The 59,768-nt window shown below is 42.4% G+C and overlaps 1 protein-coding gene across 1 annotated transcript; it reads left to right on the top strand.

The window, feature by feature from the left end:
* The first annotated feature begins 29,107 nt into the window (after positions 1–29,107).
* Alkbh8 (alkB homolog 8, tRNA methyltransferase) lies at positions 29,108–59,136 on the top strand. Its single transcript, XM_042674899.1, has 12 exons — positions 29,108–29,121; positions 29,920–30,055; positions 30,821–31,058; positions 32,119–32,250; positions 33,153–33,248; positions 33,961–34,065; positions 35,730–35,800; positions 48,742–48,848; positions 51,437–51,588; positions 54,526–54,782; positions 56,120–56,269; positions 57,741–59,136. Exons 1-12 carry the CDS (start codon positions 29,108–29,110, stop codon positions 58,296–58,298), a joined length of 2,016 nt encoding a protein of 671 aa, XP_042530833.1. The 3' UTR covers positions 58,299–59,136.
* Positions 59,137–59,768: the final 632 nt, after the last annotated feature.

The following is a 59,768-nucleotide window of genomic DNA, read 5'->3' as shown; positions in this document are numbered from 1 at the left end:
TCTATTTCCCTCTTCCTCCTCCTCCTCCTCCTCCTCCACCACCTCTTCCTCCTCCTCCTTCTCCCCTTCCTCCTTTTCCTTCTCCTCCTCCTCTTCCTCCTTCTTTTCCTTCTTCTCCTCCCACGCCACTTCTTTGTGTTGGTCCCTGGACTTAAATTCAGGGCTTGAATACTACCCATTGATATGCTTTTGCTCAAGACTAACTAAAACTCTACCACCTGAGCCACAGCTCCACTTCTGGCTTTATTTTTTTTTGGGGTGGGGGAGGTGGGATTAAGCAGAGATAAGAATCTCCTGGACTTTCCTGCCAGGGCTGGCTTTGAACTGCAATCCTCAGATCTCAGCCTCCTGAGTAGCCTGGATTACAAGTGTGAGCCGCCAGCATCCAGCTAAGTTTATTTCTATACCTTGATGATTGATAACATTTATAAGAAAAATAAAACTCAAGCTCTTTATAGAGGTGACTATCTTGATTTACAGACATCCACTGGTCTTCAGCCCAGCAGCCTTAACCTTAAGAATAGAATGCATGCTACATGCATATCTGGAAATGTTACTCTGCATCCCATTAATAAGCACAACTAACACATGTTAATACATTTTTTAAAAAGTGGTCAAAGAGGCCGGAGCCTGTGGCTCACGCCTGTAATCCTAGCTACTCAGGAGGCTGAGATCCGAGGATCAGGGTTCAAAGCCAGCCTGGGCAAGAAACTCTGTGAGACTCTTATCTCCAATAAACCACCAGAAAAGCGGAAGTGGTGCTGTGGCTCAAGTGGTAGAGTGCTAGCCTTGAGATAAAGAGCTGAGGGACAGTGCTCAGGTACAGAGCTCAAGCCCCATGACTGACAAAAAAAAAAAAAGTAGTCATAGAGCCAGGTACTCCAAACAAATCAATGATACTCCAGATCCCATTTTGGGGCCCTGTGAACAGAAAAGTAAGGTGTTGGGGCTGGGAAGTTGGCTCAGTGGCAGAGCGCTTGCTTTGCATGCCTGAAGCCCTGGGTTCGATTCCTCAGCACCACATAAGCAAAAAGAAAAAAACCGGAAGTGGTGCTGTGGCTCAAGTGGTAGAGCGCTAGCCTTGAGCTGAAGAGCTGAGGGACAGTGCCCAGGCCCAGAGTTCAGGCCCCACGACCGGACCCAAAAACAAAACAAAACAAAACAAAACAAAAAAGTAAGGTGTTATACTTCCATAGTACTTTGTAGTTCATCATTTGATTTTACAAAGCTTAGAACATTAGGTTATTGGTCTTGAATGGGAGGATGCTGGAGGCAACCTTCAGAGCGGAAAGCAGGGATGATGGGATGATGAGAGAGAGTAGTAACAAAAAAGAGGTATTGCCCTCTGAGAGAAGAGATGTTGGAATGCCAGATAGAAAGAAAATGTTGGAGAACTAAATGTAGGGCAGAGACACAGCCCCAACTAGAATGGCCTAGAAGTGGGGGAGACTCAGCCCTCCAACTTCAGTCTTTTTTTGTTGTTGTTCGGTCATGGGGCTTGAACTCGGGGCCTGGTCGCTGTCCCTCAACTCTTTAGCTCAAGGCTAGCGCTCTACCACTTGAGGCACAGCACCACTTCCGGCTTTTTTCTGCTTATGTGGTGTTGAGGAATCGAACCCAGGGCCTCATGCATGCAAGGCAAGCGCTCTACCACGGAGCCAGCTTCCCACCCCTCCAGTTTTTTCATTTCTTTTGTCAGTTATGGGGCTTGAACTCAGAGCTTGGATGCTATCCCTTAGTCTTTTCTTTAATAGATAATCATTTTTTGCAAATATTCCATGTATGTCTGGAAAAAAAACGTTTGCACCAATTTAAGATTATGGTTGTCTGTTTCTAAGAAGAAGTGGGGATTTAGGTTTGGTGAGGGATGGAGGGATGGTGGGGCTGGGTGGGGAGAAAGAGAAAGTGTACAGAATGACTTTCAATGGAGTCTAACCTTAAATATAACCCAAAGAGCCAGGGTTCCGCACAGAGCCAAGTGAATGACTGAGTAAAGGCTCTAAGGCAGATGATATATAAATCTCTCATACAAGGGAATTCCAAATGTATATGCATTACTGTGCCCCTTGAGAAGGTGGATGATCACTCCTTACTCCTTAATGAGAGGCTGGACTTGATAACTTCTGGAGTATAGTAAGGAAAAGGAGAAAGAAGCAAAAGGGAAATGAGAGGAATCCGATGAAAGCATGTCCACATCAGAGCATGTCCCCACGGTCAGCAGTCCTGTGATGCCATGGAACCTGAGCCAACCTCTACCAAGACCTTGTGGTCTCCCTCCCCCAAACCCAGAACTTCAGTTTAATCAGGAGAAAAACATCAGACAAATCCCAGTTGGAGGATACACACAACCATGTCTAATAGTACGTCTCAAAACTCTGTGTTAGTGAAATGAGCTCCCTTCCCATAGCTTAGTACATTACTTCCCTTCTCCACAGCTTAGCACGCTCTCTTCCTAGGCAACACTAGGTCCACTTAGTAAAGGCAGTAAATAATCAGCCTCTAATCCCCCTCTACCTTGGGATGGCACTTCTCTGGGGCAGCTACCACCAGATAGGAGCCCCTTAGAGTGACCTTCAGGTCTGGGCAGCTGCAGGACCCTTATCTACTCTTTGGATAGCAGCCATAAATCCTAGTCTGCCATGATGAAGCCCCTGGCCCACACATCCACACAAGGGTCTCCATCTCCTGGCCCTGTCTAGCTTCTCCTGAGCCTCCTAGATTTTGTAGGTCATCTCAGACAATAGCTGGTGCTTCTTCTCACTTCTTCCTTGTGAGAAGGGGTCTTGCTGGCTTCCTTCTCGGCAATAAACCTTCCCTTGTTCTCTCTACCTGGATGTCGGAGTGGTTCTCAGGCAAAGTCTAATAATCTTTCACTCTGAAAACCATTAAAAAACAAACAAGGAAATTCAAGATATCAAAGCCAAGAGGTGTGTGCTAAGGAGATGGCACTTATATGTGTGTGGCTTCCTGGATGGTGCCCTGAGTTGCATAAAAGACAAGGAGCAACAACTAGGGACCTAGGAAGCAAGCATGGGCTCTTTTTGGCTCCATAGAAAATGTGAATATTGGCCCATTGCTTGTAGCAAATGTTTGGGTGACTGGAAGATGTTAGCAGGGAAGACTGAATGCTAAGATCGGGACAGGGATTGTACATGGTGCTTCAGAGCACAGGTTTTGGAAGGGAGAAAGTTCTTAGCTTGGATGTCCCAATCATCAGAGGGCAACCTTACTGCTTAAGATCTTCAGGGTTCAACGTGAAGAGAAGCTCTAAGTAAGGATGAAATGAACCCAAGCATATAAAGTGCTCAGTGTGGTGCCAGGTCTGTTAACAGGCATCCAGTGAGTGGGTGCTCATTTGGCATTAGCATTTTTGTCATGTTTATTATTATCTGTTCCTCTCCAGTGAAAGAATTTTTTTTTTTTTTTGACAAAAACCACTCAGGACACTGCTGAAAGTCGAATGGGATGTGAATTGTGACATTGGCAGTGTTGAGGGCGGAGGACTGAGCAGAGGTGAAGGATATGTGGGAGGTAGAATCAACTGCCCTTGCTGATGGGATGGGGAAAGGGATGGCAAGGAAAATAACCATTAGCAATAATTATCTGTCACCCATGCTGGAAGCAGACATACCAATTAGATCTAATTGTCAGTCCCCCAATGAGAAAACACCAACAATGACTCTGAGTGGTCAAAGAAAGCTCGTGTGCACAATTGTCCACTGGGAACTCATTACATAACTTTGCTAAAGGTTTTTATATAAGGGGGAAAAATCATTGCCTTTTCTTGTTTTTGGAGGTTGGTGGTGCCTAAATGAAGGGCTAGGATGCTGCCACTAAGCATTTTTTTGCTCGAGGCTAGCACTCTACCACCTGAGCCACTTCTGGCTTTTTCTTTTGGGTGATTAACTGGAGGTAAGAGTCTTGTGGACTTTGACCTGCAATTCTCAGGTCTCAGCCTCCTGAGTTGCTAGGATTATAAGCTGTTGGGCTCATTGCTCATTTTAATGGACACTGGTTAGCTAGTCCACTCATTCGTGGAAATTAGCATTTCTCAAGTAGCTGGATAATGTGAGGAGAATTCACATTTCATAACAGTTTTATACACACACACACACACACACACACAGATCTGGCAATACTTGGATTTGAACTCAGGGCCTCATACTTGCCAGGTAAGTTCTCTTCCACTGAGCCACACCTTCAGTCCTGTTTTGCATGGTCACTTTTGAAATAGGATCTCACTTCTTGTTCAAGCAAGTGCCTGGGCCAATATCCACCTATTTTAGACCTCCTGCTGTAGCTGGGATGACAGGTGCATGCTCCAGTATGTCTGTTTTTCTTCTATTAGGATGGAGTCTCATGACTTTTCTGCCTAGGTTGGTCTAGAACCATTTATCCTCCCATTCTCAGCTTCCAAAGTAGCTTATAGGCTACATTTTACATACCTACTATTGCTCCAGAACAATCTATTTTCTGTTTCTTCTTTGGATTTCCATGGACTGCTCCAATGCATAGTACACTAAGTGCTCAATGTATATTGTACTTGTCAAAAGGAACATTGCACCATTTAGAAAAAAGTACTCTAACAGCGTTCATCAATGACAGCACTAAAAAGAGAAACTGTAAAGCTCCCAACTGAAGAAGAAGAAGAAGAAAAAAAAAAACAAACTGTGAGTCTTATTTTAACCCAACTAAAGAATATGATTACAATCCCAGGTTTTCTCCCACTAGAAGCATATTGTAGTAGTTTCTCTCCACTTGTCCAGAGATATGGTCTTGTGCTCATCCAATGGGAAGGATCAAATTATCCTGCTTGTTGGATCAAATACCCCTACATGTCACTTGGCACTTTGGTGCTAGGTTCTGTAGATAATCTGCTTCTTCTTCTTCTGTGTCGTCCTCCCCCCCATCTCCGCCGCCTCCTCCTCCTCCTCCTCCTCCTCTCCTCTTCTTCTTCTCCTTCTTCTCCTTCTTCTTCTCCTTCTTTCCAGTGGGGAGGCAAGGGACAGCAATGAGTGGTCTGTTACTTCTGAAAACTCATCCTCCCCCTTGACATCAGGGGATTTGCCCTTCCTCCTTTGAGCAAGAAGCCCCCTGCGGCTCTGCAAAGTACCATGGGGACAGCCCTGACTCTTAGAAGTCCATCTACCTATTGAACACCCCAGGGAATGAATTAGAGAACTCAACTAGTGGGAACAGAGCTCCTTTCTTTCATATCTTAACCCCCACGAGAGATGAAAAAGGCAACTTCCTACGTAAGCCTTTCAAATTCGAACAGGGTATGACCTCCTGTAAGAACCAAAGTGGGCTCAACTTATTTATACATACACAAAAGACAATCTACAAGGGGAGAGAGGTTTCCTTCTAAAATATGCCTAATTTTGGATAATCCTAGTTTTAAAAGTATGCTGTACAGAGAGGACTTTTAAGACTAGAATGCAGAGCTGGTTGCCGGTGGCTTATGCCTGTAATTTTAATACTACTCTGGATGTTGAGAGCTAAGGATCAAAATTCAAAGCCAGCCTAGGCAGGAAAAAGAATGTGAGACTCTTCTTTCCAATTAACCACCAAAAAATCCAGAAGTGTAGCTGTGGTTCAAATGGTAGAATGCCGGCATTGAACAAAAAGGTTAATGTGGCACCAATGGTCACACCTGTAATCCTAGCTACTTAGGAGGCTGAGATCTGAGGACCGCAGTTTGAAGCTAGCCCAAGCAGAAAAGTCCCCGTGAGTCTCTTATCTCTAACAAGCTACTCAAAAAAGCCAGAAGTGGCACTGTGGCTCAAGTGGTAGAGCACTAGCCTTCAGCACAGAGACTCAGGGACAGTGCCCAGGGCCTGAGTTCAAGCCCCAGGACCAGTAAAATAAATAAATAAAAGCTAATGTGGCACAGCTGAGCGTCAAACCATGCAGACTGGCCTCTCACTCGCTTTGGCTGCCTCCAGAGACCCCTGAGGCAAAATTCTGGTTTGACATAAGAGAGATGAGAATGCAGAGTGTACTCAATTCAAACTAACGTGCAAAGCCAAACTCTGTGTACACATGCAGCTCAAAACTTAATAGAGTTCCTCTGGGAACTCCCTAGGAATTCTTATTTTTTGTCAGTCGTGGGGCCTGAACTCCGGGCCTGGGCACTGTCCCTGAGCTCTTCAGCTCAAGGATAGCGCTCTACTACTTGAGCCATAGCACCACTTCCAGCTTTTTCTGTTTATGTGGTGCTGAGGAATCAAATCCAGGGCCTCATGCATGCAAAGCAAGCACTCTACCACTGAGCCACCTTTCCAGCCCCTCCCTAGGAATTCTTATTGGAGAACTCATATAGGAACTGGCTACTTAGCCTAACAGTGTGCATTAGTGGCTTCTATGATGAGCTAATTCTTCATGGTAAATATATTTATCTGTTATCTGTTTGTCTGTCCTACTGGCTCATTTCTCTGGAGAACTCTGACTCACCCAGCCCCCATTATAGGGCAGATGATTAGATGGCAGTGTTTAAAAAGAACAAGTGTCCACTCAACAGTATATAAACAAACACCTTGAAAGGCTAAACACAATGCAGCGTAATGACAGGGAACACCCACAGTGAACAAATCACCCCCCCTGTCATCTTATTACCTGCATGGTGTAATTCTATGCTACAACTCAGACACCTAGTTAACTTAGGGTGATTCAGAGTAACATAACATAATTTGGAACTAAGCATATGATCTTACATAATCAGAAAAAAAAATATGGCAACAGCCTCTTTAATCTAACCTAGTGGTAGTCACAGAGTCAAAGCATTTATTTCTCAAGTTATGATTGACAAACTGCCTAGGGAAGCACTAAGTAGAAAATTAAGAAGCTTATGTATTTTTTATGAATCAGAGAAACGAGGTATGATCGTTATCTGTTACATAACAGATAACTGCTGCTTAGTATATATGTGTCTGAGAACTGGCCTTAAACTGGGATTCTCTTTAGGAGGTTTTTTGTTTTTTTTTTTTTGTTTGTTTGTTTTGTTTGTTTTTGCAGGTCCTGGGGCTTAAACTCAGGCCCTGGGTGCTGTTCTTGAGACTCGTTGTGCTCGGGGATAGATGCTCTACCACTTGAGCCACAGGGCCACTTCTGGCTTTTTCTCTTATCTTAAAGATAAGAGTCTCACAAACTTTCCTACCCAGGCTGGCTTTGAGCCATCATCCTCAGATCTCAGCCTCCTGAGAAGCTAGGATTACAGGTGTGAGCTACCAGCACCCAGTTCAGGAGGTGTTTTTAAGGACATCTGAACCAAAGTCCTACCCTGTAAAGACATTCATCATTTAATGTAAGGTGTACTATTATTTTTACTCCCAATCTTCTTTGGCATGTGAATGCAACCTACATATAGCAGTTAATTTCTTCTGTATTGTTAGCTAACATTCAGGGGAATCAAAATGATTTTTTCAAAACCCAACTGTTGGTAAACTGGGATGTTCACATCCTGTTTTAAGGAACTGATTTTTAGTACCTAAATGAATCTTGCACCTATCCTCTTCAAAATAAAATCTCAGTATTGATTCTTGCTCTGGACATCAAGTTTGCATCTGAATATCGAGTTTTATATTGTTTGCTATTCATCGTTCTGTATCTGTGTATAGTGGAATCACTGATAAAATTGCAGAAGTGGCAAGTAAGCAACTTGAACAATGGCCAACAGAAATGTTGGCTTCCCCATTTTTGAGCATTCTTTGATACAGTGGATTGACCCAGCTATACGATCACAACCCAGCTTCTCACCCATGGAGAGTATTTAAGAAACTTATTGATAGCTGTATCCCAGAGGGATTGTGTATGTTAAAATGTTATATGTCTGGATCTATTTTAAATATTCAAGATGATCTACAATTTAAAGGAATAATGGGAGACATATTTGGCACAGCACACAATTCTTAGGTGAAGCAAAAAATGACAACCCAATCTATCTGCATTATAAGCCTTAACTTTCATTTATTGGGTTGATACATTGGGTAACATACATATTATATACAGGACAAAATATGAAGGCAAAATTCTATATTAGGTATCTTTTTTTTTTTTTTTTTGTTAGTTGTGGAACCTGAACTCTGGGACTGGGCACTCAGTTCTTTAGCTCAAGGCTAGCACTCTACCACTTGAGCCACAGCACCACTTCCAGCTTTTTCTGCTTATGTGGTGCTGAGGAATCGAACCCAGGGCCTCATGCATGCAAGGCAAGCACTCTACCACTGAGCCACCTTCCCAACTCCATATGTTAGGTATCTTAATAAAGACATTTTTACCTTTTTTGGGGGGAGGAGGACAGTCCTGGAGCTTGAACATAGGGCCTACACACTGTCCTTGAGCCTCTTTGTGTTCAGGGCTAGTGTTCTACCACTAGCAACAGTGCCACTTCTGGCTTTTTGGTTTTTTTTTTTTTTTTTTTTAGTAGTTTACTGGAGATAAGAGTCTCACAGACTTTCCTGTCTAGGCTTGCTTTGAACCATGATCCTCAGATGTCAGCCTCCTGAGTAGCTACAACTATAGGTGTGAGCCACAGGTGCCTGGCTCATTTTTACTTTTTGCTTGGCAATTTGGGGTTTGAACTCTGGATCTCATGGCTCTACCATCCTAATCCCTTTTTCTTTTCCTTCTTCCCAGATGGGATCTTGTGCTTTTGCCTAGGTTGGCCTTGGACCTTTTCTTCCCAAGTAGTTGAAACCACAGGTATGTGCTCCCACTCTTGACCTGTAATAAAGACTTTTAAAATGAGGACTAATGATATGCATAACATGCATGTCAATTAAAACAGCGCTAATAAATGTTTACCATTTTAAGAAAATATATAATTAAACCTCTCAACTAAAAAAATCATAAACATTGTTTTGCTAACTTAAATGGATTCTCAGACCAAATACAATCTGAAATTAAAATGTAAGTGTCCAACAGGAATAAAGACTCTATAAAAAAAAAATGTGGCCTGGAAGTGGCGCTGTGGCTCAAGTGGTAGAGCGCTAGCTTTGGGCTGAAGAGCTCAGGGACAGAGCCAAGGCCCAGAGTTCAAGCCCCATGACCGACAAAAACAAAAACAAACAAATAAACAAAAAATTGGCCTTTAAACTCTGAAGGTTAGAATATTCCTACGGTTCTTGTAAAGAAAAAAGGAGGAACTATACTCATTCCAGAGACTGGTTTATACTTGCGTATTTATAATACCAACCAGTGAAATAAAAAAAAAAAAAAAGATTGGACTGGGAAGGTGGCTCAGTGGTAGAGCGCTTGCTTTGCATGCATGAGGCCCTGGGTTCTATTCCTCAGCACCACATAAGCAAAAAGTAAAAAGCCAGAAGTGGCGCTGTGTTTCAAGTGGTAAAGCGCTAGCCTTGAGCTGAAGAGCTGAGGGACAGCGCCCAGGCCCAGAGTTCAGGTCCCACCCCCCCACCCTCCCCCCAAAAAAAGATTTAGGGAACAGGGCTTATTTAACTGACAATATCCATTAAGTAATAACCCAAAAGAGCCAGCTATAGGATAAATAAATTAGTATTATCTTGAACTAAGCCTTCAAAACATATGGCAGCTTTTCACCAACTACTTACATGAGGGGAAATACAAAGGAGTTACAATCGCTGAAATAAGCTCTTATACCAAGGCATTTTAATTAACCAAGTCCTAATCCCAATAATTAAAATGGAGACTACATTTAAAAGCTATGTGAAGAGCTTTGAGTCTACAGTCATTAGCCTGCTTGAGGTTATATTTTAAGGAGCTTTATAGGCTCTCCTTAGGTATTCATGGCAGTCATAGGGCTTGGTACCAATAGTGCAAATCAAAAACAAAAACACTCAACCTGTGGATTCTTTCAACAGCACCTGAAACATCATGTAGAACACTAAACTTTATGTAGTCTAAATTCATTGAGAATAAAGCTATTTTCATCCCTTAGAATCATAGCAGCAATGCTTCGGGTTTTGTGGGGGGGTTTTTTTGTTTTTTTTTTTTTAGATATAAAGGTTGGAGTTGGCACACTATTAGTAGTAGTATTTTTAACATATGGGTCTTCCACATGGCATCAAAACAGATGTAAAATAGTTTCTTATTTATGTTTCCAGCATAAGTAGGCTGGAAAGTTAAATACTTCTAAAATGCAAGAACACACTATCCTTGGAATGTCTATATTCAGAGTATTTACTAAGGACTTAGGGTGTTTGAGTCCAGGCCCTCTCTCCCTGGTAAGAGTCTACATAGCTGTGATTAGAGATTGTTGCAATAAGCTTTTCTTTTTTTTTTTTTTTTTTTGGGGTCCGGTTGTGGGGCCTGAACTCTGGGCCTGGGCGCTGTCCCTCAGCTCTTCAGCTCAAGGCTAGCGCTCTACCACTTGAGCCACAGTGCCACTTCCGGCTTTTTTCTTTTTGCTTATGTGGTGCTGAGGAATCGAACCCAGGGCCTCGAGCATGCAAGGCAAGCGCTCTACCACTGAGCCACCTTCCCAGCCCCTAAGCTTTTCTTTAGTAACACCTGTCTACATGAGGCCTTCATGAATAAAGCTTGTGGTCTAATTGCCTTGAAATTGTAGCAACTTCAATGCGTCCTTGGTCACTTTCTTTTCCTAATATAGTATCAGAATTATAGGGCAGAGCATATTTGATATTGCAAGGAGGGACAGAATAAACATCTATTCTAAAGGATAAACATTTGCTTAGAAAGACTCTAATGAACTCTACTTTACATTTTAGTGTAAGTTAGTGTAAATTTTTATGATTTGTTAAGACTTGATAATATAAAGTGAAATTTTTGCCAAACATATTGTTGAAGGATGGGTTCTATGATAATTAGATTGTTGACCCAAGTTTAACCTGTTAGCATTTGGAGTTCTTCCATCACTTGGAGTTCTGCCAATTAGCAGCATCAAAGACATGAGTAACTGTTTTCTACATTGGTTTGATCTCCAACTTCCTTAGAAACTTATGATGATCAACAGGGAAAGAAATTACCTTCTGGGTCTTCAAAGATACAAATGTATTTAGTGTGTTATTGTTTGAGATTTAATTTGCATTTGGAACAATAAGTAGATATTCTCTGGTATAATGTGAACACATGGAGAGTTTCACTAATGCAATTTCTATAAAACGTATATTCTTTTTATCATCAGAATCTGCTTCCTTAAAGATAGCCCGACCGAATCAGAAAATGAGAGCAATTTCCTGTCTTCTCCTACTTGAAGCTTCAGATTTGCTAAAACCAAAACATATGCTTATCTTATTTCAGGAATTTGGTGCCAGAAGCAACTGAATATTGATCTTCATCTCACATACTACATTGAAACATCTACTTTTTGTGTACAAGTAGCACAGCTTTAAAAGAATACACTACAATAGTGTGAGGATGACTTTCCACCTGAGAGAGATCAGGGCATAGTGAAATGCTAAAAGAACACTCAGGTTTAGTCAAAGGCAGATCAACTGCTTTATCAAATGAAATGTGTGGCTCACACTTATAATTCTAGCTCATTCAGAAGGCTGAGATCTGAGGATGGTGATTCAAAGCCAGCCCAGGCAGGAAAGTCCATGAGATTCTTATCTCCAATTAATTATCAAAAAGCCAGACATAGAGCAGTGGCTCAAATGGTAGAGTGCCAGCCTTGAGTGAAAAAGCTAAGGAACAGTGCACAGTTCCTGAATTCCTATTCCAGTACTGGCAGGTGTGTGCGTGCGTGTGCATGTGTGCGTTCACATGCTCGCATGTGGGTGCGTGTGCGCGCGCACACACACACACAAATGAAATGTGACATATTCCCCCAACTACTACTTGTCAGTCCCTGTATTTACCCATTGAGTTCCATCTTTTATTCCCCACCCCACCCGCAACCATTCAAAATCTTTCGTTTAGATTTCCCTTGTCATTTATTCTCAGTGGACAACTATGTCTTTCAACAGACACCATCAGGTAAAATCCTTCCATTTCCATTTATCTACAAGCCAGTGCTTTCTCTGGTCCTTTCTTCCCAGGATAAGTTCTCACCCTTTTGTTCTAGGCCAGCCCAGTCACACAACTGCTGGAGTTGGGCGGGAGCAGGTGTGGTTGGAGCTGTCCAGCAGAATTCTATGCTTACTTCTTCTATGAGACATCACTCCACCATGCAAATGCCTCACACTTCCAGCATAACAAGTTCCCACTTCTTATAATGTAAATCCTTCCTCAATCCCACCTAGCAACCCCAGCCTAGCAAACAGAATTATTCAGCAAATATATGTGAGATTGAAACTACTCACAATAAGCATGGGTCACTTTCAATCATTGAAACTAGAACTGAACCTGCCCCAGATTGACTGCAGTCAGCATATGATTTCTGCTCTACTTTCTTTTTTTCAACCCAAAAGTGACCCAAAAAGGAACAAAGAGACATTTCCATCAACTAGAGTTGCACACTGAATTTCAGCTAAACTACTATTTTTTCATATCAGTATGTCCCAAATATGCACAATTTACCTGAATTTATGTTTAATTGGGCAGTCTGAATTTTTGCTAAATCAAATGACCCTACAAGTAGCTTTCTGAAAATTCTCAAGAGGATTTAGAAAATGATTCCCTGAGACCTCTGGAAGTTTCTAGCTGAGATCTGTAAACTTCTCAATCAGCCAGATTTTTTTACCTTTGCTAATGCAGCTAGGGTTATTTCTAAAGCAGTTCAGTAACAGGCTTGAAGAAATACTGCTCCTTCTAGAATATTTTTACTTACTTTGCTGATTTTGTATTAGTCCCTGTCTCATACTATCTAGTCACAATCCGAACACCAATAATACTGTAATTTTTGGCCCCTGAAAAAAAAAAAATCTCATGACAAAGTCATACTTATAGAGTTCTTCCTATCCTGACTCTATGTGTTAATAATAAGCTATGTGTTAATAATAAGCTATGTTTTGAAATTTTCCTGTCTTTATGGTCAGCAAGCCACCATAAGGAATGTAAACAAATCATCCATTTGGGGATTCATTTTCCTTTACTAAAATCAGATACAGCAACACATGGCCTTCCTTAACAGACTAGGAGAAGCAGACTGCAGGGGTCTTTGTGGGAAAAGCTTTTCCCAGGTAGAAAACTGAGGAGTTGCTTCTTTCACTCTCCTGTACTGGGAGGCTTGAAATAAGCAAGGAATTGCTTATAGATCCTTTAGAAGACCGCCTACCTGTCTCACTAAAGGGATGCATTATTTTTTCCTGCAAACAATCACCGTGTGCCCGATCACCTTTGCTGGTGCAAAGGAAGTTACAATCCAAAGTGTAGAAAAAGACGCCCTGGGGCAGATATCCTGATCTTAAAAGTTGCAACCCGCCATCCTGGGTTGTCTTTTCTACCTTTTTGACAGTGATATCGCATAGAGATGGTATTCATCTTTTTTTTTTTTTTAATTCCCTGTGAAAGAAGAGATGAAGGAAGAAGGGGAAAAAAATAAATACCTTCCAACAGAGAAGGAAAAGAGAAGACCGTGCCTTGGCTGTAGTGTCCATGACAGTGACCTCAGAGAAAGCCCCTAGGGAGAGAATGACTGAGAACGTGTTGTCTTAAGAGGATCAGGAATTAAGACGTCTGTCCCAGCCGGAGCACGCTACCTGCTTTGCACCATATTGCCGGCACGGGTGTCGGACGGACAGACACCACCGGCGGACACTGCGGAGATGCAGAACAATGCCTGGATGCCTGCCCAAAACTGGGGTGAATGACGGCCTCGGTTTACGCGGCACCGATCTCAAACGAATACATAGATAAAGCCAGCAAGCTCGGGCGGGGGGGGGGGGGGCGGGAAGCGAGATGGTGTTCGGAGGGCTCAAGGCCCGGGTTGGGAGTCCCAATCTGCCCGGGAGAGGCGCGAGGGGGGCCGGGGGGGAAGAGCAGGAAGGCGGACACCCTTAAACTCGATCGCCGAGCGAGCCAGCCTGTGAGGTCGTCCGTGAAATATTCATAAGGTGTGTTACCGGACTCGCCACTTGGAGAGAAACAGCCGTGAGTGAGAGACGGGAAGGGCCGGCCGGTGCCCACGCTCGGAAAGAACGACGGACGGACGCCCTCTGTCCCCCCCACCCCCGCCCTCCACCTCCACCGCGCGCGCGCGCGCTCCACACGCTGGGCGCAGTGCTGCCCGCGATCGCTCCCCGCTCCTGCCCGATTCCACCTGGCCCAGGACCCGCGACGCTCCCCGGGGGCAGAATCCCCGCTCTCCCCCCTCCCCCGCCACCACCCCGTCCCCGACCCCCGCCTCGGAGCAGATGCGGGGCGTAAAGCGCGGGTCCCGCCGACGGCTCCTCCTCCTCCAGCCCCGCTGAGACCCCAGCTCCGCACGATCCGGGATGGGGGGTGGGGGGTCACAGTCCCGGAGGGCACAAGGTACACACACACACGCACACACACCCCGGGACCACCCATTCTCTCGCCCCAACCAGGCCGCCCTTTTGTCCCCGCTCCCCATTTTTTGGCCTCTGCTCGGGGATCCCCCCCCCCCCACCCCGCGCCTCAACCTCCCCAAGCCCGCGGCGTTCAGTCGCTAGGCGACCGGCACCCAGGCCGGGAGACAAACAGGCTCCGACCTGCGGGCGCTGTGGGGTTGGGGAGTGCGGCGGGGGGGGGGGGGCAGGATTGGGGGTGAGGATTACGGTCTTGGTGACCCGGGGAGTCCGCACCCAACCAGGAGCGATCGGATTCGCCTCGCGTTCCGCCTTTCCCCCTCCTTGGCATTTCTGCTGCGCCCACAACAGCGCGGCGAACGCAGCGCCGCGGCGCCCCGCGTCCCCGCCGCCACCTCGCTCCTCTCCAAGGGCATGCGTTCGCTCCCCTCGCCCCTCCGAGGCCGCCGGGGGTCGCCACTCACCCGGACTCGGACGACGGCCGCGGCCGGCTCAGCGGCTGCCAGCGCGCAGCCCAGCCGGGGCCATCCCGCGTCCCTCGCCCGGCGCTCGGGCTGCTGCGCGCGCGGCGCTCCGCGGCGCGATCGGCGATGGGTGACCGGCGCGGTCGGTGGGCTCCCCGCGCCCAGGGCAGGACGGAGGCGGCCGCGGCTGCCGCACTGGCTGCGGGCGGGCGGATGGACGCGGGAGGGGCGCGGGCAGGGGCGGGGCGGGAATCTGGGGCGCCGGGAGCGCAGCAGCGAGCCGGGATGCACCCTGCGCGGCCCGCGGCCAGGAGGCGACCGAGAGCAGCCGGCGAGGGCGGGCGAGGTTTCCCTGGGAACCCGACGCGGGCGGCTACTGAGCATGCCCAGTCCTGGTGCCTGGGGATGGGAAGGGGGGGAGCGAGTGAAGGAGTGAGCGCCCCCCAACACACACACCCTGATCCCCACACCGCAGTCGGGGTGGGTGGGGAAAGGGTTAAATCTGCGGATCTGGCAGTTCTGGACTGAGGGCGAGGAGTTGGCTGCGATGGCTAGGCTGGGGGGGTGAGGGGTGGGGTCAGTTGACTGGGGGTGGGGGGTACCCAAGACAGGAAGACCGAGAAGCGGGGAGACCCCCCTCCCCACCCCCAGTCAACAGTCCGGCAAAGTTGGTTTTGATACCGAGTAACACTGGGGGACCAGATACCCAACCCTGGGCCCCCCCACCCCGGGTAGCCCCCGCCATCCCTTACCCGGGGTCAAGTGGACCAAAGAGGCAGCTCTTTAATGAGGTGTAACTGAGACCCGGCGTCAGTCCTCCCAGGCCATATCTGTGTTTCAACCCGGGCCTCTTAAACAATGCCTTAACCCCGAGGTTAATTAGAGTGGGATGAATTCTAGACGTTGTGAGCCAGGGCTACCTGGGGACCATCATAGGACTGACCTTGAATCCAACACACACACACACACACACACACACACACACACAAACCTCTGTGCCTTCCTTTGGAATTGTCTTTACAGCAAGTCAAAACCACCTTCCTTCCTTCCTTCCTTCCTTCCTTCCTTCCTTCCTTCCTTCCTTCCTTCCTTCCTTCCTTCCTTCCTTCCTTCCTTCCTTCTTTCCTTCCTTCCTTCCCAGTTCTGGGGCTTGAACTCAGGGCCTAGGCACTGTCCCTGAGCTTCTTTTGCTCAAGGCTAGTGCCCTAGCACTTGAACCACAGCGCCACTTCTGGCTTCTTCTGCTTATGTGGTACAAAGGAATGGAACCCAGGCCTTCATGCATGCTAGGTGAGCATCTACCACTGAGCCAGTCCAAAGCCTCATTCATTCTTAGAGGCACAATAGGACCTGGGAAAACAGCATTGGCTTGGGAGCTGATGTTGATTTCAGTCTCATTTCCCATCCTCAGCAGGTCACTTAGACTTTCTGCACCCCTGATTTCCCATCTATGAAATGGAGGGTGATGGGATCTAGCTCTCTGGGCCATGAGGAGCTCCCTTGACAGCCAGCTGCAGAAGGGGGACAGATGGCAGGCAGAGGAACCTGTCGCACTGTGGATCCTCACTGAAGTGGAAGTCTCCCTGTGTTCTTTCCTCTATTCTATTATTTGGTGATTGCGTTCCCTCTTCACAGGAAGACCTAAAAGCCTCCAAACATACATCCATGTTGCACATCCATGTTCATTGTTGCACTGCTCACAAGAACCAAGTTACAAACAGCCCAGATGTCCTACAATAGATGAGTGGATCCAAGGGTATGTGGTACTATACACAATGGAACTTGACAAAACCATTCGAAAGATTCATGTGTCATTTGCAGAGAAATGGATGAACCTAGAACAAATCATGTTAAGGAAGGTTAACCAAGCTTGAAGAGACTTAACAGCACTTGCTTTCTCTATGTGGAAGCTAGATCTAATATATACCAGGACATGATAAATTATACAGGACTCTAGGCATTCATACACAGTGAGACCAAAGGAGGGTTCTTAGGGGAGGAACCCCAAAGTGCAATGCCCCTGTGCCTCTGATCATATAAAATAATATTTACCAAATGAATTCCAGAAAATGGAAGCAAGAGGTTTTTTTTTTTAGGGGGGGGGTCCAGTCATGGGGCTTGAACTCTCGGCCTGGGCACTGTCCCTCAGCTCTTCAGCTCAAGGCTAGTGCTCTACCACTTGAGCCACAGCGCCACTTCTGGCTTTTTTCTTTTTGCTTATGTAGTGCTGAGGAATGGAACCCAGGGCCTCATGCATGCAAGGCAAGCATTCTACCACTGAGCCACCTTCCCAGCCCCGCAAGAGGTTTTTTTAAGGACCTGAAAGCCCTATCTTTTTAATTTTTTGAATCATTGTTAAAAGTATCAACTATTTCACTTCGCTTTCGAGGCTGTACTCTATTTACACAAATGCATCTCTTAGGAGAATCAGGTTTATCAGGGGCCAGTGGCTCACACCTGTTGTTCTAGCTACTCAGAAGGCTGAGCTCTGAGGATTGCAGTTCAAAGCCAGCCCGGGCAGGAAAGTCTGTGAGACTCTTATCGCCAATAAACCACTAGAAAACCAGAAGTGACACTGTGACTCAAGTAGTAGAGTGTTAACCTTCTCATTAGAGAAAAAAAATTGACTTCACAAACTCTTAAAAGAAATTAGGCAAGATGCATTGTAAGCTTATAAACTAGAGGAGGGAGGCCAGAGGAAGAGGAGGAGGAGGTGGAGGAGGAGAAGGAGGTGGAGGAGGAGAAAGAGGTGAAGGAGGAGGAGGAGGAGGAGGAGGGGGGAGGTTTATCTGCATCTCCCTGCAGTCTTTGCCTTGGGACTGTACCCGAAGTAAATTGTCTAGTGTGGAAGTACATTTATGTCTCTTTCCTTCTATCCTCTGCTTTAGGGAGTAACTTTCAAACAATATACTTCTCACAATCTTCAAACATATTATGCCTTCATGATGCATTGCCTGTATTCACAGTGTTCCATTGTTTCTTTCCACTACACTTCACGAAGACCTACTCTTCACGCTCAAATGCTCCCATCTCTAAAGCCTTACTGAGCGTGGTGATTTAAAAGTGTAAACCTAGCTTGTGGGAGCCAGAGATCGGGAAGAGAGATATTTGAGGCTAACCCCAGTAAAAGTTAAGTGAGACTGCTCTCTCAACAAAGAAGTAAGGCATAGAAGTACATGCCTATCATCCCAGCGACCCACGAGCATCCCCATAGGAAAGAGGATTGTAGTTGGAAGCTAGCCAAGGCAAAAGTTCTACCTGAAAAATAACTCAAGTAGAAAGAACTGTGAGTGTGGCTCAAGTGGTAAAGCACCTGCTTAGCTAGCACAAGGCCCTGAGTTGAATCCCTGGCTCCCAAAACAAAACAAAACCTGCCCCATCTCTGCTGTCATAATGCCATTGTATGCTGCTATTATAGTACTTCCCACGGTATATTACAGGTGTCTAAGCATTGTAAGGCTATTTTGTGCAGACACTGTGCTATGTGCTGAGAAAACAACAAGACAGAGAAGATTCCTGCACTAAACTAGAATTGATCACCCCAAACAGATCAACCACTCCTTTGTCTTTGTGTTACTAAGGAAATTCATCTACGTTCTTGACTCTCCAAAATATTACTGCTGGCCACGGGCTAACCAAACTGGATGGAGATGGAGACAGAGCCCTTCCAATGTATTGTTGGATCAAATAATTGTTACTCTTTGGACTCCTTTGGCTAAAATGGTCCTAATCCCAAATCTCTTGAAATAGGCACTTGCTGTGAAATAGGTATTTGCTGTGATGAATTGAAGGGGCGGGGGAGGGACAGAGAATTCAGTCTCCATGTTAAATTGCATCCTTTCTGTCGTTGGAGAACAACATTTCTCCTATGGCCAGAGTCCAGATTTCTGAAGTCTCCTGGATGCCACATATCTTTTCCAGGATCTTGTGTTGTTTCCAGTCCCTTCCCCTCTCCTCTGTATTTATGTCCTTAGTTATTCTTTGTCGGATTCTGTGGATCTACTAGCTGAAGGACTTCTGTGTTTCTTTCTGGTCCTCTTATTGTCTAGTGCAAAGCACACCGAGAACCAACTTTTCCAGAACATATTTGTGAATATATGTATTCCACCACAACCAGTGATGACCTTGCCCTTGGCCAACGTGAGCAACTCAAGGGCAACGTGTCATTCATCCTTCCATTACAAGACTTAGCCGATGACCAATATGTAATAGAGCCTCAGTAAGATGTGAACTGAATGAACAAGTGCATGACAGTTCTCATCTCTTCTTGACTATCCCCAACTACAGCTCATTTCCCTGCAAGTCCTAGAATTGATTCACGAGATTTTAACTTGATTTTTCCCTTCTCTCACTTACAAATTCGCCTCCAGTCACAAATCTATATGTTTCTGTACTTCTGTACTATGAATTATTTTTTTGGATAAAAAATCTCGATCTAGCAGATTAACATGCAATTCACAGAGAAGAAGGTGAAACTGAGATCATGTGATCTAGAATTATTAAGTGATGAATAAAGAATCCACAGAGCAGGAGGCTGTTTCCAAAGTCACGGCAGGAGAGCTAACAAGGAAGCAGAAGAGCTAGGAGTTGCTGAGCTCTGTCATCTATTTAGACTCCTCATTGCTTATTATAAGTGATACAAGCTTGGGGCTTTTCCAGACTTGGGGATATACTTCCTTGTTCCAGAGATCTCTTATTGAACACCATCCTTAGGAATGCATTTGACTAAAATATTTCCCCACCCAGAAGATTCTTTCTTTAGCAAGATTAGATTGAGCAATGGCCAAGCAGGAATTTACTGCCTAGATCATTTTGTGGGTGGGGTAGAAGTCATGACCCATTTATTTGGTTTTGATCCAGCTCTATTCTTAACTGTTGTGTCCTGGAGAATTGATACTAGCAGAGTATTCTTTGATGTATTTGCTTAATAATAAAAACGAGAAAGGAAGGGTCTGGACTTAAAAAAGTTATTACACCTGATCTAATTTTGATTATTGTGTATAGTTTAAAAATTAAATTTAAGGTCACTCTGTGGCAGTAGAATGGATTTTATTGACCTATAGAATTCTGGATACATCACTGAAGTGGTGGGTCATTGGACTTACCATGCCTCCTGATTTCTTTAGTGATAAAATTGTGACAGGGTTTATATGAGAGTCACCATAGTAGATGGAGATTGCTTAGGACCAAATAAGCAAAGCTTCTTAGCCTTGCAGTAGTTGTGATCTAGAGATGAGACCCAAGGTCTGGTCTGCTTTTTAACTTCCTGTGATATTGCCTCCCACGGTGACCCTCAAGTCGACTGCTAATCGGTGAGAGGAAATGGAAGTTAAAAGCTTTAATTTGGTTGGATGCTGGTGGCTCAATGCCTGTAATCTGAGCTACTCAGGTGGCTGAGATCTGTGGATATAGTTCAGAGCCAGCCCAGCCAGGCAAGTACACACACACACACACACACACACACACACACACACACAAACACACACACGTTGTGTTTTTAGGTTTTACTAGGTTGTTAGTCAAAGACCAGTCCTGGGGCCTGAACTCAGGTCCTGAGCACTCTCCCTAATGCTTCTTTTTGCTCAAGGCTAGCACTCTACTGCTTGAACCGCAGCGCTACTTCTGGCTCTTTCTGTTTATGTGGTGCTGAGAATCGAACCCAGGGCTTTGTGCATGCTAGGGAAGCACTCCACCTCTAAGCCACATTCCCAGCGATGGGGTATATATATATATTTTTTTTGTCGGTCATGGGGCTTGAACTCTGGGCCTGGGCGCTGTCCCTCAGCTCTTCAGCTCAAGGCGAGCACTCTACCACTTGAGCTACAGCATCACTTCCGGTTTTCTGGTGGTTTATTGGAGATAGGAGTCTCACGATCTCTCCTGCCCGGGCTGGCTTTGAACCGCGATCCTCAGATCTCAGCCTCCTGAGTAGCTAGGATTACAGGCGTGAGCCACCAGCGCCCGGCCACGGGGTATATTTTTTAACAAGGGAGTAAGGAAAAATGAGTATCACAGATGCCAAGAGATCACACACCTCCTTATCCTCTCTTGCTCTCTTCTTTTTTTCTCTTTCTTCCTCCCCCATCTATTTTCCAACCACTGATATCATTTACAAAACTTTCTCAGTGTTGTGGGGGCTCCGTGAGCATAAACTGCCGTGATGGGGTAGAGGCAGAGAGACAAACATTACACTAGGCAAACAAGGAGTGGTAAACACACGCACGCGCACACACACACACACACACACACACACACACACACACACACACACGGTAAGAATAATCTAGAGTGGAAATGCATAAAGGACCAGGAAGGAGTGTGAGGTAAGTAGAGAGGAAGGAGGTGTGCCAGGTGACTCTCCCAACAATGAAGACACAATCAGGCTGATAGGAAGGAAGGAGGTCACACACTTGATAGGACGGAGCCTGGGAACCCAAAAGGAATGTAGTTCAATACCACATTCACGTAAAGCTGAGAGCGGCCTCTGGTGGCTGGAGAAGGTAAAGGGAAGAGTGGGTTTTAGGCTGGGAAAGGCACTGGACCACTTAATTATCAGTGAAACTACAAAATCATACATTGTGAAGGCAAAAGGGACTTTTGAAATAAACCAGGTCCTTTTAAAAAATTTAAATAATGCCCTACTGTGAACTCCCTTCCAACAAAAGCAGATCTGCCCTCAGTAGTCAGAGGTCCTTCTGTTCTTCCCCCTACAACTATGCCTGGTTGAGTACTGCTTGGGAGACCTAAATAAGAATCAAAGGAGCCAGGCACTGGTGGCTCACGCCTGTAATCCTAGCTACTCAAGAGACTGAGAGATCTGAGGACTGGGGTTAGAAGCCAGCCCAGTCAGGAAAGTCTGTGAGACTCTTCTCTCCAATAAGAGGCCAGAAGTGACAGCAAGGCTCAATTGGTAGAGCACTAGCCTTGAGCCAAAGAAGCCCAGGGACAGTGCCCAGGCCCTGAGTTCAAGCCCCATGACAGGAGAATAAAAGACCCTCCCCGATTCCTCTGTCCTGAGGGCTTGACTGGCCTTGCTTTCCTGAGTACTGGCTTCTTGACCTCTCACCTGCAGGTACAAACCTGACTTAGCTGCTACCCCAGCCCTGGCCCAGGGAGGAGACATTTAACACTCCTTTTCATTATTTCCTTGGGTCTAGTCTGAGTGCTTTGTGAAGTTTTTAGAACTTCCTGCTTCATTATTGCTGTTTCTGAGTCCATGTAATTGGAACCTAACAACCCCCCTCTTCAATATATGAGGGAGGGAGGAACCACCCATTGCCGCCTTCTCTCTGCCTAGTCCATCTCTTTCATTCCCCATCACTAACCACATGATAGATAATGGACAAGGAAGAGAACATAACCTTTATGGTTCTCCATTGCAAGAGTGTCTCCTAAGTTGGGTCTCATCCTTGCAGGAGATCTGTCCTTAGCTTCTTACCACTACTTTAGTCATTAGCATGGAGCTGTGGTCCAGCCTGGGTTATTGGCTCTGGGTGCTGTGTCAAATGACCCAGTGGTTCCCAGTCATTGCGGTCTCTTGCTGCGTTCTGTGACCCAAGGCTTAAATCTTGGTTCATCTACATTTTTTTTTCAAACAGTGGTTCCCTATTGCTGCTGCTACTAGTGGACTTTCCAGGTTATAAAATGAACTGAAATTGGGGAGACCTTTTGTTAACTGTGGCTTAGTAACATCCTCTTACAATTCCTAAACCCTTGACTTTGACTGCAGACTACCTGCACTCTGAAGCAGAGGACCACATCAGGAAGTGCTTCAGAGGGTCTCCTCAGCAGTTGGAAGGCTGTAGCAATTCCAAAGCTCTTGAGAGAGAGTTCCCCGACCTCCCACTTCTTCCCCCCCACCCCCCACAACTATAAGTTCCTCTTCCATTGCTGCCACCTGCTGGTTACAGTTGCCAGCTACATTAAAAGAAAGCTGGGTAGGAGCTTAATGCATTTTATTTTATTTTTTAAATTTTATTGTTTTGCCTGTCCTGGGGCTTGAACTCAGAGCCTGGTCTCTATCCCTGAACCTTTCTGTACTCAAGGCTAATGCTCTACCACTTGAGCCACAGAGCCACTCCGGCTTTTTCCTGAGTAGTTTATTGGAGATGAGAATCTCACTGACTTTCCTGCCCCAGGCTGGCTTTCATCCACAGCCCTTAGATTTCAGCCTCTTGAGTAGCTAGAATTATAGGTGTGAGTCACTGGTGCCTGGCTGATTTTTATTTTTAAGTCTTAAATCTATGTTTCCCCTCCCTCCACCAATTTGAATTCCCAACCAATGCTTGTCCAACCTTCTCACCTCACCTCAACCTCCTTGGATTAGATTAGAACCAGTTAATGTGTAGTTATGACGGCCATAACATTTATATTCATTAGACTGAAAGAACACTGAAAACCATGGAGGATTTGTAATGAGAAATGACATCAGAAGTCAGAGACTCACAAATAATAATGGCATCCATGGGGTAGGGACGTATTAACATAAGATCCTGATATGCATGTATTATGAAGCCAGTAAACTTTCTTTCAAATAGTTTTTAAAAGTAATTTTGGGGGCTGGGAAGGTGGCTCAGTGGTAGAGCGCTTGCCTTGCATGCATGAGGTCCTGGGTTCAATTCCTCAGCACCACATAAGCAAAAAGAAAAAAAGCCAGAAGTGGCGCTGTGGCTCAAGTGGTAGAGTGCTAGCCTTGAGCTGAAGAGCTGAGGGACAGCGCCCAGGCCCAGAGTTCAGGCCCCACGACAGGACCCCCCCCAAAAAAGCAATTTTGTTTACAATTTGACATGTGCTTTAGTGCATTCCTGCTGATCTGACACCAGACCTTGTGTTTTGTCTAAAACACACTTGTTTAATCTGAAACAAATTTCCATTCCTGCTGGGATAGTTGGGAGTTTCATTAGGTCTGCATATTTTATTGCCTTGAATTCTGAGCTGTGATGTGAGGGGGGGGGGTCTGGGGTGGCAAGCAAGCTGGCTGCGTTTGGGCTCTCTCTCTTTTGCTTTCTCATAAGGCATGATGTCTGTGTCTGGTCAATAGAATTTTGGACTATATAATCTACAAGCTACTTTTGCAGAATGGATAAGAGGTCAGAAAACTCCAAATTCCCCGCAGGGAAGATGAATAAAAATAATAACTAAGGACCATGAACCAACAGAAAATGGCAAAGCTGACATTCCTAGGATGAGACCTCAGTCACTGTGTAAGTAAAAGCTAAGAGGCCTGACTATCAAATTAGAAACAATTACAAAGGCGTGTGAAATATGAATTTGTATGTAGTATAGTTAAAGGTATAGCTTGTCCTGCTTGAGGTATTTTTGTTTAGAGATTATGGTTTTATAAAGCCATCACAGTAACAAAGACACTTTAGTTAAAATGTTTATACTTCTCAAGAGCTACAACTCTTATAGAGTTAAGGCAAACATTTACAAATATTGCTTTAATTTATCATAACTTTTTTTTTTTTTGCCGGTTGTAGGGCCTAAACTCTGGGTGTGGGCGCTGTCCCTCAGCTCTTCAGCTCAAGTCTAGCGCTCTACCACTTGAGCCACAGAGCCACTTCTGGCTTTTTCTGCTTATGTGGTGCTGAGGTATAGAACCCAGGGCCTCAGGCATGCAAGGCAAGCGCTCTACCACTGAGCCAACTTCCCAGCCCCTATCAAAACCTTTTAAATTCCATGAATTCTATTCCTCTAGTCACCACAATTATTTTTCTATACTCCAAATGTTCTACTATTTCCTTACTCTCTTCCGTTTCAAAAAGATGTTGCAGGTAAAAAAAAATAATTGGGCAAGGTAAAGAGGGTTAAGCTTTAAGAATAAGCAAACCATTTGGAGAGATGAATGTTTTATGGCTAAAAGTTTATGTTTTCCAGATGACTAAAATACAGTCCTCCATGCTGAGTTAGTGGTTTGTATTACAAATTGAAGTCTAGCTCCTTTTTCTTTTCCCTTTCTCTTTATTTGGGAAGTAGGAAGGTTACTTTTCCTCGAATTACTGCACAGGGAATACTTTCACCATATGACTTTTAAGAGTGCAAACTTTTCATTGAATTTTTATTACCAGAGCATGAATAATGCATTCAATTCTGAAATGTCACTGTCAACATCTAATGGTGTGATGTGATGTGTTCTTCCTACAAAAAAAAAAAAAGCCAGCAACCTTAAAAAGCAGGAGAGAAGATGCACTGTAGAAGGAAACTGGATACAAATTTGTCATTTACCAAGGAGAGACAAAATAAGTAGCAGAGGAATAAGTGGAAAGACTGAGAAATAATTTTTGTAACTGTAAAGTCTAGACAAAACAAGTATACTTGCCAGTGGGGACAAGTAGGAGGAAAATCAGAAGGTAGGCAGATGCAAATGGCAGAAAGCAAATGAGGCTAGAAACTCCAACAATAAAGGAAGTAGGTCAGCATTCAGTAACTTTGAAAAAAAATACAAGTCATGAATTCAACAGTCCAACAGTATCACTGGAACTAATTTTGAAGGACTAGAGGAGTCATTCCAGATTGACGTGTAAAAGTAGAATGACCTGTTAGAGTTGGAACAGTGGATGCTATGTGAGCTGATGCCAGCCCTCGGTCTTCTAATAACCTTTTATGTTAGATTAAAAAAAAAAAAACCAATCCTGGGGTTTGAACTCAGGGCACTGGGCACTGTCCCTGAGCTTCTTTTGCTCAAGACTAGCACTCTACCACTTGAACCACAGCACCACTTCCTGCGTTTCTGTTTATGTGGTATTGAGGAATTGAACCCAGGGCTTCATGCATGCTAGGTAAGCATGCTGCCACTAAGCCCCGCTCCCAGTCTCAATGTTAGATGTTGTTGTTGTTTTTATTGATTTTTAAAAATTGTTGCATAGAGGGGTTACAATTACATAAGTCAGATAATGAGTACATTTCTTTCTTTTTGTGTTGTGGGGCTTGAACTCAGGGCCTGAGTGCTGTCCCTGAGCCCTTTTGCTCAAGGCTAGCACTCTACCACTTTGAGCCACAGCGCCACTTCCAGTTTTCTGTTGGTTTATTGGAGATAAGAGTCTCACAGACTTTCCTGCCTAGGTTGGCTTTGAACCACTATCTTCAGATCTCAGCCTCCTGAGTAGCTAGGATTACAGGAGTGAGCCACCAGCACCTGGCAGATGAGTACATTTCTTTTCGGATAGTGTCACCCCTTTCCTGTTTTTCCCTCCCACCCCCACCCACAGGTTGTATGTAGTTCATTTTCAACATAATGTCTAGTGAGTATCACTGCTGCATTTGTTCACCCTTTCCCCCACCATTTCCATGCTTTCCCTTACTGTTCCAAAGACAAGCTGGGTGCTGGTGTATGTATGTATGTATGTATGTATATATGTATGTATGTATGTTGTGCCCATCCTGGAGCTCGAACTCAAGTCTTGGTGCCATCCCTGAGCTTTTGTGCTCAAGACCAGCACTTTACCTCTTGAACTACAGCTTCATTTCTGGCTTTTTGGTAGTACATTGGAGAGAAGAGTCCCACTGGCTTTCCTGCCTGGGCTGGCTTTGAACTATGATCCTTAGATCCGAGCCTCCTGAGTAGCTAGGATTCCGGGCATGAGTTACTGGCACCCAGTTTATTTATTTTTATCTATTTATTTTTGTGGTGCTGGGGATTGAACCCTGGGCTTTGTTCTAACATGCTACTGCTGAACAGCACTGTCAGACCCCGTTTAAAGGGTATGTAAAGAAAAAAGAATATTCAGTTATAAGTTTGAAATTATCTTACTCTGTCCACAAAAAATTTTTCCAACTCTCACACCATCAGTGACACAGAGGACTCAGCTTATGAAGTTGAGATCAGTATTTTTACTAATGAAAGGGTCACTAGGTCAGCATTCAATACCTTTGATTGCCATGTAAACTTTTTGGTATAGGTGAAGATAAATCCTATCTTTAAATCAATTCTTTTTCATTTTTGTTCAGTTTATTAAAATCCTATAAAGATACTGGGGCTAGATAATGAATAAAACAGGGTCTCAGTGTACTGAAAACTGTTCAGAGAGTTATTGGGACCAGAAGAAACTGATTTTGCCATACTCCCAGAGAAGATAAGGGACTGTACACAAAGGATTACATCTAATTATTTTCTTGGAGTGGCGGAGTGCTGGAGACCCCTGGGTCTTTTGTATGATAGACAATTGTTCTGTCATTGGGTCATATCCTCAGCCTTGATTATTTTATATGTGTCTAGGTTTTTCAAGGCAGGGATAGTCTGTAGGTGGTTGGAAATCTGGGTTTGTGACTGAGGGAGCAGAAGAGGAGAAAAGAAATGAACAAACACTCAGTAGGCTACCATACACATAACATTTTATTTAATTATGGCATCAATCCCAAAAGATAAAATGCTGTTTTGCAGTTTCTACTGCAAGTCATATACCAACTCAATGTTCTTTTCATAAAGCCAAATTGCTTCTTAAAGAGAAGTTGGGGCTGAAGAGAAAGAATAGGGAATGATTCATATATCTCTTTAAAATTCTGGAGAGGGCAGACAGGGAGAAAGTACAGAATAAAAGAAAAAGGTCAAAAACAAAGCTTGAGGGATTGTCTATGTTTAATTATGGTCAGAGGAAGGAAAGGAAGTGGAAAACTCTGAAAGTAAATGGTCAGAATGTATTTTTAAAAAGCCTAAAAGAGAACTTTCATGGAGCCTTAGCAATTTAAAACTTTTAAAAGCATTAGTATTTCAAGGAGGGCACATATTGAGATGAGGTAATCGAATTGGGCCAAAATAAGGAGACATTTTCTACTGTCTAATTTGATAGTTATGTATCACATGTGGCTGTTTAAATTTAAATGGATGAAAATTAAATAAAAATTTACAAAAAAATAAATTTATAAGTTAAAAAAACTATGTTATTTCTTCTTTAAAAAAATAAGTTCCTTAGTTGTACCAGTCACATTTGAAATGTTCGAAAGCCATGTGCTTTTAGGGTCTACCATGTTGGAGAGTTCAAGTTATAAAACGTAGATAGTTGTTGCAGAAATGTTAAGTGGGATGTGCTTTTGAAAGCTCTTGGTAGTGCAGAAGCAAGATTGCAATAGGATGGGGGAGAGGGATTGTCTACATGTGCCAATTTCCCCCCTTCCCCCATTCATGTAGTTTGCAATGTCTGGTTGATATCACCTCTCTGGTTTGTACTTGCCTCTTGGTTTTAGTCTCATTTCTCTTTCTTTCCTGGACTATTGCAATGGCTGCCTAACTGCTTTCCAACTTCTTCTCAGCTACTTCTTCTGGTCAATCTTAACTTACCCTGATAGTCTGTTGTAGTGTGGTGCTGATGTACTAACACTAGAGGAAGTAAATTCCTCTGCCCCCACTCCAAGTTTCCTTCTCTGAATTCACACAGCTCATCATCCCTGTCTGCCCTCTCTAGTGACTGCAATACTTTTTTTTCCTTGCCAGTCCTGAGGCTTGACCTCAGTGCCTGGGCACTGTCCCTGAGCTTCTTCTGCTCAAGGCTATAGCACTCTACCACTTTAGTCACAGCACCACTTCTGGCTTTTTCTGTTTATGTGGTACTGAGGAATTGAACCCAGAGCTTCATGCATGCTAGGCAAGCATTCTACCACTGAGCCACACATTTATATCACAAATTACATCAGAGTAGGAACAACTGGTAATCATCACCTTCTCTGACATCTTCTGTGTCTCATTCATTACTGCCTTTTCATTTACCCTACTCATTGCTCTTTCCAGTTCACATTTCCTCATTTTTTTCATGTTATCATTTCAAGTCTCATTTCTAACGTTTCTTCCCATCTTCCACAGAAAATGCTGGTTACATAAGATGAGGCCTATTCAATACAATGGCATTAGGTCTTCTAATTTGGTGGCATCTTACTTTTCCTGTCTTGCCTTCTCCACACATCTTACACTGTGCAACTCACTGATCCCCTGACAAATGCATGCATAGCCACCATCTTCACCCTCATGTCACCTTGCAGACCCTAGCATCCTCTCCTAAATACCCTAACAAGATTCAGGAAGAGGCACCAAGAGCTCAAGATGCACCAAGAAGGACTCTGTTACTGATGGTCACGAAGGACAAAAGCTTGCCCTTCTGGATTTGAAGAACGGCTAATTAAAAAAAAAAACTGCATTCATAACCATAACTAAAAGACAACGCAATTTCACTGTTATAATGACACTTGGCAGAAAAAGGGTTAACACTGGAGGAAGCGAATGGGATTGTGGGAGCGCCCTTCGTTGCCGCGCGGGCTCACGGGAAATGTAGTTCCATCGCCTCCAACATGGCGGCGCCCAGGTAAGGCGACGTGAGAGAGCTCGCCTCTGCTTTCTGGGGCCGGAGGGGCGAGGCCGGCGGAGGAGAGTGTTGTGGGGCGGTGAGCAGAAGCTGTGGTCGCTGCCCATCCTCCTCCAGGCAGAGCGGGGCTCAGAGCCGCCCGGAGGGCTGAGCAGGCCGCGCCTGCGCGGGGCCGCGGGTTCGTGGTGCGGTGGGAGGTTTGTGTCGGCCCGGATCGGCGCCAGTCCTGAGGCTTGAACTCGGGGCCAGGGCCCGGCCCTTGCGCGTCCTCACTCCAGGCGGGCGCTCCTCCACGCGAGCCACGGCTCCCCGTCCGGCCTCTGGAGAGGAGATGGAGCCTCAGGCTGGCTTGACGCCGGCTCCCGGCTTCAGCGGGTGTTGGGGATCCGCAGTTACACCTTGGGGGCTCGCTCATCCGGGTCTTTCCTGGCGGGGTGGGCCATTGCTGGGGGGCCCGGGTCGCCCACGCCGTTGAGTCTTGTTGTGCTCCTGTTGGGACCATCCCGGGGTCTCCTGGGGGGGGGGTGGTTTCAGAATGTGGCTCTGGTGGACCTTTATTGCTAGCCGTGCCCTCCACCAGATGACAGTGTTGGAGAACCAGCATCCTGAAGAGGTGGACAGGTGAACCATCTGTGGGGGCCGGCCAGCCACGGGGGTACACGCGCTGTGTATTCCACAAGGCTGCCAACCTCAGCCTGGGGAGCCGGCCACGTCGTCACATAGAAGCTTTTGATCAAGTATAGCAAATGTGAATTGCACTAAGGTCGCCCTTATTTGCTTCTGTTTTCCTTTATATAGTATCGCTGTGGACATCAGTCATCAAAGTAACTTGAAACTCAGCAAAACTGAGAAGAAGTACTTACGGAAACAGAATAAAGCCAGGAATACCCTGTTGAGACACGAAGGCATTGAGACAGTGTCCCATGCCACGCAGGTAACCTAAAACTACAATTACCACTTGCTTGCAGAAGACTCAGTATGCTACTCTAATATATCGATATTTGTTAATAATTGTTCACAGCTGCAATTGTTCATTTATATATTAAATCCATATTAAATGTACGTGTGATAGTATCTGGTAATTTTCTGTTTTGGAACATAGTCTAGCCTTTAAATTTCTATTGGTTGTATTAGTTGACTACATGTTAATAAAGCATACTTATATTTGTTGTTGTACTTATCTAAAAATGTTGATGAGGTTGGTGGGAAAACTAAAGATTTGAGAACAAGTATGAATATAAATTTATTAGTAATTGACTAGAAACTTAAAGTTGGATCTTCTGTACTCTAATAAAAGTTTCTTCTGTTCCCAACCTGTGATATAAAATATTTTGACTATAAGCTGTAAAGTATTTTCATATATTAGACTTTATTTACAAAGTCCGATGGCAGAAGTTAAATGAGGTAATATGCAAGAAGGACTATGAGGTGTCTTGAGTTATGCATTTGCATTTATGGTTATTACAAATGACTATTTTATCTTACATTTATTTAAAAAATAAATGTTTACAGCAAAAATAATTCTCCTCCCCCCCAAAAAAATTAGTTAATTGGTTTTTATTCTTTGAAAATAACAAACCAAATAAGCATCATATTTTTCTTTTCAATTATATGTGTAGAAATAGTATTTAAAAGTAACCTTATTTTAAGAGAGGGAGATTGAGATTGCTTTCAACTGCCTGTTCTTTTTGCTTTTAAGAGTCTGGTCATTGCCAATGGCGGTCTGGGTAATGGTGTGAGTAGGAAGCAGCTGCTCCCAGTTCTCCAGGGGTGTGGAATTGTGGACTCTCTCTTAATGCCACCCAATAAACCCTACTCCTTCGTAACATATGCGACAACAGAAGAAGCCAGGAAAGCTTATGCTGTTCTCCATGGAAAAGAAATAGTGGCTGATTTAGGACAGAAGATCATTCTGTACTTGAATTTTGTGGAAAAAGGTATTATCTAGTTATCTGTATGAAATGGTTCTTGGTTTTGTGTGGATTTTCTTACTGTGAACAAAAGTGTTTGTGTTTGTGTGTGTGTGTGTTATTATTAAATGAAAGGACTCTAATCAAGCAGTTCCCCTTTGTCAAATACTCTAATCTGTTCTAGTCCGGGGCTTGAACTCAGCGTCTGGATGCTGTCCCTGAGCTTTTGTGCTCAAGGTTAATGCTCTAACACTTGAGCCATAGCTCCTCTTTTAACTTTTTTGGTGGTTCATTGGAGATAAGAGTCTCACAGGCTTTTCTGTCCCAGCTGGCTTTGAACTGTGATCCTCAGGTCACAGTCTCCTGAATAGGTAGGATTACAGGCATGACCCACTGGTGCCTAGCCTTTTTTTTGAATATTAAAAATTATATTTCTGGGGCTGGGAAGGTGGCTTAATGGTAGAGTGCTTGCCTTGCATGCATGAGGCCCTGGGTTCGATTCCTCAGCACCACATAAGCAAAAAGAAAAAAGCCGGACGTGGTGCTGTGGCTCAAGTGGTAGAGTGCTAGCCTTGAGCTGAAGAGCTGAGGGACAGCGCCCAGACCCAGAGTTCAGGCCCCACGACCGGAACCAAAAAAAAAAAAAAAATTATATTTCTCAGTATGTCTATTATTTATGATGCTATTAAAAGAGCAAAATTGGGCATTTCCATTCTTGGATTCGATATCCAGAGACAATTTTTCCTTCTGAGTAGAAGTGCATGCTGTGACTATTATGAAACCCCTTTTTCTATCCCTGAGGTTTAAAAGTGACTCATGGGCTGGGAATGTGGATCAGTGGTAGAGTGCTTGCCTTGCATGCAAAAAAAAAAAAAAAGTGACTCACTTGTGCTTGGATGGAATACTGATGGACTGTTGTTGCTAGAGGAAGTGAAGGGAGCAAAATGCATGCAATTCAGATTTTGTACTGTCTGTGTTTCTGAAAATGAGGATTGGGAGGTTAAAGCTGGTAAATTGATACTGGGCAGAATTATTGTCTAAGGTACTTTCGGTTTTATAGGTGACTATTCGCTCTGGTTTCCTCTAGCACGGTGGAAGGCGTTGGGGCTTCATGGCTTGCCCCCAGGCCTCTTGGTAGTAGAAGAAATCATTTCTTCTGAGGATGAGAGGTTGCTACTGGAAAGTATTAACTGGGCAGAAGACGTAGACAATAAAAATCGTAAGTAAGACACATATGTGGCTCAAGTAGTAGAGCACTAGCATTGAGCACAAAAGCTTAGGGACAGTGCCCAGGCCCAGAGTTCAATCCCCAGGATCAGCAAAAAAACAGACAGACAAACAAATGAAAAACTAGTTTCTTCCAGATCACTGAATACCACTCAGATCCACTGTCACAGAATTCTTGCTTAGGAACATCAATAGCACGAACACAGCTACGAGTTTTAAAGTTTAAACTCACGAGTATGAATTGCAACATTAGAATAGCTAACTTGCATATAAGCCTTCGCACTTTCTTACTGTATTTGCTTCCTTTCCCCTGGGGCAGATCTCTTCTGAAGAAGAGGAGTGCAGTAGTGCAGTGATACATCCAGAGCTTCCTGGAGTCATCTGCAAGTTAATGTTCCCTCAGTTCTGTGAGTGGCCTTGTCCATGTTTACCATTCACATTGTTCAGGTGACATGCTCTGAGTGATTTGTTATACTTCTAGACATGAAAGAGCAGATATAAACAGAATGGTTAGTGTTATTAAAGACAATAGTAGCTAATCAGGAGGCTGAGATCTGAGGATTGTTCAAAGCCAGACCAGGCAGGAAAGTCTATGAGACTCTTATTTCCAATTTACCAATGAACAGTCTGAGGTGGAAGTGTGGTTTAAGTGGTACAGTGCTAGCCAGCCTTTAGTGAAAAAACGAAATGACATCACCCAGGTGTAGAGTACAAGCCACAGTACTGGCATGCACACACACATTACTCTCCCCCTCCCCCAATAAAGAATAATTTGGCAGTTAACACACAAGTTAACAGTTATTAAGCTAATCCTTACTGATAACGTTGACTCAAACATACAAAGGGTTGCAGTTCTTTTTCTCCAAACAACTTAACTGTATTCTCTTGACTCAGGTCAGAAGTCTTTAAAGCACAGACGAGTAAAGCATTTTGGTTATGAGTTCTACTATGAGAACAACAATGTAGATAAAGACAAGCCATTACCTGGGGGTGAGTAATTATTAATGCACAGCAAATGCTGTTCTGGTTTTTTTTTTCTTTCAGATGTGATATGTGAGAATTTGAGGGCGGATGTTTCCATTATCTCCTGTAGGTTTACTTTTGAGACAGTGTATTAAGTTTTTTAAAAAGCATTTGAACCAGCTAAATGGTACGGTTGTGTTAAAAAAAAAAAAAACCACTTCAATCATATGGATAACACTAAAGGCTAAAGCTCATCTTGTGGGGCTGGGAAGGTGGCTCAGTGGTAGACTTTGCATTGTATACATGAGGCCCTGGGTTCGACTCCTCAGCAGCACCACAAAGGCAGAAAAAGCCGGAAGTGGTGCTGTGGCTCAAGTGGTAGAGAGTGAGCCTTGAGCACAGAGAGGCACAGGGGTAGTGCCCAGGCCCTGAGTTCAAGCCCCAGGATTTGGCACACACAAAAAAAGAGCTCATCTTGTGCCTACTATCATCCCCCCATTTTTGCCTACAAGGATGTTTATTATCAATTTAGCATAGATTCATATAATCCTATATAAAATGTGTTTATATCTAAATAGATATATATGTAATTTAATATATATGTATATGTGTGTGTATATATATGTATATATATGTGATAGGAAGACGTGTTATTTTTCTCACAGTGATTTTTTTGAAATTCTTGGGTATATCTTATAAGTATTTTTTAAGTATTTGCCTTTATGATCACTGATTTTAGGCTTTCCTGACATTTGTGAGCGCATTTTGGAGAAATGGTTGAAGGAAGGTTACATTAAACATAAACCTGATCAGTTGACAATAAATCAGTATGAACCTGGACATGGTAAGTATTTCTTGTTTGAAAATTCCAGTTACATAGTTCAGAATTAAGAAGGTTATATAATTTTTTTTAAAGCCGAAGTGAATTCTTGGGTTTCTTTGCTCATGTTTATTATCTGTATTGGTCTGAATCTCTGGAAAATCTCTACTCCAATCCCAATACTTTCATCACAGAGTAGAAAGAAACTAACACAAATTGCTATTTGTGGTTTTGTTGTTGTTATTTTGTCCCTCTTTCAATGTTTTAGTTAGGGAGATAAATGCTTAAAAAACATGAAATATGTATAATTGAAGAGAAGAAGGCTGATCATTTGTGAAATTCAGAATGTGAAACACAATTCTAGGTTGATATGTTTGTGGAAAATCTAGGTTACAAGTTTCTCAAATTTGTTAGCAGCAGCTCCATCTGGTATCTATAGTAAAAAAAAATGATTTTTTAAAAGGAATTATTATTATTATTTTTTTTTGGGTCCGGTCGTGGGGCCTGAACTCTGGGACTGGGCGCTGTCCCTCAGCTCTTCAGCTCAAGGCTAGTGCTCCACCACTTGAGCCACAGCACCACTTCCGGCTGTTTTCTTTTTGCTTATGTGGTGCTGAGGAATGGAACCCAGGGCCTCATGCATGCCAGGCAAGCGCTCTACCACTGAGCCACCTTCCCAGCCCCTTTAAAGGAATTATTAATGGAAGTAGTTATAGAGGTGTTTTGTTTGTTTGGTTTTGCATTTATTTTCATACAACGTGTTACTGTGTAGTATAGACTGGTCTTGAACTCAGGATCTTCCGAGTTCAGCCTCCTCAGTGCTAGAATTACTGTGAGTGCTGCCATGCCAGGCGTCATGATGTATTTCAGTTGCTTAGTTTAGTTCCCTGTGTATCTTCCCACTAGTCTTTGAGGAAGGACTTTATCTTAATATTTCATACTTGCTTTGAATCCCTTCACATGTAGCAAGCTTTCTTTATGAAAAGATGCTAAGTATAGATTGTTACATTAGTGGAGTAAGCCATATGTTCATTATTGACACACTTAGCCTTCATACGTAACATTGATTCTCCAAGTACTTGGAATTCAGTGTTTAAGAGGGGGAAATAACTTCTATTTATCTTCCCGATCTTCCTCTTGGGCTGGTCCTGGGTAAGCACGCTAGTTAACCCTTGAGCCATGACTTTAGAATTAAGTCTCAGTGGCTAATTAAAAATTAAGGTGTTTTTTTTTTTTTTCTGTCAGTTGCGGGGCTTGAACTCTGGGCCTGGGCGTTACCCCTGAGCTCTTCAGCTCAAGGCTAGTGCTCTACCACTTTGAGCCACAGTACCACTTCCAGTTTTCTGGTGGTTAATTGGAGATAAGAGTCTCACAGACTTTCCTGCCCAGGCTGGCTTTGAATCGTGATCCTCAGATCTCAGCCTCTTGAGTAGCTAGGATTTTAGGCATGAGCCACCAGTGCCCAGCTTAATTAAGGTATTTTTTGCTTAGATTTCATTTTGGTTACTAGATTTCATTTTGTTTAGTCACATTCCTACTTTATTTCCTTTTAGCTAACACTGTAGTACTTACTTGGTAACCAAATGTTTTCAACACAATTGTACAAAGCTATATGTCCTCAAATCTACTAAATCTAAACCTACTGAAAGGAAAAATGAAGTTGGCTGTTATCCTTTTTTCTACCTCAGGAATTCCTGCTCATATTGACACACATTCTGCTTTTGAAGATGAGATTGTTTCTCTCAGTTTGGGGTCAGAGGTAAATATTCAAACTTGTCAAATCACTTTCAACATATGTCTCACCTCATTCAGGGTCTGGGTGCTGTCCCTATGCTTTTTTTTTTTTTTATTTTTTATTTTTTATTGTAAAGCTACTATACAGAGGGTTACAGTTACATGAGTGAGGTTATGAGTACACTTCCTCTTGAACATTGTTACCCCCTCCATTGTTTTCCCCCTACCATCCCCTCCCTCCCTCCCTTCCCCGAGGTTCTTTTTTTTTTTTTTTTTTGATTGTGATTAAATGATTACATAATTTCAAAGTCACAAGTTCATTCTAACTTCCCTGGAGCAAATTGTCTACCACAGTCTGTAATATATAACAGTGTTCACATGTTATATACCATATTTGTGATCAGCAGCATGGGGATATTTAGTAGTGGTTCAACCAGATGAGCGGGAGTTCTTTGTTTCTTAAGTCCTGTTAGTTTTGTCATATCACCTAACCTTTTGGATTTAGCATCCACTTATCAGGGAGACCATGTACCGTTTGTCTCTTCGTTCTTGGCTTACCTCGCTCAACATGGTTCCTTCTAGCTCCATCCATTTCCCTGCAAATGCCATTATTTTGTCATTTCTAATGGCTGCATAATATTCCATTGTGTATAGATACCACAATTTTTGGATCCATTCATCTGTGGTGGGGCACGTAGGTTGTTTCCATATCCTAGCTATTGTGAACAGTGCTGCAATAAACATGGAGGTGCACGTGTCCTTGTATATTGGTTCCTGTTGTTCAGGGTAGATGCCTAGAAGTGGTATGACTGGGTCGTAAGGGAGGTCAATCTTTAGCTTTCTAAGGACCCTCCAGACTGCTTTCCAAAGTGGTTGTATAAGTGTACATTCCCACCAGCAGTGTAATAGGGTTCCTCTTTCTCCACATCCCCTCCAGCATTTGTCGTTGGCTGATTTGTGGATGTGGGACATTCTGACTGGGGTAAGGTGGTATCTCAGGGTTGTCTTTATTTGCATTTCCTTCACCACCAGGGATGATGAACATTTCCTCATGTGTTTCTTTGCCATTTTTATTTCTTCATTTGAGAAGTCCCTCTTTAGTTCCCTTGCCCATTTAGTAATTGGTTTGTTAGGTTTGGGAGGGATTGTCCCTATGCTTTTTTATTCAAGGCTAGTCCTCAGCTCCACTTCTGATTTTTTTTGGTGGTTAATTGGAGATAACAGACTTTCACACAGACTTTCCTACCTGGAAGGCTTTGAATAACAATACTTAGATCTCCTGAGTAGCTAGAATTACAGGTGTGAATCACTCTCTCATTTGCCTTCAGATTTAATTTTTTATACATTTTACTTTAGCAGTCACGTTAAATCTAGTTTCCTTTGGTGCAGCTTGGCCAACTTTTGACCTACAGATGGAGCACTGCCATCTAGCGGCAAAAGATGGTAGCTGTCTCCATAGGAAACGAAAACTCAAGTATGTCTGGAATTTTGATGAACCTTTTCACAAGTTACCGTATCCAGTCCTTTAAAAAATTCTGAACAGTAGAGGATCATATCTGCTGTTACAAGTGAAGAATAAGAGGCTTTTGTTTATTCACCAGTTTGATTATATAGTTGCATCTTGTTTGAACTGTTAAGGATATTTAAAATACTGTGTTGAATCTGGTCTTTAATCTCATCTATAAAATGGAAATAATTATATTCCTTTCCTGGATGAAGGATTTGGTCGTAATAATAAATGGCTGAATGTATGAGAAAACATTCTTCAGACTCAGAATAATCGGTTCCTCTAAAGGCATTAAGGTGAGCCTCCTCTAGGCTCTTTACTTGTAACCTTCACGAAGCATGTGCTCTTGGCAACCACAGCAGGATGTAGGGGGAAGTTTGTTGTCCTGAGGTCAGCTGTAGGATAAGGAAAATTGACTAAGACTTACCTGGAAAAAAATGAAACTGAAAATCATGAAAGATAGTATATTTGTTTCTCTTTAGCAATACATAGATAATATTACAACTATATACTGTTTTTAGAACAAAGAATGAGGCACAGGGCTTTATTTTGGTATTTTTCTGACAAAATATGAGTGTGATAAAAATTCCTTTATTTGGCTTCTATAGCTTGATTTTTATAAAGAGAGCCTCTCCCCCTCACCCACGAAAATTAACAATGTCATCGTTTTTTGAAGAGTCTGTCCTAAACCTTAGAAGCCTTGACTGCACATCATTTGTTACTTTCTCACGGCAATGGAGGGGATGTTCCCTGACCTCCTGGCTGTGGTCAGCCTCACAAAGTCCTCTGTCTTCTGCAACACTTGGAATTTTAGTGTATTCACGTTTGTATTGCGTTGACTATTACTGGTAACAGCAACTCACTGAGACTGACAGAGGATTACCCCAGTGGGCAGAGATACAGCTGATGTTGAATGGAGAGCTATTTGGGTCTTCACTAATTTAATAAGGTTAGTTCATCAGTGAATATTTCTTATGACCTTTGTCAAAATAATCGGGATAATTGGCTACATGGAGTAATGACACCTCCTTATTGAATGCCTACTGGGACCTATGGCTTTCTCTTATGTTTTCCTCCCCCCTCCCCCCTTTTCCTTGTGCCTTCACCAAATAGCCATTGAATCTGTCCTGGTCTCCTGTAGTAGGATGTTGAATACAAATTGTCTTGAAATACTCAGATGAGTGATGAGGTGCCTTTCCCAGCTTCTCTGCTGTCAGTGTCGTTTGCCCTTGAGACGCAGTTCTCATGTGGGAGTGATTGTCATACTTCTGTACATCTTAACTTGCTCACAGGCTCTTTTTCTTTTAGAAGCTTAGGATTTTTTTATTTTTTTATTTATTTATTTTTTTTTATTGTAAAGCTACTATACAGAGGGTTACAGTTACATGAGTGAGGTTATGAGTACACTTCCTCTTGAACATTGTTACCCCCTCCATTGTTTTCCCCCTACCATCCCCTCCCTCCCTCCCTTCCCCGAGGTTCTTTTTTTTTTTTTTTTTTTTTTGATTGTGATTAAATGATTACATAATTTCAAAGTCACAAGTTCATTCTAACTTCCCTGGAGCAAATTGTCTACCACAGTCTGTAATATATAACAGTGTTCACATGTTATATACCATATTTGTGATCAGCAGCATGAGGATATTTAGTAGTGGTTCAACCAGATGAGCGGGAGTTCTTTGTTTCTTAAGTCCTGTTAGTTTTGTCGTATCACCTAACCTTTTGGATTTAGCATCCACTTATGAGGGAGACCATGTACCGTTTGTCTCTTCGTTCTTGGCTTACCTCACTCAACATGATTCCTTCTAGCTCCATCCATTTCCCTGCAAATGCCATTATTTTGTCATTTCTAATGGCTGCATAATATTCCATTGTGTATAGATACCACAATTTTTGGATCCATTCATCTGTGGTGGGGCATCTAGGTTGTTTCCATATCCTAGCTATTGCGAACAGTGCTGCAATAAACATGGAGGTGCACGTGTCCTTGTATATTGGTTCCTGTTGTTCAGGGTAGATGCCTAGAAGTGGTATGACTGGGTCGTAAGGGAGGTCAATCTTTAGCTTTCTAAGGACCCTCCAGACTGCTTTCCAAAGTGGTTGTATAAGTGTACATTCCCACCAGCAGTGTAATAGGGTTCCTCTTTCTCCACATCCCCTCCAGCATTTGTCGTTGGCTGATTTGTGGATGTGGGACATTCTGACTGGGGTAAGGTGGTATCTCAGGGTTGTCTTTATTTGCATTTCCTTCACCACCAGGGATGATGAACATTTCCTCATGTGTTTCTTTGCCATTTTTATTTCTTCATTTGAGAAGTCCCTCTTTAGTTCCCTTGCCCATTTAGTAATTGGTTTGTTAGGTTTGGGAGGGATTGTCCCTATGCTTTTTTATTCAAGGCTAGTCCTCAGCTCCACTTCTGATTTTTTTTGGTGGTTAATTGGAGATAACAGACTTTCACACAGACTTTCCTACCTGGAAGGCTTTGAATAACAATACTTAGATCTCCTGAGTAGCTAGAATTACAGGTGTGAATCACTCTCTCATTTGCCTTCAGATTTAATTTTTTATACATTTTACTTTAGCAGTCACGTTAAATCTAGTTTCCTTTGGTGCAGCTTGGCCAACTTTTGACCTACAGATGGAGCACTGCCATCTAGCGGCAAAAGATGGTAGCTGTCTCCATAGGAAACGAAAACTCAAGTATGTCTGGAATTTTGATGAACCTTTTCACAAGTTACCGTATCCAGTCCTTTAAAAAATTCTGAACAGTAGAGGATCATATCTGCTGTTACAAGTGAAGAATAAGAGGCTTTTGTTTATTCACCAGTTTGATTATATAGTTGCATCTTGTTTGAACTGTTAAGGATATTTAAAATACTGTGTTGAATCTGGTCTTTAATCTCATCTATAAAATGGAAATAATTATATTCCTTTCCTGGATGAAGGATTTGGTCGTAATAATAAATGGCTGAATGTATGAGAAAACATTCTTCAGACTCAGAATAATCGGTTCCTCTAAAGGCATTAAGGTGAGCCTCCTCTAGGCTCTTTACTTGTAACCTTCACGAAGCATGTGCTCTTGGCAACCACAGCAGGATGTAGGGGGAAGTTTGTTGTCCTGAGGTCAGCTGTAGGATAAGGAAAATTGACTAAGACTTACCTGGAAAAAAATGAAACTGAAAATCATGAAAGATAGTATATTTGTTTCTCTTTAGCAATACATAGATAATATTACAACTATATACTGTTTTTAGAACAAAGAATGAGGCACAGGGCTTTATTTTGGTATTTTTCTGACAAAATATGAGTGTGATAAAAATTCCTTTATTTGGCTTCTATAGCTTGATTTTTATAAAGAGAGCCTCTCCCCCTCACCCACGAAAATTAACAATGTCATCGTTTTTTGAAGAGTCTGTCCTAAACCTTAGAAGCCTTGACTGCACATCATTTGTTACTTTCTCACGGCAATGGAGGGGATGTTCCCTGACCTCCTGGCTGTGGTCAGCCTCACAAAGTCCTCTGTCTTCTGCAACACTTGGAATTTTAGTGTATTCACGTTTGTATTGCGTTGACTATTACTGGTAACAGCAACTCACTGAGACTGACAGAGGATTACCCCAGTGGGCAGAGATACAGCTGATGTTGAATGGAGAGCTATTTGGGTCTTCACTAATTTAATAAGGTTAGTTCATCAGTGAATATTTCTTATGACCTTTGTCAAAATAATCGGGATAATTGGCTACATGGAGTAATGACACCTCCTTATTGAATGCCTACTGGGACCTATGGCTTTCTCTTATGTTTTCCTCCCCCCTCCCCCCTTTTCCTTGTGCCTTCACCAAATAGCCATTGAATCTGTCCTGGTCTCCTGTAGTAGGATGTTGAATACAAATTGTCTTGAAATACTCAGATGAGTGATGAGGTGCCTTTCCCAGCTTCTCTGCTGTCAGTGTCGTTTGCCCTTGAGACGCAGTTCTCATGTGGGAGTGATTGTCATACTTCTGTACATCTTAACTTGCTCACAGGCTCTTTTTCTTTTAGAAGCTTAGGATTTTTTTATTTTTTTATTTATTTATTTTTTTTTATTGTAAAGCTACTATACAGAGGGTTACAGTTACATGAGTGAGGTTATGAGTACACTTCCTCTTGAACATTGTTACCCCCTCCATTGTTTTCCCCCTACCATCCCCTCCCTCCCTCCCTTCCCCGAGGTTCTTTTTTTTTTTTTTTTTTTTGATTGTGATTAAATGATTACATAATTTCAAAGTCACAAGTTCATTCTAACTTCCCTGGAGCAAATTGTCTACCACAGTCTGTAATATATAACAGTGTTCACATGTTATATACCATATTTGTGATCAGCAGCATGAGGATATTTAGTAGTGGTTCAACCAGATGAGCGGGAGTTCTTTGTTTCTTAAGTCCTGTTAGTTTTGTCGTATCACCTAACCTTTTGGATTTAGCATCCACTTATGAGGGAGACCATGTACCGTTTGTCTCTTCGTTCTTGGCTTACCTCACTCAACATGATTCCTTCTAGCTCCATCCATTTCCCTGCAAATGCCATTATTTTGTCATTTCTAATGGCTGCATAATATTCCATTGTGTATAGATACCACAATTTTTGGATCCATTCATCTGTGGTGGGGCATCTAGGTTGTTTCCATATCCTAGCTATTGCGAACAGTGCTGCAATAAACATGGAGGTGCACGTGTCCTTGTATATTGGTTCCTGTTGTTCAGGGTAGATGCCTAGAAGTGGTATGACTGGGTCGTAAGGGAGGTCAATCTTTAGCTTTCTAAGGACCCTCCAGACTGGGAAGCTTAGGATTTTAATGGGCAGATCTTTCATTATTTTCTGATCTTCAGCACAAACTAGAAAAACACTTGGGCCTTTTCTTTGTAAACTTAGAGCAACAAACACAATCTGGACTCTAGGCCCACTAACTTCATCTCCAGCCTCAAATTCAGCCCTCAGTATTTGCATTTAGAGGCATGTTTATAGCCTCAGAAGCCAAACCATCTTCTAATTTTAATCCTTACTCTAACTTTTAACTTGTTTAAGACAAGTTCATTTTCAGTCTTCGGGCATTTACCATCTACCGCCATTCTCTCAAACAAAAATGAAATAAATTTTCACTCTTTCTGGATTTCTTATTCTGGGAACTAATCAATCCAGGACCTGGGAAATACTCGCAATCTGTGTCTTTAGGATTATAATTGTGTGTGTGTGTGTGTGTGTGTGTGTGTGTGTGTGTGTGTTTGTGTGTGTGTGTGTGTCTGTGTGTGTATATGTGTATGCATGCATGCACATAGGTATGTGAGTGGAAAGGTACACTTTTGTATATCATTGGTGTTTGAACCTGCTCTCATGAATACTGAGCTTTACCACTGTGCTGTATACCCAGCTCGATAAATTTTCCTCTTAAGTTACTATTTTATTGCAGACCATGCTTTGTTATAAGAACAGTTCTTTTTGTTGTTATTGTTCTGTTTGGTTTTTGCTTTTTGGTCCATTGTAGGGCTTGAGCTAGGGCTGTCCCTGAACTTTTTTGCTCAAGACTAGTACTCTACCACTTTGAGCCATAGCTTTCCTCCCAGTTTTTAGGTGGTTAATTGGAGACAAAGAGTCTCACAGAGTTCCAACCTGGGCTGGCTTCGAACCACAATTCTCAGATCTTAGCATCCTGAGTAGCTAGGATTATAGGCATGAACCACCAGTGCTTGGTTCTTAGAACCGAACAGTTTTAATAGGTGACCTTAATATATAGTAAGCTACAAATATTTAATATAAGCCCATGAAACCTTCACTATTCTCAATATAATGAACATATTCACCTTTCCCTAAAATTTCTTTTTCTTTTTCTTTTTTGCTGGTCCTGGGGCTGGAACTCTGAGCCCAGGTGCTGTCCCTGAGCTCTTTTTGCTCAAGGCTAGCCTTCTACCACTGGAGCCACTCCTACTTCCAGCTTTATATGTGATTAATTGGGGACAAGAATGGATTTTATGGTCTGGGCTGGCTTCAAATTACAGTCCTCAGATCTCAGCTACCCGAATAGCTAGGATTACAGACGGGAGCCGTTGACACCTGATTTCCCCGAAGTTTCTTTCTTTCTTTCTTTTTTTTTTTTTTTTTTTGGTCATGGGGCCTGAACTCTGGGCCTGGCTCCGCTTTTCAGCTCAAGGGTAGTGTTCTACCACTTGAGCCACAGCACCACTTCCAGATTTTTCTGCTTATGTGGTGCTGAGGAATCGAACCCAGGGCCTCATGCATGCAAGGCAAGCACTCTACCACTGAGCCACCTTCCCAGCCCCATCCCCGAAGTTTCTTCATGTACTGTTTTCCTCAGTAGTGTGAGGTACTCAGAATTATTCTCAGCCTTTATTGTTCTCATCAGATGTCAGACCTATATAATTAACATTCTAAAGTCATTCTAGGGGCTGGGAAGGTGGCTCAGTGGTAGAGCACTTGCCTTGCATGCATGAGGCCCTGGGTTCGATTCCTCAGCACCACATAAGCAAAAAGAAAAAAGCTGCAAGTGGCACTGTGGCTCAAGTGGTAGAGCGCTAGCCTTGAGCTGAAGAGCTGAGGGACAGTGCCCAAGTTCAGGCCCCACGACCGGACCCAAAAAATAAAAAATGAAGTCATTCTAGCTTGTTTTCGTTAGACAGTGAAGACTTCACGTACCTCTGGCATATGTTAGTATACTTGTTACTTGTGAAGGCAACTTCGGCTGCTTTTAAGAATTTTTAAAAAATTTTTGTTTCCTGTAGTTTTATTTTGATAAGTTAGCCTCTTCTGCTGATTTTGATGGGTTTATTTATTCTCCTATGGGGCTAATTGAATTTGTGTTGTCCATGAATATTTAGTACCATATCTCCAGATTTTTACCTCTGTTCCGTTCTGTGGCTTCATCTACCATTTCTCTATGTTGTTTATTCCTGTGTTTTATTTTCTGTCTTTTTATATCTCTGTGCTTCACTTCAAATAGTTTCTTTTGATATATCTAATTTGAAATGAACCTCATTCTTGGTTGACCTAATTTTAGTCATGGTATTTTTCTTTTTTAGAGTATATGTTTGGTATCTCTAGTCTGTCCATCCCCTGCTGAAGTGTTCATTCCTAGTTCTTACATCTTTCAACATGGTAGTCATCTTTGTTTTGTAGCTTGTGTTTAGTATTTAAATATTTGAGATTCCTGTGATTCTTGGCTGTTGCCTTCCTCTTTTTTCAGAGCAAGTACTCTGACATATTCTAACTCAGAATGTCTGAGACTGAGGCTGCCTTTCTGTATTTATGGAAAACTGACAGGCAATTTTGTGATTTAGCTGGCATTTTGGATCATTAAGACAGAAAATGCCAAAATGTTAATGCTGGGACTGCTAACTCCATAAAGGCAATAGGATTACCTATTTGGTCTTTAAGTCAAAGAATTGAAATACATCAAATAGACACCCAGTGGCAGTTCTAATCATCACCCAATTAAATATTTCAGTGCAGGGCTAGAAACAAAAAGTTATGGGGCTCAGAAGGTGGCTCAGTGGTAGAGTGCTTGCCTTGCATGCATGAGACATTGGGTTCGATTCCTCAGCACCACAGAAACAGAAAAAGCTGGAAGTGGCGCTGAAGAGCTGAGGGATAGCGCCCAGTCCCAGAGTTCAGATCCTTAGGTATTTGTACTGGTACTATATTCAACATTGACAAGTCAAAAGAACTGAGTTCTAGCTCATCCTTATCAATAACTTTTTTTTTTTTTTTTTGGTGGTGGTCTTGAGGCTTGAACTCAAAGACTGGGCAACTTGGCTGAGCTTTTGTGCTCAATGCTTAGCATTCTCCCACTTGAGCCATAGCTCCACTTCTGGCTTTTTGGGGATAAGAATCTCTCAGATTTTCCTTCTTGGGCTGGCTTTGAACCTCAGTCCTCAGACCTCAGCCTTTTAGGTAGCTAGGATTGCCGATGTTAGCCACTAGCACCTGGCACGTGTGCATGTACACACACAGACTTTTTTTTACACCAGTTCCTCTTATCTACTACGGAAAGAAATTATCTCATGATCTCATGGAAATCTTAAATTTTTTAAATCCAGCAGAAAAACATGAACTGTATTTCTTTGTAGGTCATTTGTAGTTCTTTTAGATCCTTGCAACTTAAGAGTCTGCCTCTCCCTTTTGTTCTCTTTTTTCCTACTTGCCCAGACACAGTAGGTATGTATGTCCTTCCTGAAATGTGTGGCATACTCAGGTTGCTATTTAAAAAGTGAACTCTAGGTCTGGGAAGGTGGCTCAGTGGTAGAGTGCTTACCTTGCATGCATGAGGCCCTGGGTTTGATTCCTCAGCACCACATAAGCAGAAAAAGCTGGAAGTGGTACTATGGCTCAAGTGGTAGAGTGCTAGCCTTGAGCTGAAGAGCTGAGTGACAGCGCCCAGGCACAGAGTTCAGGCCCCACAACCAGACCCCCCCCCCAAAAAAAAAAAAAAAAAAAGTGAACTCTTTCATTTGGGTAAAAAGGAGTTAGTAAAACTACAGAAGATTTATATTTGATAGGTTGTGGGAAACGGGTGAACTCTGAACTATGAAATATTTTCTCTAGGGGCTGGGAAGCTGGCTTAGTAGTAGAGTGCTTGCCTCGCATGCATAAGGCCCTGGGTTCGATTCCTCAGTACTACATAAGCAGAAAAAGCCAGAAGTGACGCTGTGGCTCAAGTGGTAGAGTGCTAGCCTTGAGTTGAAGAGCTGAGGGACAGCGCCCAGGCCCAGAGTTCAAGCCCCATGATCAACCAAAAGAAAAAGAAAGAAAGAAAAAAATATTTTCTCTAGTTAAAAGTAACTTCTGCCCTCAGCTTTCACTATTCATTATGAATCACACATCATTCTTACCATACTGTGTATTGTCCAGATACTTTTAGGGGGTTTTCTCAAGAGCTTGGTAATCCCAATCTAATTCTAACCTTTGCCTTCTTTTTAGAGGTATTCCCAGTATTTCTGTTTAGCAAACATAGAGATCCACTTATTCTTGTGCTTTTCTCCCAGGAATTCTTATTGTTTCTGGGTGATAGAGTGATGACCCTGACATTTTGCATGTGTAAAGGTTGTTCAAGATCAGAATGTCTTAAGGTTTTTGTTTGTTTGCTCTGAGCTGAATATTATCCTCAGTCATGACTCCTGAGCCTGCTGGGGACTTGATCTGACATCTCAGAGAGCAAAAGAAATAGGTAAACTCAAAAGGAATAATTGGAAAAAAGCTCCTGTGGAGCAAAGCTGTCACGTGGCAGAATGATTCAACTGTTGCTGGGGAACTATTGATTGTAAATCCTTCCTGAGGTTATTAAAAGTCTTGGTTGTTGTTGTTGAACAAGCAGTTATGATTTAAATTTTCATAGGAAATATCAATTTAATTATATGGATAAAATGATTCCTTTAAAAAAACGAGACTGTCAATGCTAAAATAAATTTCAGAATTCTAAAGGCTTAAATATAAAAAGATACAGAAAATAAAGAAAAATAACAATATTTAATCAGGGTAAGGGCTCTGTAAGCAAAGAAATAGGTAGTGTTTTTGTGTTTTGTCAGTACAAGACAACAGACTGATGACCTAAAAAATTTCAGAGCTCCCAGGGCAGCTATATAATTTGTGGAGCTCAGTTCAAAATGAAAATGTAGACACTTTCAAAAAGCACAAGATGAACAACAATGGAATGTGTTGCAATTTAAATTTACAGTGATTTGCAAATTAAAAGAATGTATGACTTATTTGTTCACCTTTTTTATAATTAAAGATTGGTTTTTGTGTGTGTGTGTCGGTTGTCGGACTTGAACTCTGGGCCTGGGTGGTGCTGTTCTTCAGCTCTTCAGCTCAAGGCAAGCACTCTACCACTTGAGCCACAGAGCTACTTCCAGTTTTCTGGTGGTTTATTGGAGATAAGAGTCTCACAGACTTTCCTTCCTAGCCTGCTTTGAACTGTGATCCTCAGATCTCAGCCTCCTGAGTAGCTAGGATGATGGGCGTGAGCCACCAGTGCCGGGCTTATAATTAAAGATTTTAACAGAAAATGATATTCCTGTATTGGCAAAGTATTGCCTGTGTGAATGTAGATTAGTCCAGTCTTTGGAAGATAGCTTGTCTGTCTGTGTTAAAGACTGTAATATTTGGGGCTGGGAAGGTGGCTCAGTGGTAGAGTGCTTGCCTTGCATGCATGAGGCCCTGGGTTTGATTCCTCAGCATCACATAAGCAAAAAAAAAAGCCAGAAGTGGCAATGTGGTTCCAGTGGTAGAGCACTAGCTTTGAGCTGAAGAGCACCCAGGCCCAGAGTTCGGGCCCCACAACCGACCAAAAAACAAACAAAAAAAAAACTGTAATATTCACACCTGTGCCTGTGAACTTACTTTGATGGAAATATTAAGTTGTTCATGAAAATACTACTTATTATGAAACTTGTATCTTAAAAGTACAGTATTAAGTAAAAGTGAAAGCTATTTTTTTGTGTGTTTGCTATGTGCCAGACACTATGATTATATAATTTATATAATTAAGTATTGTTAAAAATCCTGAAATGGGGGGCTGGGAAGGTGGCTCACTGGTAGAGCGCTTGCCTTGCATGCATGAGGCCCTGGGTTTGATTCCTCAGCATCCCATAAGCAAAAAGAAAAAAGTCGGGAGTGGCGCTGTGTCTCAAGTGGTAGAGCGCTAACCTTGAGCTGAAGAGTTGAGGGACAGCGCCCAGGCCCAGAGTTCAGGCCCCACGACTGGAACCAAAAAAAAAACCATCCTGAAATGGTTGGGCAGAGAGAAGGAAATGGTTTGTTGGAGTCATGTGGTTGCACGAAGAGCCTGACTATGAATGACTGTCGGCTTCATAGTCCTGTGTGTTTCCACTGCCTTACAAAGCAGACCACCCACCTGCATTTTAATTTGTGGGGTCATTCCTTGTTAGAAATGCAGATTCCTGAACCTCACCTCAGATTTGCTCAGTCCAAATCTCAATGGATGAAGTGTGTGTTTTTTTCTTCTTTTGTTCTTCAGTTGACTTTCATATACACTAAAGTTTTTAGAACTAGTGTGCTGTGCTAGTCTGTAAACATGATTATGCTTTCCTGTCTATTGGCCAGAAAGATGGCCAGAATATGTGTTATCCTTTTTTTTTTTTTTTTTTGGTCCGTCGTGGGGCTTGAACTCTGGGCCTAGGCGCTGTCCCTCAGCTCTTCAGCTCAAGGTGAGCGCTCTACCACTTGAGCTACAGCGCCACTTCCGGTTTTCTGGTGGTTTATTGGAGATAGGAGTCTCATGGTCTCTCCTGCCTGGGCTGGCTTTGAACCGCGATCCTCAGATCTCAGCCTCCTGAGTAGCTAGGATTACAGGCGTGAGCCACCAGCGCCCGGCCAGAATATGTGTTATCCTTAATCCTTGGGGCTTGTGCAACTTTGTATTGATCTTTATGCTTTTGTCTTTGCTTCAAGATTGTTATGGATTTTAAGCATCCAGATGGTGTCCTAGTGCAAGTTATGTTACCTCGTCGGAGTTTGCTGGTCATGACGGGAGAATCTAGATACCTCTGGACCCATGGGTAGGTACTGACCTGCTCTCAGTGATGGAGTTCCTTCTGCATTGTTGCACTTAATGTTTTTTAGTGTCTGGTTCATGAGCTTTCATATAAAGGCCTGAATCTACAGCTGCTCCTGAGAGCCGAGATCTGGTTCCTGGGTCATACAGTTGCTTGGTAGCTGTCATTGTTGGAAAGACACGATTCTCCAGTGTCAGAAAATTGAATAGACGCATGAGGTAAAGGAGACCTTGACAAGGCAAGTGGATGCCTCGCCATTCTCCCCAGGGTTACAGACACATGAGTGGGGCAGTCTGCTGAGTGTTTATCCCAACCTGAGCTGTCCCTTCTCCTTGTCAAGGAGTCAGGCTCACATTCTTTTCACAGATGGTTACCAGGGTGATGGGGTAATACAGAAAAGTTAGAGAGCGCTCCAGCCAGCATCGAAAAGGTTCCCACCTGATGTGGCTGGCTGGTTACAAACAACACAGTCGACAGTTAATAGTTTGAAGTCAAGAAGCAAATAATTCCAGGAAATATCACTCTAGAATGGTACCTTGTTACAAGATGGAGACATGTTGGTTTGACAGAAAAGATGTTTTTTTTCCTCCTATCATTGAGACTGAATAGTGTGTCATTCTTTAGGGTAGGCCTTCTTGTCCAGGTCTCCAGTTTCCCCATTTTCTATTACTCCTTGAATCCAGTGTGAGTATTAGTGTCATTTATTACCCACCACCCTGATTGATTATGTTTTCCTTGTATCTACCTGCAGCAAATGTGTGTGGGTTGGGTGTGTGGGAGCTGGGCGATTAATGATGGCTGTGGAAGGGCAGTCACTTACAGTAACCATATTGTGTTTCTAGAGAAATGTTAACAGGCTCACTGTCAGTTATCCCATTAGTTTGATGAATACTTTCGTTTTCTTGCCTCCGCGGTGGGTCAGAGTCTCTGGTCAGTCATCATGTCATTTCCTGCTCCCAAATGGCGATGGTCATGACGGTCAAAGTTGTCAAAATGACAAAGGTCAGGTTTCTCATAATCGCTGAGCTTGCCCTACTGTTTTTTTTTTTTTAAATCTTAAAACAGAATTAAGGGAAAATTAAATGTTTCTTGAACTTGTGTCTCTATTAAAACTAGGCAATCGAACCTACGTTGAATGAGAATATGTTTTCCAAGAAAAATGAAAGAAAACACTGCTTTTCTTAAACAAAGCGTATTACTATGTATTTGGCAATACTTAGAAGGAACTGGTTGGCAGTGGCTCATATCTGTGTAATCCTAGCTACTTAGGAGGCTGAGATCTGGAGGATCAAGGTAATATAGCCAGCTCAGGCAGAAAAGTCTTTTAGACTCCAACCTCAGAAAAAAGTGGGCTGGAGGCATGGTTCAAGTAGTGGAGTCTCAGGCAAGTAAGCCAGCCAGCCAGTAGAGCCAATACAAGGCCCTGAGTTCAAATCCCTGAATCAGAAAAAAAAAATCCAATCCTGCAACATCGAAAAAAGTAAATGCATTATGACTAAGTTGAGTTTATCTCAGTGTTACAAGGTTAGTTTGGCACTTTAAAATCAATCAGCATAGTTCATCATATGAAAAGAATAAAGGATAATCTTCTGTATTTGGCAAGATCTCAGTAAACCCTGAAAAGAAATAAACTTCTTCAGTTTGACAAAGCAAGTTATTGTGATGGTTTATCTTGACATCTTGATTGGATTGAGACACACCTAGGAGATGGGTGAAGTATACTTCTGAGTATGACTGTGAGAGTATTTCCAGTGAGGGTTCAGTGGGGAAAGGGTCCTGATAGAATGAAAGGGGAAAAGGAGAAAAGCCCTCTAGCACAGCATCTCTGTTTCCTGATCTACCCTACCACACCCTCCCCATCTCGGTGGACTGACTGAACACTGTGAAATAGTAGATCAGAATGAGCTCTTCCTCCCTCCTGTTCCTCTCAGGCATTTTGTCACAATGGTGAAAAGTAAGAGAAGACCAAAGTAAACAGATACCGATGCTGTAATCACAGATAGGAAACTTAGGTCCCTAAACCTATGTGTGGACTCCATGTAATTCCAACAGAAATCATGAGAGGGTTTTGTTTATTTTGTTTTGTTTTTTCATAATAATTAGCAAATTGATTCTAAAATTTATAAGGAATAGTCAAAACAATATTGAAACAGAAGGACAACATTGAGAGACTTTACTATATAGGTACATAATCCAAAGAACATAATCTCAATATTAAGATGGACATACATTAGCAGTGGGGTGGAATAAGGTGCAGAAGCACACCCATCCACACATGTAAGTCAGCTGATTTTTGACAGAGACACCAGTGTAATTAGATGTGGAATGAACATTTTTTGATGGATAGGCACTGTATATCCATTGGAAGTAAACCTTGATCTACCTCAGTCCCCAAAATAAATTTGAGGTAGATTGTGTAAAATTAAAAATTTAAAACATAAAGAACAATGTCTGACAATTCAGGAAATCCAGTAGATATTTGCAATAAGTTCTTGGAAATTTGCTCTGTTCCCTCAATATTTTGTAAAGACCTGAAGTATCTTTCTTTCGTCTTACAATATTAAGCAAGTTATTTTGCCTGTTGTTTTTAGAATCACACCCAGAAAATTTGACACTGTTCATGCATCTGAGCATTACAGAAGTGGAATTATTACCAGTGATATTGGAAACTTAACTCTAAGCAAGAGAGGAGTACGGACTTCATTTACATTTAGGAAAGTGAGGCGCACACCTTGTAACTGTAGTAAGTATATAATTCTACCTCTAGGGTAAAGTGGAGTAAGTCTAGTATGAAAAATCCGTTAAGGTATCATTAATACCTAAGAAAAACTCCTAACTTGTCTCCTATCATTTCTGGTAGTCTATACTTTCTGAATCACCCCCATTATAATTCTGACTCTTTGGAAGCAGGGGCTGCTTTCCCAAGCTCAGTTCTTCTGCATAGTTGAGTGCTAAGAAAATGTTTTCTTTACTTGAATAACAGTTGACAGTGCTAGAATTATAGGTCAGTAAAATATGACTTGTAAAAACAGGCCTTGAGGGTTTCTAAATCACCTTTTAGTAACGAAGCAGGGAAGTGGGAGTTGACAGATTGCTCCATAGCAGGTGGCTGTAGGGGAGGAACAGTGGCTTGTGGGTTAGTCAGTTTGTAAGGGACTAAAAGGAACCACAAAACTATGTGTCAAGAAAATGTTACTCTGAGCTGTTGATGTAAGCACATCATGCCTGTATTTCTTGGAGTTGAGAAAAATGTTTCATTTTCTTTCCTTCCCTCTCTCCCACCCTCCCTCCCTCCCTCTTTCCTGTTCCCCCTCCCTCCCTTCCCCCCCCCCCCCCCCACTTGCCTTTCTGCCTTTCTTTGTACCAGTCTTTGGCTGGACTCAGGGTCTGGGCACTGTCTATAAGTTTTTATGCTCAAGGCTAGCACTCTATCTCTTTAGCCATAGCACTACTTCTGGCTATTTTTGGTAGCTAATTGGAGATAAGTCTTACAGTCTTTCCTGCCTAGTCTGGCTTTGAACTGTGATCCTTGATCTCAGCCTCCTGAGTAGTTAGGATTACAGGCATGAGCCACTAGCGCCTAGAAAATGTTTCAATAATCATAAAATGACAGTAATTGTAAAATCCCTTTTATATCTTGAGAGTTTCAGTTATAATAGCATCTATTAGTAGTTTTTGGACTTAGTCGTAATGTTAATAACATTTTGAATTAAAATTCTGTATTATATATAAGGTGTCATCTAGTTAGCAAAACATGAAATCAGCCAGGCACAGGTAGTTCATGCCTGTAATCCTGGCTATTTAGGAGGTTGAGATCTAAGAATTGCAGTTAGAAGCCATCCTGGGCAGAAAAGTCTCTAAGAGACTCTTTTTTTTTTTTCCCCAAGAGACTCTTATCTCCAATTAACCACTCAAAAACCCTAAGTAGTGGAGCTGTGGTTTAAAGTGGTATTACACTAGCCTTGAGCAAAAAGAGCTCAAGAATAGCACTCAGGCCTAGAGTTTAAGCCCCATAACTAACAAGAACAAATGTGAAATTTATGTATTTGGTATCTTGATAGCAGTGAAGCTTAAAGTAGTCTTTTGCTTATTTTGTTGAAAGTGTCTTTAAGAACACTGAATGTAGCCAGGTGCGAGTGGCTCACACCTGTAATCCTAACTACTCAGAAGGCTGAGAGGTGAAGATAGCAGTTCAAAGCCAGCAGGAAAGTCTGTGAGACTCTTACCTCCAATTAACCACCAGAAAGCCAGAAGTGGTGCTGTGGCTCAAGTGTTAGAGTACTAGCCTTGAGCTGAAGAGCTGAGGGATAGCACCTAGAGTTCAAGCCCCACACCAACCAAAAAAAAAAGAAAGTACACGAAATGTGTTTGTGTGTGTGGTACTGGAGTTTGAACTGAATGTCTCACACTTGCTAGGCAGACATGGTACTCTACTACTTCAGTCCTTTTCAAAAGGTCATTTTTTAAGTTGAAAGAGGTTGTTTAGAATTTGATGAAATCTAACATTGCCACCCATAGCTTTATAAGGTATGGAAAAATAAAGATAACTTCCATCCTCAGGATACTTGAGGTATAGTAAGAAAGATGAGCTAATTTTCTTACATAAATGTTTCTTTGTTATGGGCATTTATTAAATGTATGGGAAGCTCTAAAAACCTCTCACTTGGTCTTCAGTTTGCAAATACTCATTAACTTTTGAAAACATTATATATATTTGTTCTGTATGTCTGTACTTTGGAATATGAACATGTTACGGAATGGGTAAATTAGGCTAATTAGTATATGCAGTATGTCACATATTTAAATATATTTTTCATGGTGAGAGCTCTTAAAAGCCATTCTTTTAGCAGTTTGCTGAGTTGTTTCCTATGCTTGGTGTTTCTTGTCGGGCTCTATGGAAGGGAATGACCCACTGCAGAGTCTCTGCTGCCAAGTTCAAGTCGTATCTGTGTGATTGACTGTGTTGCTTTAGAAATGATATTAAACTACTTTGTGCTGCCATTTTCTTGTCTGTGAAATAAATGTATTAAGACCCACTTCCTAATACTAATGTAAGAATTGAGACAACACTTTTAAACTGGTTCAAATACCATTCAGTAAACAAGTTGTTTCCATTTTTTTTTTTTTTTTTGCCTCTGTAACTCCTTTGCTTGCCGAGGGGCCGGGGGGAATCTCTAAATCCCAATTTAGCTAGATTTCTACTAGTAATGATAGAGCTATAAAAGTTGCTTTCTGAAAAATAGAACTCTTATTCCAAGATGTTCTAAGACTGATGCAGAATTGTAGTTTTGTTTGGTTACAAATGGATTTTCCTCTTCTTTTTATGTTAGACTCACAAAAGAATGTTAGAACTTCTTAGGAAAGAGCTTTTCTTGTTTGCAGTTGAAGCAGGGTAGCCTGTCTCACTACGTAGCCTAAGCTAGCATGGAACTTTCTATGTTGCCCAGGCAGGCCCTGAAATTGTGATTTTCCTGTCGCAGCCTTCTAAGTCCTTGGGATTACATGTGTGTGCCACTATACTCATCAAGAACTAAGTGTTTATGCTTTGTTTTCAACGGATAAATCAGAGCCTATCTAATTTTGAGTTATCAAATTTGCATTCATTTTTTTGAGGAAAACTTATACCTTTTAATTCATTTTGGGTAAAAATGCAAGGTTTATTTTATTTTATTTTCTTTAGATTATTCTCTGGTCTGTGACAGCCAGAGGAAAGAGAAGCCTCCGTCATTTCCAGAGAGTGATAAAGAAGCATCCCGGCTGGAGCAGGAGTACGTCCACCGTGTGTATGAAGAGATTGCTGGGCACTTTAGCAGCACGAGGCACACTCCTTGGCCGTGCATCGTGGAGTTTTTGAAGGCTTTGCCAAGTGGTTCGGTAGTGGCTGATATTGGATGTGGGAATGGGAAGTATCTTGGCATCAATAAGGAGTTATACATGGCAAGTAGTGCTGCATCTGCCTTCCGTTTTTAGAGCCGTTATCATAACCTTTCTTTCGGTGATGTGTGTTCCTTTCTAGACTGTCATAGAAAATGTATAACAAACAAGTTGAAAGTTAGGGACACTCCAATTCTCTTTTATTCTCTTAGACATGTATGGGTATTCCATCATTTGTAGTTTTTTTTTTCCTCCTTGGTTTAGATTTCATTTTCTAACACAAAACAGATAGGCACACTTACGAATAAGAAATAGGCTACTGAGGTTGTCTTACTTCCTGACAATCCTGATAACCTTATAACCTTGTTCCCCTGGCTGGTTTCTTGTAGGTTTTTTTGTTTTTTGTTTTTTTCATTGCTGGGGCTTGAACTCAAGGCCTGGGCACTGTCCCTGAGCTTCTTTTGCTCAAGGCTATCATTCTACCACTTGAACCACAGTGCCACTTCCTGCTTTTTCTGTTTATGTGGTACTGAGGAATCGAACCCAGGGATTCATGCATGCTAAACAAGCACTCTACCACTAAGCCATATTCCCAGCCCTGGTTTGTTGTAAAGGTTCCTAATTGCTTACACAATTTGTATTCAGCATTTCTTCTTGAAAAGGTTAGCAGTTGAAGAAGGAAAGACTCAGTAGCATTAAGAATAGAAATAAGCTATTTTACTTTCTTTGTTGTTTGGTACAACAAAACAATTTGTTAGAAAGAAAAAGAATTTGTTGGGAAAACAAAGAAATTATAGTGATTATAGTGACTGTAAATGTAATACATGTTCAAAGTATTAGGAAGTAGGAAGGGAACTCACCCACCTGGTCTGGGGCCTCACAACATGGTATATATAGTATGGAGGATATTCTCATAACCTGGTCTGGGGCTTCACAACATAGTATATATAGTATGGAAGATATTCTCGTAACCTCCCCCCACCATATTTGTAGCTCCCTCAGGTAGACTAAATGTCTGTATATGGGATAAATTTGATTTTTAGATGTGTCATATGGCAGAAAGATCTGACTGGAAATAGTGATGAATTGAAGCAAATGGGTCTTCCCTTTTTGATTACAGTCTTTCTTTTTTCTAGTTACCTTATTTCCATTCGCTAATTTGACTTCTGTTTGATATGTTAAGGTCATAAATGCTGCTTTGAACAATTTTATATTCTGACAATGTATTAGTGATGAGCCAGTTTATAATGAACAGGAAACCTGTGTAATGATGTTAGGTAGAATAAACCCAGATATGCAGTCTTTCTGATGACTGTAAGGTAAAGAATAAAACTGGAGCTCTCAATTTCTTGTGCTACTTGGACATAGTATAATGAAATGCTTTCCTTTCTGTGTTATAGATTGGTTGTGATCGTAGTGAAAACCTTGTAGCCATCTGTAGAGAGAGGCAGTTTCAGGCCTTTGTTGGTGATGCGCTAGCGGTTCCGGTGCGCAGTGGGTCCTGTGATGCTTGCATCTCTATTGCTGTCATCCACCACTTTGCAACCGCAGTGAGTGTTAATTGTCTCTCTTCGAGAACTTGTAACTAAACTGTCAAAAGAAGTTCATGGGTTTTACCTACTTGGAACCTGTCTAAACTTTCATTTGTTTCCATTTGTTTTCTCCCTCTAGGCTTTTCTAGAATGTCTTCGTGCCAGGATGGCCTGGCACTTATGGTCCTCCTGTTTCTGCTTCCTGAGGGATGGGATTATTGGCATACACTACCATGTCCTGCTTCCATTTCTTTTTCTGCATTGTTTGGCTGCTTAAATATCTGCTTTGCCATTTAATGCCCCAGCTACTCCTCCACTGAGTTTCTGAGAACCTCCTCCCTGCAGTTCCTCCTTTATCTGTGATTCCTCTTCTCAGTTCTCCACTGCTCTAACCTCGCTGTACTCTGAGCCTTGTCTCCTCAGGCCAGTGAGACTTCTGTTTTCTGCTCCCATTCTATTTTCCCTACACTGGATTAACAGATTCTTATTGGGATTATAGCTTTTGATTGAGTCTGCCGGATTTCACTTCTGCCTTTAAGCAACTGTTTTATATAATGTTTGAGTATCCTTAACTCGAAAATCAAAAATGTTCCAAAATGTGGAACTATTTTACACATCATTGTGATGTCACTCAACACCTGACCTTCTCATGAGTAGCCATCAAAACATAGGCACACTAAATATATCATGCATATATGTTTATACTCATGGAAGGTGTACATGAAACATAAATGAAATTTGTGTTTAGACTTGGTCCCCATTTCCATATTCATTACATATATGAAAATAGCCCAGAATCCAAAAATCTGAAACACTCTGGTCTCGAGGATTTGGCCTGAGGGACACTCAGACTGTGCTTCATCTAGCCGTTGTGGCTTCTTTTTTTTTTTTTTTTTGGGTCCGGTCATGGGGCCTGAACTTGGGGCCTGGGCACTGTCCCTCAGCTCTTCAGCTCAAGGCTAGTGCTCTACCACTTGAGCCACAGCGCCACTTCTGGCTTTTTTCATTTGCTTATGTGGTGCTGAGGAATCGAACCCAGGGTCTCAGGCATGCAAGGCAAGCGCTCTACCACTGAGCCACCTTCCCAGCCCTGGTTGTGGCTTCTTTTAGCAGGAGAATCCATACAAGTTACTTCAGGGATGGACGTAGAAGTGGTTTGCACATTGCTTTTATAAAAAGGCGTCACATAAATGCAATGCTTCACCTAAATGTACGACATCCTACTGATCACCACTCTATAAGGACCTAATAGTTAGTTGTCTCATGTATTCTAGCCAGCCAGTTACGGAAAATTACAGGGAAGATGGATAGAAATAAAATCTCCTTTTTTCCTTTTTTTTTCCCCTTAAAGATTAAAATGTCCTTAAAAAAATTCTTTATTGTTTCCTATAAAACATTTTGCCAGTCCTACAGTTTATTATGTCTTAACATTTTCTTTCTGTATATCCTCCTGGTTGATAAATGGCAATATGCTGGTTTTTCTTTTTAGGAGCGTAGAGTGGCAGCTATCCAAGAACTTGTTCGACTGTTGAGGCCTGGTGGGACAGCACTCATTTATGTCTGGGCAATGGAACAAGAATATAACAATCAGAAGTCCAAGTATCTTAGAGGAAACAGAATTAGCCAAGGAACTCAAGAGGAGGTAACCAGTGCTACATCTGCAGAAGGATTGCTTGTGGAGCAAATGTGTGGTGAGGCCTGTCAAGACTCAGCATCTTCTGTCCCCTCCGTGAACGATGTTCAGGAGGGAGGAGGGGGTAAGTCGAGAGGAATCAGTTCAGAACTGCCTATTCATACCAATAGGACTTCTTTTCATTCTCAAGATGTACTGGTTCCCTGGCATCTCAAAAGGAACACTGGTAAAGATAAGGCCACTGTGTCATTTGGTTCCACAGAACCCCAGAACCCAGGCCCCATCTGTCACCGGTACTACCACGTGTTTTGTGGCGGGGAGCTGGAAGCTGCCTGCCAGACACTGGGAAACGTTAGCATTCTGAAAAGCTACTATGATCAGGGAAACTGGTGTGTCATTCTTCAAAAGAGCTGACTCTTTAATGAAAATGTCATATGGAGAAAAAATAAATATACCTAGATATATTTTTTTAAAAGGGGGACTGAATTGATTGTTCTCTTATTTAAAGAAAATGCTTGTGGAAATGTACCAAAGGAGAGCTTCTCAGAGAAATTTGGAAGTAGATATTAGTTAAGAAACCTTCAGTTTGATACCAGGACTTCATAATTGTCAGCTCTTCCTACACAGCTACTAAGAGTAGTGTTTCCGTGTACCTGAAATGATCCAGATAGGGATGGGATGCTTGCATGGGAGGGAGAGTACAGCATTCTGAAGGCAACTGCTTGCTTTAAAACATTATTCCAGGGCCTAAACAGTGTATGACTGAGTGCTATATTACAGAAAATGTTTTCATCAATAGGAACTATCACCACACCTTACTAGGATAGAACTTAGCCACATAGTCATGGATGTTCAGTACAATTTCCCTTAATTGCTTGAGCAAATGAACATCTGCCCTATTAATTAGTATGTGGGTAAATGAACTACTGAAATACACTTCTAACTCATTTTTCTTTGGGCTAAAATGCTCTAAATAAGCATTTTATACTTGAATAGTTGAAATTATTTAATTCCTTAGATTTTTAGTAACTGAATATCAGGTTTTGGATTCTTTTTTTGTCCAAGACCAGGACTTGAACTTGGTATCTGATGCTGTTGCTCATTGGCTGGCACTGTACCAACTGAGTCACAGTTCCAATCCAGGTTTTAGATTCTTTATCTGCACTTAAATACAAAGCTTAATTGTTTTTTTCTTTTCTTTTTGTGCCAGTTGTGGGGCTCAAACTCATTATCTGAGAGCTTTCCCTGAGCTTTTTTGCTGAAGGCTAGTATTCTGCAACTTGAGCTTCAGCTCCATGTCCAGCTTTTTTTAATTAGAGATGTCTCACAGACTTTTCTGCTCAGGCAGAACAATGAGTTTTATATATAACCTAAAGATTTCTCTCCTTAACTCTATCAATGACTCTAGTTCTTAGCTTTGAAATTAAAAACCCTATAAATAACAATTTCGTATCCCTTTATTATTGCTATTAGAACTGTAGTCGTTGGCTTCAATGGGAAGAGGAAGAGGAAGAAGAATATGGGATTTGAGATGGAGATGTGGTTTAGTGGTAGAGTGCTTGCCTAGAATATATGAAGCCCCAAGTTCAATCCCCATCATGGAGGGAAAAATGCATACATACATAGTGCGCACACACACACACACACACACACACACACACACACACACACACACACACATATACATATATGCATACATACACATATACACACATATACACATGTAAATGCGATTTGAAATAAAATAGTCGAGTAGGAAAAACAAAACATGTAGCTGGGTGCTGGTGGCTCACGCCTATAATCCTAGCTACTCAGGAGGCTGAGATCTGAGGATCGCTGTTCAGGAAAGTTCGTGAAACTCTTATCTCCAATAAACACTTAGAA

The sequence above is a fragment of the Dipodomys spectabilis genome, unplaced genomic scaffold, assembly GCF_019054845.1.
Source record: "Dipodomys spectabilis isolate Male_0828 unplaced genomic scaffold, ASM1905484v1 ptg000023l, whole genome shotgun sequence".
NCBI classification, from domain to species: Eukaryota; Metazoa; Chordata; class Mammalia; order Rodentia; family Heteromyidae; genus Dipodomys; species Dipodomys spectabilis.
The sequence above is the reverse complement of the archived record's forward strand: the minus strand, read 5'-3'. Positions and strand labels throughout refer to the sequence as shown.

Bases quoted from the DNA above. Each gene is read 5' to 3' on its own strand.
- Alkbh8 (XM_042674899.1), top strand. The intron at 30,056-30,820 runs GTAACCTAAAAC...TTTGCTTTTAAG, and splicing joins CAGTGTCCCATGCCACGCAG to AGTCTGGTCATTGCCAATGG. The intron at 56,270-57,740 runs GTGAGTGTTAAT...TTTTCTTTTTAG, and splicing joins TCCACCACTTTGCAACCGCA to GAGCGTAGAGTGGCAGCTAT.